This window comes from Triticum urartu, chromosome 5A (genome assembly GCF_056163025.1).
Source record: "Triticum urartu cultivar PI428250 chromosome 5A, HENAU_Tu73, whole genome shotgun sequence".
NCBI lineage: Eukaryota > Viridiplantae > Streptophyta > Magnoliopsida > Poales > Poaceae > Triticum > Triticum urartu.
Genome location: NC_141877.1, coordinates 545,451,045 through 545,523,133, shown reverse-complemented (window position 1 = coordinate 545,523,133; position 72,089 = coordinate 545,451,045). Strand labels below are relative to the sequence as shown.

The 72,089-nt window shown below is 42.1% G+C and overlaps 2 protein-coding genes and 1 pseudogene across 2 annotated transcripts; all 3 read left to right on the top strand.

Moving 5' to 3' along the window:
* Window positions 1–25,403: 25,403 nt before the first annotated feature.
* Window positions 25,404–26,063, top strand: LOC147972712 (uncharacterized). Its single transcript, XM_087523531.1, has one exon. It carries the CDS (start codon window positions 25,468–25,470, stop codon window positions 25,768–25,770), a length of 303 nt encoding a protein of 100 aa, XP_087379657.1. The 5' UTR covers window positions 25,404–25,467; the 3' UTR covers window positions 25,771–26,063.
* Window positions 26,064–46,326: 20,263 nt separating this feature from the next.
* On the top strand, window positions 46,327–47,235 carry LOC147972711 (uncharacterized; annotated as a pseudogene).
* A 998-nt stretch (window positions 47,236–48,233) lies between these two features.
* On the top strand, window positions 48,234–49,271 carry LOC147972710 (uncharacterized). Its single transcript, XM_087524438.1, has one exon. The coding sequence runs from the start codon at window positions 48,234–48,236 to the stop codon at window positions 49,269–49,271; it is 1,038 nt and encodes a 345-aa protein (XP_087380564.1).
* Window positions 49,272–72,089: the final 22,818 nt, after the last annotated feature.

Genomic DNA, 72,089 nt, shown 5'->3' with positions numbered 1-72,089 from the left:
TTTTTGCCTTTGCGACGACTTTTCGTGTCCTTCGCCTCATCATCATCATCATCATCAGGGCGTTTTGCATCAAGATCCTCCCTAATGCCCATTGATTTCAAGTCTGCCCTTGCTTTCGGCCCATCTTTGGTCCTCTCTGGCATGTTGAGCAGGGCAGCAAGCAGACTCTCGCACACGTTCTTCGTGATATGCATGACATCAAGGCTGTGAGGCACACAGAGGATCTTCCAGTATGGCAAGTCCCAGAAAACAGACCTTGTTTTCCATACCTTCAGCAGCGGCTCTGGCGCCTTTCGCTTCTTTCCCGGCGGTGGGCACTCTTTCCAATTTTTCAACAGCTCGTCTATTTCCTTGCTGCTCCTCGTACCTGGGGGTCTTCATGGTTCGGTTTCACCATCGAATAGATCCTTGCGTTTTCTCCATGAGTCATCATCGCGAAACCACCTTCGATGTCCCATGAACACAGTTTTCAAAGACCCGGGATCTCTATCTAGCTGGCGATACATTGTGTCATCCCTGCACCTGACGCATGCATAAAATCTGTGGACCACCTGCCCCGCGACATATATGTAACCGAGATAGTCGTGCACCGCCGTGAGCAGTGCGTCTCTCATAGGGAAATATTCTTTCATTGCGGCATCCCACGTATTGGCTGGCGTTTTCCACAGCGTGTCTAGCTCCTCTTTCAGTAGCCGCAGATACAGATTGATGACGTTCCCTAGTTGTTTCGGCCCTTCAATTAGCATACTCATGTGAATGTACTTCCTCTTCATACACATCTAGGGGGGAAGATTGTACATCCACACAAACACAGGCTAGGTGCTATGTGTGCTTCTCTGGCTGCCAAACGGATTGACTCCATCGGTGCTCGCACCCAGCACGATGTTCCTTGGATCGTCCCCAAATAATGGGTGTTCGAAGTTCAACACTTGCCAATGGCTCGCATCCTTAGGGTGACTCGACATCTTGTCTTTTTTATTTATCTCCGGATCATTTCCGTCATCTTCTCGCTTCTTATCCTCCCTATCCGCGTGCCAACGCATGAGCTTTGCTAGCTTAGGGTCTGCGGAATACCGCTATAGATGAGGAGTGATCAGAAAGTACCACACCACTTTTCGAGGAGCTTTCTTCCTCTTCTTGTATCGAGTGACGCCGCACACCGGACATATGGTAGACTCTGCGTGCTCGTCCCGATAAATGAAGCAATCGTTCATGCACACATGGTATTTCACGTGCGGTAAATCCAGAGGACACACGATTTTCTTTGCCTCCTCGAAACTGGTCAGGCACTTGTTCCCCTTGGGAAGACGTTCCTGCTAGAATGACATGTTCTCGTTGAAGCATGCGTCGGTCATTTTGTGTTTTACCTTCATCTCCAGAGCCATGAGCGTTACTTTTAGGCGGGTATCCTCGGGCATATGCATCCTTCATACAATCAAGTAACCGCGTCTATCTCCAGTTGATCTAGCTTGGCTTTCTCTTGAGCGGCAGCTCTTGCGTTGCCTGTCTGCTTGAGAAGCAGCTCTTGAATATGAGGGTCCTGCACCCAGCCCATCGATGGTCCATCGTCGTCTGCTCCGGCATCTTCATCTTCATGATCATGCCCTCCGTCTTGATCTTCCTCATCATCATGTCTGGCATCTTCTACATGATAACTGTGTCATGCATCTACTTCGTGATCATGTCCTGGAGATTCTTTGTCTTCTCGCCCGCCCTCGCTGCTATTGTCTTGCCGCCCTTCCTTATTTCTTGCCCGGCCCCCATAGCCATCCATGAAACCACGCAGGAGCAGGTGGTCCCGCACCTGTCTGGAATTCGGGTCCATAAGGCTCTTCAGCTTGCATCTTCGACACGGACATCTTATCTCTGTCTCCTTCTTTTGAAGCATCTCAGCCTTCGCGGAGCTCAAAAACCTATTCATGATGCCTTCGGTCATCGTGCGGACCATGGTCGCATGCGGGGTAGAGCAAAATGATATTTTAGAACCAAACAAATTTGGCATGACTTTGCCTAAAAATAGGACCAAAAAGAATGCATAGTGCCAAATTCTTGCTGAAACAGAAATGAATCAACATTCCGGCAAAATATTGGCAACTATCGCATTTCAAATACCGGTACCTTCAAACACAAACATATGCAACACCACAAACATACATAGATCTTGGCCATAAAAAGTGTGTACGTTGGAGGGAGAAAAAGTAGATCTAGAAGATAAAGAAAGCTTTCCCCTTACATACCTATCAAAAAAGGAAATTTAACCACTTAATTTGGGTGAATCTATGGTGCAAATGAGGTGAGGAGGAGGAGGCAGCCGAGACCAAGCTTGGTAGAGGTGGAGAGAATGAAGTGGGGAAAGTGAGTGTGGTAGGTGGCTGTCAAAAATATCTAGCTGCTCTCAAGTTACCAATGGCGCACCTCCTAGGAATGGGCCATTCGTAACCAGGGTTACTAATGGTGCACCTTGTGTGTGGTGGGCCATTACTAGTTTTGAAAAAAATGAAAAAAAATTGTTAGTAGTGGCGCACCGTTGGTGTGGTGCACCATTACTAGTTAAAACTAGTAATGGCGCACTTAACCCTGGTGCGCCACTGCTAAGTCTGGGAAGGGTGTGGGGCCAGGACAAAACTAGTAATGGCGCACCACACACAAGGTGTGCCATTATTAATATGGCCACTAATGTCCCACCTATATCTGGTGCGCCACTGCTATATAGCAGTGGCGCACCACATACATGGTGTGCCATTAATGTCCATATTAGCTATAGCCATTTTTCTAGCATACAGTTTACATTCATCTAGTGTTTTTTTACCGTGTTTTCATGTCGTATCCCTAGCTCTTACACCATACTCCCTTCGTCCGGATTACATGTTGCCAAAATGGATAAAAAAGGATGTATCTAGAACTGAAATACGCCTTGACCCATCCATTTTTTCCCGGATGGAGGGAATACATGTCAATATGTCATGCCTTTCTATTCTTCAGCCTATTCCATCTCTCTGATGTAGCATGTTCTATAATTGAAGCACCATTCTTCTGTACAAGGCATGCAAGGGGAAGACGACTATGTTAGAATCTGAAGGGTTACAAACCAGGTCTTTGCAAAATATCCAAACGCCAGGAGATAATAAACCAACTCCGGTTTTTATAGATACTGCTCCAACACAGAGAAACCCAACTCCTGCTGATAATAAGCAGATTCCAGTGGCCAAAGAACTAGTCCGCTCCAGTCCAGCAAAAATATGTCAACTCCATTCTAAGAAGCGTGTGTGTATCCTTGCATCATGAAATTTTATAGCATGCTGATCATATTTTCTACATGTTTCTTACCCATCTCCCTTTTAGAAAATCAGCTTAACAGATAGAAGAATTTCTGCACTGGTATCGTCTGTGAGGAAAGATTCTTGCAGGAATTCTCTGTGCTCCAATGCAGATGTAAGTACCTGTTGTATATCACTATATTTTTACATCAGCGTGTATTTTGTTAATCGGCGTGAATCCAACCTTTATCTGATCTAAATTTAGTTGTAGCAAAATATATGATTAAAGGCCACAATATTGATTTTTGTAAGGAAAACTGCCTGGTAGTTTTGCATCCTGAGTTGCATGAGTGTACTATCTCATATCAGTGGGTTTGATTACTTTGGTTCTTCAGTGGGTTTTCAGTATTTTTTACTGTGTTGTCTTGTCGTATCCCTAGCTCTTACATCATACTCCCTCTATCCGGATTACATGTCAAAGAAATGGATAAAACTGGATGTATCTAGAACTGAAATATGCCTAGACCCATCCATTTATTTCCGGATGGAGGGAATACATGTCGATATGTCATGCCTTTCTATTCTTCAGTACCCATTCCATCTCTGATGTAGCATGTTTTATAATTGAAGCACTATTCTTCTATATAAGGCATGCAAGGGGAAGACGGCTATGTTAGAATCTAAAGGGTTACAAACCAAGACTTTGCAAAAGATCCAAACGCCAGGAGATAATAAACCAACTCCATTTTTCATAGATACTGCTCTAGCACAGAGAAACCCAACTCCCACTGATAATAAGCAGATTCCAGTGGCCAAAGAACTAGTCTGCTCCAGTCCAGCAAAAGAATGTCAACTCCATTGTAAGAAGCGTGTCTGTATCCTCGCATCATGAAATTTTATAGCATTCTGATCATATTTTCTACATGTTTCTGACCCATCTCTCTTTTAGAAAATAAGGTTAAATGATAGAAGACTTCCTTCAGTGGGATTGTATTCAAGGAAAATATCTTGCGGGAATTCTCTGTGCTCCAATGCTGATGTAAGTACCTGTTGTATATCACTATATTTTTACATCAGCATGTATTTTGTTAATCGGCGTGAATCCGACCTTTATCTGATCTAAAATTAGTTGTAGAAAAATGTTAAAGGCGCCAATGTTGACTTTTGTAAAGAAAACTGCCTGGTAGTTTTGCATACTGAGCTGCATGAGTGTACTATCTCATATCATGCACATTACTGAATTCTAGTGCTGCTCTGGTTGCCCATTCATTCATTGTGTCAATGTTGCTTTCGTATTACCTTACCTGGCTGATGATAGATGTGACATATTGTGTTAATTTGGTGTTGGCTAGTTGCCCAAACGTTCATTGTGCCAATGTTGCTTTCCTACTATCTGACTTGGCCAATGATAGAAATGCTAGTGTCATAATTTGGTGCAGGCTGCTGAAGATAAGAAGACAAACTCTCAAAACAGCAAGGCAACCCCATCGTTTCTTTCCAATAAATCTAGGACAGGTAATATGTCAATAACTCATGATTAATCCGTTTGGTTCCCCTCCTAATTTATGTTATGATGCAGTGGTCGAGACACTCTCCACTATCAATAATACAAGCCTGCGAAAATCGCCATCTGAATCTGTTCAGTATCCTCTGTCTCGAATGCAATGGAAAAAATGTATGTTTGTGAACCAATTAATGGCTGAAGGAATGATGGAAACGATGGAGGAATCAGAGGTGCAGAGTCATGCGACACAACAACTGATCAATGTTTTCAGAGACAGTGTAGCAAAGCAGCAACAACTTGCCCACATGCTTAAGGGTGTCATCCATGCTGAGGCTGCAGATTGTGACGTTGTAGATCGTTAGGTTCTATTCATTTATTTGCACTGGTATCAATCTTTGATTCCCCAGTGGATGTAATTTCCTATAATATATGCTGGATGTGCAATGTTTTTCCCTATATGTCGTACCTTTGCTTGATCGTTTTTGGTCCTGTGCATAATTGCTCGTCGTAATGGGCTCAAATTATCTAATTTGGCCTAAAGACATGTACGAACTTTAGTGGGCCGATTAAGTTAATGGGCCGCTACCAGGCCAAAAGTTAATGGTCGGCCCTCTTAACTCCCGGGTCGTTAACAGGCCGACATCGAAGCGGGCAACAGGTGGGCCCAATTGATTTCACGGGTCGTTAATAGGCCGTTACTAAGTTCGGGCTACATATGGCCCAACTATACCGTGGGCCATTAGCAGGCCGAAAGAGACAGCAGGCTTGTACTGGACCATGAAGAGCATGGGCCACTAAGAGGCCGAAAGTTAGGTCGTATTGTAAATGGCTCAACTGTGTTGTGGGCCTTTAGCAGGCCGAAAGAGAAACCGGGCTGGTTTTGGACCATAAAGGGCATGGACCGTTAAAAGGCCAAAACTCAGGTCCGACTACAAATGGCCCAACTCATTTATGGTCCGTTAATAGGCTGAAAGGCACATAGGGCCGGGAATTGGCCCAACACTTAAATGGGTCACTAAAAGGCCAAAACTCAGGTCCGACTATAAATGGCCCAACAGATATATGGGCCGTCAACAGGCTGAAAGACACACTGGGCCGGAAATTGGCCCAACACTTAAATGGGTCGCTAAAAGGCCGAAACTCAGGTCTAACTACAAATGGCCCAACTGATTTATGGGCCGTCAACAGGCTGAAAGACACACCGGGCCGGAAATTAGCCCAACATTTAAATGGGTCGGTAAAAGGCCGAAAGATGTACATTGTGAAAATTGGCCCATCCACTGAATGGGCCGTTAACATGCCGAAATCTCATTGGGCCGATATTGAGCCAAAATATATAGTGGGCTGTTAAAGGCTCAAACTGACGGCTGCAATGGTGTCAAATCTTTAACGGGTCGTTGACGGGCTGAATTGGCACATCTCTTATGCGCCGTGGGCTTAAATGGACCTGACACAAGTAGGCCTTATATGGGCCAGCATGCTAATTTTTACTGGGCCGGCCTTTTTCACCGGAATGGGCCACTGTTGGGCCATGCCACGTGTCGACCTATCATAGGCACCTCCTGTCCAATGAGTGGACGACATCTGTCCCAACGGTGAGGCAACACACGTTTCCTCTGGCCAATGATGATTTTACACGTGGAAAATCCGCATTGGTCCGGGCTGTTAACGGGTTATCGGATCCAAAACCGGACCCGATAGCTTAACGGCGTTCTGTTACGGTGGATGCCACGTGTTGGTCACCCTTGACGAAAGCACTTCTGTGACGCACGATTTATCGTCATGGAAGTGGACACTTCCGTGATGATAATTTTGGTAATGTCATGGAACACTTCTACGACAGCATAGGATATGACTATCTTGATTCTGTCATAAAATCATCATGGATGTACATGCATGACAAAAAACGCGACCTACTATGACAAACACATATCATCACGGAAGTGTAATTTTTTGTAGTGAGGCAATGGAGCAACAAGTTTTCAAGTGCCAGGAGATGGTGGAACGTGGACTTGACGCCTATCATATAATGATTACGGAGTTCACCAACAATCACAAGCCATCTTCAATCTTCATGATAAAATTGAGCGCCTCCAAGCCCAGATCTATTACCTGCAAAACCAAAACTATGAGTATGAATATAGATTCAAGAGGATGAGTTTGGCTGCAGATTTGAGGATCCTAGAGACTCGATCATCATTCTATGATGGTGAGCCTATGCCTTGGAAGATGGACGACAAGCCTACGTCATCAACAACTCCATCATCACCACCTCCAATGAAGAAGACATAAACACATGGCTATGGGCACTCCCCTTGCCAACTGCCAAGCTTGGGGGAGTGCCCCGGTATCGTATCACCATCACATTTTATATTTACCATTTTTCTTAGTTCGATCCTTTTGGTAATATCTTGATCTAGTAGAATAAAGTTTTAGTATGATCTAGTATTGAGTTTTGCTTTATGATCCTTCTATGTAATCGAGTCTGTGAGCTTTATATAATAAAGATTAGTGTTGAGTCAAGGGCTTGGTTATCTTGCTATGATCTCGAGGGAATAAAATAAAAGAGAAAGAATAAAAAGAAATAAAGAGATCATATGGATCTTATGGAGAGTAATGACCTCACATATAAAGAGTATGATGAATAAAAGTTGTTGAGAGTTGACATAGTTTTGGTCATCGTTGCAATTAATAGGAAGTAATAAAGAAAGAGAGGTTTTCACCTATAAATATACTATCTTGGACATCTTTTATGATTGTGAGCACGCATTAAAATATGACATGCTAAAGAGTTGATGTTGGACAAGGAAGACAACGTAATGGGTTATGCTTTCTTACATCTGAAATAAATTATATTGTCATGGATCATCCAACATGTTGAGCTTGCCTTTCCTTCTCATGCTAGCCAAATTCTTTGCACCAAGTAGAAATACTACTTGTGCTTCCAAATATCCTTAAACCCAGTTTTGCCAAGAGAGTCCACCATATCTACCTATGGATTAAGTAAGATTCTTCAACTAAGTTGTCATTGTTGCAAGCAATAAAAATTGCTCTCTAAATGTGTATGATTTATTAGTGTGGATAAAATAAGCTTTATACGATCTTTTGATGTGGAAGAAATAAAAGTGACGGACTGCATAATAAAGGTCCATATCACAAGTGGCAATATAAAGTGACATTCTTTTGCATTAAGACTTCGTGCATCCAACCATAAAAGCATGTGACAACCTCTGCTTCCCTCTGCGAAGGGCCTATCTTTTATTCTTGTCTTACACTTCATACAAGAGTCAGGGTGATCTTCACCTTTCCATTTTACATTTTATCCATTGGCAAGCACAATGTGTTGCAACGATCCTGATATATATAGCTAATTGGATGTAAGTTTTCATGAACTATTATTATTGACATTACCCTTGAGGTAAAAGGTTGGGAGGCAAAACTATAAGCCCCTATCTTTCTCTGTGTCCGATTAAAACTTCATACCCATAAATATTGCGTGAGTGTTAGCAATTGTGAAAGACTAAGTGATAGTTGAGTATGTGGACTTGCTGAAAAGCTCTTATATTGACTCTTTCCGATGTTATGATAAATTGCAATTGCTTCAATGACTGACATTATAGTTTGTTAGTTTTCAATGAAGTTTATGATTCATACTTGAAACTGTGAATGAATTGTTACTTTAGCATAAGAGATCCTATGACAATATACATATATATGTTGCTGTTCTAAAAATGATCATGATGTCATCATATCCTTATTTTATTTTAAAGACACCTCTATCTCTAAACCCGTGGACATATTTTTCGATTTCGGCTTCCGCTTGAGGACAAGCGAGGTCTAAGCTTGGGGGAGTTGATAGTCCATTTTGCATCATGCTTTTATATTGATATTTATTGCATTATGGGCTGTTATTACACATTATGTCACAATATTTATGCCTATTCTCTCTTATTTTACAGGGTTTACATGAAGAGGGAGAATGCCGGCAGATGGAATTCTGGGCTAGAAAAGGAGCAAATATTAGAGACATATTCTGCACATCTCCAAAAGTCCTAAAACTGCACGGGAGCATGTTTCAGAATATATAAAAAAAATATTGGGTGAAACAAGTACCAGAGGGGGGCCACCCACCATCCACGAGGGTGGGGGCGCACCCTACCCCCTGGGCGCGCCCCCTGCGTCGTGGGCCCCCTGGAAGCCCTCTGATGCCCATCTTTGGCTATATGGAGTCTTTCATCCAGGAAAAAATCATAAGCAAGCTCACGAGACAAAACTCCGCCACCACGAGGCGGAACCTTGGAGGAACCAATCTAGGGCTCCGACGGAGCTGTTCTGCCGAGGAAACATCCCTTCGGGAGGGGGAAATCATCACGATCGTCATCACCATCGATCCTCTCATCGGGAGGGGGTCAATCTCCATCAACATCTTCACCAGAACCATCTCCTCTCAAAGCCTAGTTCATCTCTTGCATCCAATATTTGTCCCAAAACCTCAGATTGCTACCTGTGGGTTGCTAGTAGTGTTGATTACTCCCTGTAGTTGATGCTAGTTGGTTTATTCGGTGGAAGATCGTATGTTCAGATCCTTTATGCATATCAATAACCCTCTGATTATGAACATGAATATGAGTTGTGAGTAGTTACGTTTGTTCCTGAGGACATGGGAGAAGTCTTGCTATAAGTAGTCATGTGAATTTGGTATTCATTCGATATTTTGATGAGATGTATGTTGTCTCTCCTCTAGTGGTGTCATGTGAATGTCGACTACATGACACTTCACCATTGTTTTTGCCTAGGGGAAGGCATTGGGAAGTAATAAGTATATGATGGGTTGCTAGAGTGACAGAAGCTTAAACCCTAGTTTATGAGTTGCTTCATAAAGGGGCTGATTTGGATCCATATGTTTCATGCTATGGTTAGGTTTACCTTAATACTTCTTTTGTAGTTGCGGATGCTTGCAATAGGGGTTAATCATAAGTGGGATGCTTGTCCAAGGAAGGGCAGTACCCAAGCACCGGTCCACCCACATATCAAATTATCAAAGTACCGAACATGAATCATATGAACGTGATGAAAACTAGCTTGACGATAATTCCCATGTGTCCTCGGGAGCATTTTCCTTTATACAAGAGTTTGTCCATGCTTGTCCTTTGCTACAAAAAGGATTGGGCCATCTTGCTGCACCTTATTTACTTTTATTACTTGTTACCTGTTACAAATTACCTTATCAAAAAACTATCGGTTATTGATAATTTCAGTGCTTGTAGAGAATACCTTACTAAAAACTGCTTATCATTTCCTTCTGCTCCTCGTTGGGTTCGACACTCCTACTTATCGAAAGGACTACGATAGACCCCCTATACTTGTGGGTCATCAGGATGCTTGGCCTTAGTCATCTTTCCAACTTCGCAAGCTCCACACAGGTGATCCTTCAGAAATTTGACACCCTCGATGCCAATGACATGATTCTTCTTCGCGAGTGTGTTTAAGTTCCTCATGCCATCATGACCTAGTCATCGATGCCATAACTAGCCTTCTGAAGCTTTTGCCAATAGACACATGGCAGGTTTTGGTCCTGTAGAGAAATCAACAATATACAAGTCTCCTCTCCTAAAGCCTTTGAAGACATTGGAATTGTCAGCTTCCATGATCACAACACAACGATACTTGCCAAAGACAACAACCATATCAAGATCACAAAGCATTGAGACAGACATGAGGTGGAATCCTAAGGACTCGACAAGCATGACTTTGTCCATGTGTCGATCATTTGAGATCGCAACCCTACCTAGACCCAATACCTTTCTTTTGCCTTTGTCAGCGTAGGTAATATGCTTCAGATGTGATGGAGATAAGGTAGTGTCCATCAATAGGTTCTTGTCACCGGTCATGTGATTTGTACATCCACTATCGAGGACCCACTTAGTAGCTTTGGGTTGATCATCATGTAGATGAATTAGTGCATCTTACGAACTCATATACTTCATTAGTGAAGAATATGACATCAAATTCATCAGATCAATTTCATCAAACAATACAACAAATATAGCAGTATGAGGATGTGAGAAATGAAAATTCATTTATTCATGATTAGCTTGTGTCCTTTCAAGCATATTTAGGTGTCCAGCAAATTCTTCAGACATTCAAGTTCATCTGGAGACCTGACCTTACATAAGAGATTAGTTCTTTTTCTTCACCACCCACATCTGGAGGGGTAGCAAAGAGTTCATCATTCTACGAGCTCCATAAGAGAAAGGTGGCATAGAAGCCAATCCACTTCATTTCACATAAGAGGGGTTAGAGTAAGCATATGAATAAGCAGAGACATTCTTCAAGGACTTATGAACACAATTATTTGAAGAATAATGCACATATTCATAGCCCTTAGACTTTCCCTACGAAACAGAAGTGTTAGCACGATGATGTTCATATGAGGATTTTGATCCATATGAGGAATTTGGTCCATAAGAGGACTTGGATCCATATGAAGACTTTGGTCCATATGAAGAATTTGATCTAGGGTTTCTATTCTTCATAGGTGGTGTCATGATGACATTCACCTGAAGACTTTCAAGGCACCTTTTGGGAACCCATATTTTCTTCATAGGGGGACCGTTCCTGCAGTTAGTGCCAACATATCTAGCAAATACTTCACCATACTTTTGAAAGTTTATAGTTGGAGTCAAATGACTCATCAGAAGAATATGAAGATTCACATGTACATCCAGATAAGGTGGATGGATCTATGGGAGGTCCCTTTCAGCAACCCATGAGGTTTTGGGATACTTCTCAGGTTTCCAGTAGGTCCCATCAGCATTGAGTTTCCTCTCAAAGGCAATACCCTCTTTCCTAGGGTTCCTGTTGAGGATATGCTTTTTAAGCACATCACAAAGAGACTGATACCCTTTGAGGCTTTTGTACATGCCTATCACATACAATTCCTTCAGCCCTGCATTGTCAGTGATACTAGTGGCATCCTCAGATGAGGAATTTTTGATAGCAGAGACAGTTGAAGAATTTGCAGCAATACAAGCATTTGAACTTTCAGGTGAAGAATTAGCAGGTTCACATTCAATGCATTTCAAACATGGTGGAATGAATTCAACCTGAGCGGCACTGATCTGTTGAGCAAGTAATGAATCACGTTCCTTCTGAAGATCTTCATAACTCACCCTTAGCTGCTCAAGATCTTGCTTTCTTTGAAGAAATTCCTAAGAAAGTTTCTCATGATCAGCTAAGTGAGTGTTATGATGACTCTGAAGGTTGTCAAACTTAGTCTGAAGTCTCTAAAGATTTTTAGTCAAAGTTTGAGTTCGATCCATTTCTTCACCCAACATACCATCGCTTTTGTCTAGCATATTTTGAACCTTTTCAAAAGCCTTTTGTTGTTTCACAGGAATCTTAGGAAGTTTAGAATAGCTAGGCTTGAGGTTTTCATCAGATTCATCCTCACTTGATTCAGAGGGTGGGTATTTGAGTACCTTGGCACCTTTTGCCATGAAGCAATAGGTGGGAGCGTAGTCATCATCGCCATCGTCAGCAGTGTTGGGGAAGTCATTTTCCTCAGAATTGAAGATGGACTTGCTGACGAAAGCAGTAGTGAGGGCTAGGCTCACCACACCAGAGTCTAACTCCTCAAATGCCTCTGCATCCTCATTTTCCTCAGATTTAGCTTCAAAGTCCATTTCCTTGCCAATGAATACCTGAGCCTTTTCGGAGCTGCTCTTCTTGTGAGATGAAGACTTTGAAGGTTTTGACGATGAAGACTTTGAAGATTTCTTCTTCTTCTTTGCGTCATTAGAACTGTAATCCTTGTATTTCTTCTTCTTTGATTCCTTCTCCCACCGAGGACAATCAGTAATGTAGTGACCAGGTTTATTGCATTTGTGGAAGGTTCTCTTCTTGTAGTCACGGGATGAGGAATCCGATTTCAATTCATCACCTCTTGAGGATTTACCAAAGCGACCACGCCTTGAGAACTTCTGGAATTTCCTCATGAGCATTGCTAGCTCTTGACTCAGTTCTTCGGGATTACCAAGGCTACTATCAGAATCTTCACCTTCAGATTCAGAGACTGCCTTGGCCTTCAGTGCGCGAGACCGACCATAGTTAGGTCCATAGAGATCTCTCTTCTCAGCAAGCTGGAACTCATGAGTATTTAGCCTCTTGAGGATATCAGCGGGATCAAGTGACTTGTAGTCTCCACGTTATTATATCATCAGTGCAAGAGTGTCAAATGAGGAATCAAGTGATGTCAACAATTTCTTCACCTCCTCATGGTTGGTGATGTTAGTGGCACCAAGTGCTTGAAGCTCATTTGAGATGGCAGTGAGGCGATCGAAGGTTTGCTGTACATTTTCATTGTTGAGTCTTTTGAAGCGGTTGAAGAGATTGCGAAGAACGTCAACTCGAGAGTCACGCTGTGTTGAGACTCCTTCATTGACCTTGGACAGCCTATCCCAGATAAGCTTAGCTGTCTCCAAAGCACTCACTCTGCCATACTGCCCTTTGCTTAGATGGCCACATATTATACTCTTCTCTTGAAAGACGAGTTGCTTGAATCTCTTCACATCAGCAGCGTTAATGGTAGGAGTGACAGAGGGAACACCATTTTCCACAACGTACCAGAGATCGTTGTCAATTGCCTCAAGATGCATTCACATCATATTCTTCCAGTAGGGGTAATCCGTCCCATCAAAGGTAGGACACCCAGCCGAGACCTTGATCATGCCTGCAGTTGACATAACTAAAAATCTAGGTGGTTAAACCAAAATCACACAGAACAAGGGAGTACCTTGCTCTGATACCAATTGAAAGTGCGTTATATCGACTAGAGGGGGGTGAATAGGCGATTTTTACAAATTCATCACTGGGGAATTTCTAGGTGAGGAAATTCCTAAGCAACGAACTACTTAGCAACGGAATAAGTACTCAGATGCATGCATAACAGAGCAGAAGCACATACATCATGATGAAATGAAAACAAGCACAGAGTACAAGTAGCGTGTAAACAGGATAAGCAGGCTGAAGACAAGGTGACTGAAGAATATGGATTGAGGGAATTGAGAAAGTCTTTAGTCAAAGTCTTCAAACAGTAACGATCAAGTACTTCAATACAAGAACGAGGAAATGAAACGGTTGAGGAAATAGAACCAGTAGCTTAGTGAAGACGATGATTTGGTAGACCAGTTCCAACTTCTGTGACAGTCGTACGTCTGGTTGGAGAGGCTAGGTATTTAAACATGAGGACACACAGTCCCGGACACACAATCCTCACCGTATTCTCGTTGAGCTAAGGTCACACAGACCTCGCCCAGGCACTCATGGTAAGTCTTCAGGTGACTTCCAAACCTTCACAGACTCGGTCACTCGGTGATCCACAATTTCCTCTTGGATGCTCTAGACCATGAAGCCTAACCGTCTAGAGGATGCACGGTCCTCAAAGGTACCAAGTGTCGGTTCCACACAGGAACAATCTCTTCAGTGATGCTCAATCACTTTGGGTTTGTAGGTGTTTGGGTTTGGGTTTTTCCTCACTTGATAATTTTCGCTCAAAGTCCTCGAAGGATGGGATGCTCTCAATGACAAGTGTCAGTTTCCCACGGAGCAGCCAACCAACTAGTGGTTGTAGGGGGCGGCTTTTTATGGCCTAGGGAGCAGCCCAACATGATAAGACATAAATGCCCTTCAATGATATGACCATTAGGTGGGTAGATATTTTGGGACAGCTGGCGCATAGCACAGTAACGGTCGGATATTTGAGTATCAAATTCCTCAGGGCTATCATGTTCCTCACTTGTAGGAAATCCGCACTGGCGAATTCCTAACTCCTCAGTGAGAACAAATTCCTCATAGATCAAAATATCTTCGTCTCTGTCACTGAAGAAATTGACTGAACTGTATGAGATTTCCAATGGCTTCACTCGAAAGGATTGGGTAGGTGTAGGATTTCGAGATGAGCATTACTTGGAAACTTTTCCTTAGTTTTACCTCGACCCCCTTTAACAGTACGGTGTTTCCTATGACTCAAGAAAGAGAAAACGGAACTACGAAATCATAAGTCTTCGTGCTTCATAATCCTCACATGAATATCAAGTCTTCACGGTCACACCAATTTCTTCACTTTCAAAGTCTTCAAGAAAACCGAAGTCTTCAGCTGAAGACATTCATTTTTAGGGGTTGACTTTCATCGTAAATATCAAACTCCTCATAGACTTATAGAACTTTATACACCCACAAACTCATTATCCAGTTAACCTATAAGTCTTCAATACAGCAAAATCACTAAGGGGCACTAGATGCACTTACAGATTAGGTTTTTCTAATCTGCAAATATAAAAACAGCAAGGTAACTAGTAACAAAAGTAAGCGAAAACGGTATTGCAATGCTTGAAAACAAGGCCTAGGGTTCATACTTTCACTAGTGTAAGTTCTCTCAACAATGATAACATAATTAGATCATTTAACAATCCCTCAACATGCAACAGAGTCGCTCCAAAGGCACTAATAGCGGAGAACAAACGAAGAGATTATTGTAGGGTATGAAACCACCTCAAAGTTATACTTTCTGATCGATCTATTGGGCTATTACTATAAGTGTCACAAACAGCCCTAGAGTTCGTACTAAAATAACACCTTAAGACACACATCAACCAAAACCCTAATGTCACCTAGATACTCCAATATCACCACAAGTATCCGCGGGTTTGATTATACGATATGCATCACACACTCTCAGATTCATCTATTCGAACAAACACAAAGAACTTCAAAGAGTGCCCTAAAGTTTGTACTAGAGAGTCAAGACGAAAACGTGAGCCAACCCCTATGCATAAGTTCACAAGGTCACAGAACCCGCAAGTTGATCACCAAAACATACATCAAGTAGATCACGTGAATATCCCATTGTCACCACAGATAAGCACATGCAAGACATACATCAAGTGTTCTCAAATACTTAAAAACTCAATCCGATAAGATAACTTCAAAGGGAAAACTCGATCCATTACAAGAAGGTAGAGGGGGGAAGCATCATAAGATCCAACTATAATAGCAAAGCTCGCGGTACATCAAGATCGTGCCAAATCAAGAACACGAGAGAGAGAGAGAGAGAGAGAGAGAGAGAGATCAAACACATAGCTACTAGTACATACCCTCGGCCCCGAGGGTGAACTACTCCCTCCTCGTCATGGAGAGTGCCGGGATGATGAAGATGACCACCGGTGATGGTTTCCCCCCTCTGGCAGGGTGCCGGAACAGGGTCCCGATTGGTTTTTGGGGATATATAAGAGGTGTTGGCGTCGAGAACAAGACATGGGAGTCCACAAGGGGCCCACAAGGTCGGAGGACGCTCCTGGGGGTAGGGAGCGCCTTATGGAGGTGTCGTGGCTCTTCTGGCCCAACTCTTTTACTTAGGGGGCTTCTTTTGGTCCAAAAGTCATCATCGTAAAGTTTCAGGTCATTTGGACTCCGTTTGATATTCCTTTTCTGTAAAACTCAAAAAACAAGGAAAAAACAGAAAACTGGCACTAGGCTATAGGTTAATAGGTTAGTCCCAAAAATCATATAAAATAGCATATAAATGCATATAAAACATCCAAGATAGATAATATAATAGCATGGAACAATCAAAAATTATAGATACGTTGGAGACGTATCAGTGTAGTTTAATCCATTGGTCAGACTGCTCTGGGTTCTTGGAGCATTCAATATCCATGTGTTCCTCCATATACGGAGCTACCAAGGTGGAATTTTGTAGAACTGTGTAGTGTGCTTGAGTGAAAGAATGCTCGTACATACTTATTACTGAATTCTTTCCTAGCGTGCCTTTTCCACTCAGTCTCCCCTCATGTCGTGATTGAGGAACGCCAATCGGCTTAAGGTCAGGAATAAAGTCAACGGAAAAGTCAATAACCTCCTCTGTTTCATGGCCCTTGGAGATGCTTCCTTCTAGCCTAGCATGGTTATGAACATATTTCTTTAAGACTCCCATGAACATGTCAAAGGGGAAAATATTGTGTAGAAATACAAGACCCAGAATGGTAATCTCTTTGACTAGCTGAACAAGAATGTGCGTCATAAAATTGAAGAAGGATGGTGGGACACCGACTCGGAACTCACAAGAAATTGGTCAAAATCATTCAATAACCTTGGTAGGATTTCTGGATTGATTACCTTCTGAGAAATTGCATTGAGGAATGCACATAACTTCACAATGGCTAATCGAACATTTTTGGTAGAAGCCCCCTCAATGCAACCAGAAGTAATTGCATCATAATCACGTGGCAGTCATGAGACTCTAGGTTTTGGACATTTTTTCTGCCATATTTATTATTCCCTTTATATTTGACGAGAAACCAGACGGGACCTTCATACTGCTCAGGCATTCAAAAAATGTTTCCTTCTCTTCTTTGGTAAGAGCGTAGCTGGCAGGACCTTGATACTGCTTTGGATGCATGCCGTCTTTTTCGTTCATACGTTGCTGGTCCTCCCGTGCCTCCGGTGTATCTTTTGTCTTCGCATACACTCCCAAGAAGCCTAGCAGGTTCACGCATAGATTCTTCGTCACGTGCATCACGTCGATTGCAGAGTGGACCTCTAGGACTTTCCAATAGGGTAGCCCCCAAAATATAGATTTATTCTTCCACATGTGTGTGTGTCCGTTAGCATCATTCAGAATAGATTGTCCGTCAGGAACCTTTCCAAGGATTACTTTTAAATCCTTGACCATATCAAATATATCATTACTAGTACGGTGGCCAGGCTTCTTCCGGTGATCTGCCTCACCTTTGAAGTTCTTGCCTTTCTTTCTTAAGAGATACATGATCGGAAGAAATAGAAGATGTCCCAGGTACACATTCTTCCTTCATTTATCCAAATATATACTTTCAGTCTCATCTAAACAGTGTGTGCATGCATTGTAACCCTTGTTTGTCTGTCCTGGAAGGTTATTAAGAGCAAGCCAATCATTGATGGTTACAAACAGCAATGCTCGTAGGTCAAATTCCTGCTGTTTGTGCTCATCCCACACACGTACACCTTTTATATCCCACAACTTTAAAAGTTCTTCAACTAATGGCCTTAGGTACACATCAATGTCATTGCCAGGTTACTTAGGGCCTTGGTTGAGCACTAGCATCATAATGAACTTCCGCTTCATGCACAACCAAGGAGTAAGGTTATAGATACATAGAGTCACAGGCCAGGTGCTATGACTGCAACTCTGCTCCCCAAAAGGATTAATGCATTCAAATTCTCGTACTCCTCACCGCGGTAGAGGGTGCAGTCATTAGGTCATGCATGTATCTTCCGCACCTCTAATCCTAGAGGGCAGACAACCTTCTTTGCTTCATAAGTACAATCGGGAAATTCCTTATCCTTTGGAAGCATCTTCTTTAACATTTTCAATAACTTTTTAAATCCCTTGTCAGATACATCATTCTCTACCTTCCATTGCAGCAATTCCAGTGTGGTACCCAACCTTTTCTTGTCATCTTCGCAATTTGGGTGCAACAATTTTTTGTGATCCTCTAACATGCGCTCCAACTTCAACCTCTGCTTTTCACTTTCGTAGTTTCTCTTTGCATCAGCGATGGCCCGACCAAGATCATCAGCGGGCTCATTTGTTACCTTTTCCTCAGCTTCCCCCATTGTAGTACCATCATATTTAGGGAACCGAGGATAGTTGTGATCGTCCTCTTATTCTTTATTGTCTTCCATTATAACCCCTCTTTCTCCGTGCTTGGTCCAACAGTTATAGCCGGACATGAAACCGGACTATGGCAGGTGGCTATGAAGGATTTTTGAGGTAGAGTAATCCTTATCATTCTTTTAAACATCACATGGACAACACATAAAACCATTCCTCTTGTTTGCCTCAGCCACACGCAAAAAACTATGCACGCCATTAATGAACTAGGGAGAGCGTCGGTCATCGTACATCCATTGCCAGCTCATCTTCATTACACAACATCGAAGTGACCAAATTAATACAAGTTCATACATATTTCTCATAAAACAACACACAACTATCTAGGTAATGCATTTAAATGCAACAACAAATGCGATCAAAATCACAACTAAGGTAATAATTGATCCAACAGCATAATGATATCAAGCCTCTTTATTAATGGCATATTTTATAATCTTCCTAATCTTCAAGAGCATTGCATCCATATTGATCTTGTGATCATCGACAACATACAACTCCAATTTCATCTTCTCTTCTTCAGTTCTTTTCAATTTTTCTTTCAAATAATTGTTTTCCTTTTCATCTAAATTTAACTTCTCGACAAGAGGGTCGATTGCAATTTACGGTTCACATACCTCCTAGATAAAAATATCTATGTCAACTTGATGGGCATAATTGTCATAAACATGAAATGAAACAAATGGTTATAAAATATAATATACCACATCCGAATCATAAACCGGATGAGGGTCGGCGGGGACGGATATCAAAACCATGGCACCATATATAACAAACAATCATACAAGTGAGAAAATTATACAAGTAATTATCTAAATCATACATATAAGGTGGTGCCGGCGATGGGATGGCGCGGGCGATTGACGGTGGTGAGGACGGTGACAGGAAGGCACTAAACCACACCTACACATATGCAAACTAAGAAGTTAATTTGAGCTCAAATTGCATATAATTCAAATAAACTCCCACATAATTATTCCCAAACTAAAACCCACAAATCACTATACTTATAGAGCATGAAACGAGCTAAACGAGCAATGAGAGATGAAAGGATGAAGTTACTAACCTTTTAGAACCCTTGGATAGTTGGGGTGCCTCCAATCTTGACAAATCTTGGCAAAAATGGAGGATGAACTCGAGCTTGGGGAAGGAAACAGAGAGGAGAGAAATCTTGGACTCGGGTTGGATGAAGCAGCTTTATATAGGGATATCTTTAGTCCCAGTTGGTGATACCAACCGGGACAAAGGTGCTCACAGGGGCCTCAGCCTGCCGCCACCCCTTTAGTTCTGGTTATTATCACCTACCGGGACTAGTGGTCCCATTTGAACTAGGACTAATCCTGGTCGTGTGCCTGTCCGCTCCTAGCCGTTGGAACTGGGACTAATGCTCGCAATAGTCTTGGGCCCAGACCCAGCCGGGACTAATGCTCCGGACTAAAGGTCAGTTTTCTACTAGTCATGTGCGATGTTTTATCTCCTCCACCTCTAACAAAAATCAATTGTGTTTGTGATTCAACTATAGAGAAACCACAAGATTCATAAAATTTTGCAAGAGTTCTTACCCGCCTTGGCGCTGGCTTTGTTGTAGTCAATTGTTCTCTAGCACTTAAGAAAGAACATTTTTGTTGCTGTAGTTTTCACCCCGGGACCCGGGGGGATTCCCTCCTGGAATATATTTATATTTCATGTCGAGCAACACGAGGAAAGGTGATGACGTCGTAATCTAGCATGATGTTTTTGTTCCGGCTTTCAAAGTCGGTTTCTATAGTACTCAGCCTTCAACTTGAACTTGATATCGAACTTGAACTCGACCCGTCTTGTCCTGGAGCACCACCGTGATCATAGTGCTCCATCAATGCATTGTTTTGGTGCCTAAGGCTTCCACCACCACAACAGGTGGAAAGGAAGGGGACTCCATGAAAGAAGACCACTTTCCCTTGCTGCTAGCTTACATATTTCTGACTTTCTAGAGGCTTATCTTTGAAGTTAAATACAGGCTTGAAAGACGGAGTATACCAGATGTTGTTGACTGCCTTTGGTAGTCTCGCTATCGAGGAATCACTCACTCCTCTCCCTCTGGTTGGAGCTCACGGAAAAGCTAGTTCTAAACGATCTAAACCATTTCCCACCCGTTAGGAAAGCTTTCATTCCCACACATAATCATTCTAAAGTAGCACACATTTCCCGATATTGCATCTATTATTCAAAATCCCACTCAAGAAAAAATGGAATAACAAGGCAGAAGGTTATGTTGATACACTATTCCAAATTACTCATTTTTGGCACATTTCAATTTATTTAACAACTTTACCTAGAAGAATTAGTCGGAAGAGGATCAAATGCTGACCAATTGTTTCTTCTTGAGCTATTGGTATTAAATCCGCTTTTTAGCCAGCCCTGTCTTTAGTGTTCACAAGTTCTCTTTGTCAAATACATCCATCACTTTCGTCTTTTTGGATTATTTAGATGATCTAATTAATGTGCAAGCGCCACCCAAAGCAACTTAGTCCAGATCTCTTTCTTCCAAATGTCGATTCAATATCATTGGTGAAGAAAGGAAATGATACTCCAGAATTCCGTTAATTTTTCAAACTTAACTTGATGGACTCAAACAAACGGAAGGAATTCAAAAGTTACGCTTATAGGTCGTACACAACTGTAGGGCTAGACTAACAAGCTACTCGACTCGTTAAACTCGTTAACTTTAATGAGCTCAAACTCTTCATCGGCTCGGTTCATTAAGTACTTGTTAAGCTCGTGAGCGCTCGTTACAGTTGTAAACATTACAGTAGCATTCCATCATATATTCAATATTTAAACACGTAGCAAAGTAGTAATGCATCAACCTTTGCCAAATTTACTATTTCCAAATAGCAGCACATAATGCAACAACCAACAACAACACAGAGTGACACAATCATAAGTCAGACCACCATTATGGTTCATACTTACACAATCGCTAGGTGAACAACAACAATAAGTAGGGCCATTGACAAAGACAAGTCTAGGACTTCAAAAGAGAAAGCCTAACATGGCTTAGGCGCTCAACATTGGATCAAGTTCGATTACCAGACTAGCAGTACATATTATATTAACTACTTCACCACTTCAGCATGACACTTCAAACATAAGGTCTTACATAAATAACAATGACCGAAATAAAATGATGGCTGCTAGATGAGGAAATGCAAAGTAGCTCCTGCTCCTCACATAAGTTGCTCATCAATTTATCAATTTCATCTTCCTACATAGACATAGAGATTCACTTGTTCTGATGCAAGCAAATATACAATAGTACAATGCTACAGCAATACAACCACACTTAATAAAAATATGGGAAACCTACTAGTTGCTTTCCATCGTATCTTCAGGAAATGGAATGAACTCGACATCGTCATCATTGCCATCTTCCTACAAAGGTAAGTGCAAATATGCAATTTCAGTTAACATTTAGCAAGAGTCTAAAGTTACAATAAGATAATACACAGTAGAGAACAAGTAATATTACCACTACAATTGTAGGCTTAAGCTGGTTTTCTTTTGATCCTTTAATTTAGCTAGAAGCACACGAGTGTCTCAACCATGTTTAGGCTGAGAGAGCTACGATAGTCATCGAGAATTCTCCCACTCGTAGAGAATGTTGACTCCGATGAGACACTAATTGCTGGTATGGTCAAGAACTTCTTTGCCATCTTTGCGACAACTGCTTCTCTTTTGGGGATCTCATCTCAATCAAGCCATCAATTTGCCTTGAAAACTCTCCATTTAGGATCGAGTTCTTCTTCACCTTAATCCATTCATTTGTCAGTGGTTAACACATACAATTGAATATATTCATTTTTATTGGATCGAGAAAAAAAGTTCCATTTGGCTTGTAGTCGGAGACAGAGTGTGAAAACATTGGTTTTATTTTTTAGAGAAAATTATTTTATGCATGGCCACATTTTTCTTTTCATTTACCTCTCGTAGTCGCTCCAAAAAAATTAATTTGTTCATTTGCAAATAAAAGATAATATTTGGAAAAATGCATTTTCTCTTAACAATGTAGTTGTCACAGAACTCACTTTTTTTGTATGAACACGGAAGTCACTTTCAATGAGATTTCACCAAAATTCACCAGGTTTCGGTGGTTTAGTATACACAGAAATAACAATGTTTTGGTAAAAAAAATATCAGACATTAAAACACTACATGAATTCAAATAAAATTTAAACTATTTGGTTGAGTTTCAAGTGGAAAATTTTGGTCCTCTGGCCAAATAGCCAGCCAAAATCACTGAAATGTAGTGATTTTGGTTGTGGCCAAAATATTTCAAAAACCATTCAAACAAAAAAAATCGAAGAAATTGATAGGAAATTTTCAGTGCACGCTTCTATGAAGCATAAACTTAATGTTTCGCAAGTGCAACCGAGAACCCATATATATTGATCACTAATGATACCCTCGGTTGTGGGCAAAATATTTCGGAAACCATTCAAAACCATGAAAGATTGACGAAATTAATAGAATTTTTTTGACAGTTCATGGTTCTAAAAAAATTAACTTAATGTTTCAAAAATAAAACAAAAAACCCACGGACGTATGCGTGATCCTATTAGACCAACAATAAGTTAGCACCTAGCACAAGGCAAGCACAAGAATCTGATTTGGTGCATAGCTAGTGGTAGATAGCCCTGAATACGACAATTTTGATATTTTTTAGTTAGTACTCTGATTCGGCAAAGACAAAATAGAGGCATATTAAAGCTTTTTTGCCGGCTCAACTCTAATGTTGTTTGGTTATATATATGCATAGGGAGGCAGGTGAATCATGCACTCATGGTTGTTTGCAGATTCTTGGGCAAATAGGGAAAATGCTAATAAAAACCCCCTTAAATTGACTGTTGAATGAAGGCGAAAATTATTAAAATAGTGATTGTCTGAACTGTCCGGCGAAAGCTGTATAATACTCCTATGGTACCATATTTGTGCACCGATTGATTGATGCTACGTTATTTTTGTTGTTTTATCACATGTATGAGCAAGAAAATGAATATCATACATCATAAAGTGCTAGATTTACAATTAAAAGATGGTCATGTATTACTTAAGCAACACAAAAGATATGATCAACCCATTTGTTAAAAAAAGCACCACAGTCATATTTGTACACTAAATACATCATGCTTTTGAATTTCAATTTCAGAAATATTTAAGCCATAGCAAAATCACTGAATTCCAATTACTTAGGTTTTCATTTTGGACGAAGGACCAAAATTCCCACTAGATTAGACCCACATAATATTTTGGAAATTCAAACAATAATTTTTAAATGATTTGATTTTTTTTAAATAATTTGACCTAAAGACACTTAGTCCAATTCCTACTGAAGTGACTGTAATTTTCAAAAAAATAATGAAATCATGTTTAAAGTGGAACTAATGCCTACCAATGGACGCGAATCAACCTGTGGTTGAGTTGGTTAGGTGGACAGTGGTATCCCCAACCCACCAGGGTTCAAATCCTGGTGCTCGCACTATTCCTGGATTTATTTCAGGATTTCCGGCGATGCGCTTTCAGTGGGAGGAGACGTTCCCGTCGACGACGAGGCGCCTACGGTGACTTCGTAAATCTCAAGATGATATGCCGGCTCAGTCTCTCGGAGGTGCTCATAGGGATAGAGTGTGCGTGTGTGCGTTCATAGGGGTGAGTGTATGCGCGTGTATATGAGCGCTTGTGTCTGTACTGATGCTCAAAAAAAATGCCTATCAATGGACCATCCATCACCAGTCAGGGTAACCATGGCAACTACTGATAATGCAACCCACACCGACTGGCCACATAACACAAATCGCTGGTGTCGGCGGCGATTTTAGAATTGGTTGTTTGCAAGGACTCCAATAGACTTATTTGTCATATTCTTTTGTGTGGGGTTTTTTATGCAAAGTTTATTTGACATATGTCATGTCCCGATCTTTATGATAGTTTCCGCATGTATCTGTGCAATTGTACTTTGTTTTATTAATTAATAATTTAATATAATGTGTGGGGTTAAGAAAAACACAACCATCCAGCGAGTGAAGCACCCGTCGAGGGGCCTCTGGGCAACATTCAAATGACGAGTCGTTTGTATGCCCGTTATGAAAATTGCTACCGCCGCCCTCGACTCCAACCCCACTCATATGCCTGATTATCAAACGAGTGTTTTGGCAGAGTTCTACTAACTGTCCAACCACAACTTGTTTCTTACTTGCTGGAGTAAATAGCATAAAACGACCGGTATTATGGTTAGGTCTGTCCAAAACTACCAACTTCAAAAAAAAATTGCAAAACCCTACCACTTTTGGCGTGTCGTTTCATAAAACCAAATTGGTATTGACTTTTATGCCACGTCAGACCTGACAAGTGGACCCGGCCTGCTGTCACAATCACAGTTAAACTCTACCAACACAGTCATTTGGTTTTTCTGAAACAATACGTGAAAGAGTGGTAGGTTTTTGCGAAAAATTTAAAGTATGTAAGTTTTTATAACTCTAACGGCAATACCGGTAGTTTTATGTTATTCACACCGCTGGCTGAGATGACCTTTGCTGGAGACCTATAAATTACAGTAAGAAGCCTGAAAGTTGCATTTTCTTTCTTTTGTCATCTGTGGGAAGGCTTGGATGGTTTTTTGTGTGCGTATCTTTGATCAATTATTAAACCGTGGCTTTGTGCCTTTGATTGGAAGCACATAAGCAACTTGGTAGGCAGGACGACACAGTACGCGGAAACGAATTGTGGGTTTGGTATGGCGTGGACGGCGAGATCACCACCCCGCATTCCGGTGGCTTCGAGTAACAGCCGCCCCGACGCGCGCTGTCCGCGCTCCCGCTTCCGTCCCGCGCCGCGCCCGCCCGCCCTCTTTATAGGCCGGTCGACGGTCGTTTCGTTGCACCACGCCCTTTCCATGACCCCCTCTCGATCCCTCTAGCAAGCTCGACCGCCGCACTGCTTTAACGGGCACGCGTACGTCCATCATGCGCTGGCCGACGTCGCCCTCCTTGTCCGCGGTGGCGGCGAAGCGGGCGGCGGTGGTTCTGGCACTGGTGCTGGCGATGGCTGTCGGCCGTGCGCGCGGTGTGGGAGGCGCCCGCGTGCCGCGACCGCCGACCGTGACGACGAACATGAGCTTCGGCGGCGGGAACGACGAGGGCGTGGAGATGCGGCGGCTGGCCGGAGGCGGGGCCTCCGCGGAGGACGAGGACTACGGGTACGTGGACCCTCCGCCGGACACCAACCGCCGAGGGGCCGGCGCGCCCATCCCGCACAAGCACAACTGAGCGATCGATCGATCGACTCATCTGCTGTCACTAGCTACCACGCGTCGAGCGCCGGCCGCCGGCCCAAGCTTGATCGATCGTGATCCTTTTTTCCCCTTTTCTCATTGGTCCCAAAATATTGTTACTACCTGCTGCACTAATTAAGAGAGAGAACCGATCTTTGTACCACGTTTGTCCATCAAGATATGTAAGCTTAACTGATTAAGCTCGATCGGACTACAACATACATTATCGATGTAGGTCTGTACGTACGTACAGCTGCTCCACCTCCATGCATGCATGGTGGATTGGTAGCTGTGTTGTCCGCGCTTGTAGATTGGCATACGGAATCTATGCTATGCATGCATTGCATACATAACATTGCCACAAAAAAAAACGTTTGGAGAGGGCGAGGCGGGAGTCTGATGGCGGGATGACACGATGTAACCGTCCATGCGAGGACGGACGTTCAGAGGTGCGGGTGGGGGCATTTTAAGTTTCGACTGCTGAGAGCCTCTTTAGCAGACCCTGCATCCCGCCGGCCCGCAAAACGCGTTTGCAGTTCGCGAAAAAACGGCTTATGGACCGGTGCGGACGGTCGCAGATGCAGATCCCGCATAACGGACCCGTAAAAAAGATATTCACGTATATTCTTTCCCGTGTCTTCTTCTTCCTCTCGCCTATGTTCATAATCAGCTCCCGTCGCCTATGGTAGTCGCCGAATCGATTCAGGAGCCAGCTGCCCCGTTGCCGGATGAATCCGGGAGGTAGCTAGCTATTCCATGGCCGGCTGGATCGAGGAGCTTGCTAGCTATAGCTCGTTCGTGGCCCGATGGATCAGGAGCTTGCTAGCTAGCTCGTTCGTGCCCGGGTAGCTGCTCGAGTCTCCAGTCACTGCTCCTGCGATCTACTCCGCAAGCCGACGCCGCAGCAGCGGTAAACGGCGAGTTTCCGGCAAGATTTCGGCGAGTTCCATGGCGGAAGGTTATCGGAGCCCGTGTGCGCATGGGAAAATTTCCTTGTCGCGTAGCATTGACCGGTTGGTAGTTCCCCTTATATTTTGCCTCCAAATCTGCAAATTAAAGGGTCGCCGGGATGGATTCTCAGGGGTCTGCAAATTTTTTACGGGTTTGACCGTTTTTGCGGGGTTTATTGGGGACGTTTTCTGACACCACGAAACTGAAAACGTGGATTTTTACGGGTTTGACCGCTTTTGCGGGCTCTGCTACAGATGCTCTGACAGAGGTTCAGAGGTGCGGGTGAGGGCATTTTAAGTTTCGACTGGCGGTAGGATTGGATTGAGATCAAGCTCAAAATGGGGATGCCACAGTTTGCCATGGTGTCATCGGCGATGCGCCCCTCCCCCCACTCCCCCCGCGAGACGGGGACGACGTGGCGTCACCATGAAGTTTAAGAATGAGGGTTCAGAGGTGCAGGCAGGCGAGAGCCTTTTAGTTTTGAGTGTGGATTTTCTATGCTGCCATGTACATATTATATCTATAGGCTATCCATCTTTCCATCAAGATCCATGATGTTGTCTTTCTATAGAAAATTCTCTTTTTTCCACTTCCGAACAAGAAAAGATTTGACGTTGAAATTTTGCATATCAACGACACACAAGTGTCACTCTGTGCGTAAAATGTGTCTGTTTTTTTATGCAACATAACATTGTCAAATTATAAATTTTGAATGTTATTTATCATTTTAAATATGTCTGATGCACTAAATATTTTTAAAAGAAATCTGACATGATAGTACTTGTGTGTTGTTGGCATGCAAAGTTTCAAGTTTAAATGTTTCCTTATTAGGGAGAAATAAAAAGAAGAGGAGTTTGTACGCACAAGTTTTGGTGTAGAAGTCAGCATAAGGGCATACATGTATGGCCATACCACCACAACTTTACCTTTAGCTTTGACTGAAGGTAGGATTGGTCAGAGCCCAAGCTTGAGACGGGGATGCCACGATCGACCATGATGTCGCTGGCGACGGCTCCTCGTTGGAGATAAGGGTGGCGCGGTTTACTAAGGGGTCATCATTTGGTTGTTGGGCCGTGAAAATCCAGGGCAAAAAACGCCTAGCGGGAGAGACTTTCCTGTGCATAGAGAATCCCTCCTACTCGAGGGAGATGTTCCCGCTACCCTGGTGCCCAAATGAAAAAGGGTAGGTGACGGTGTCTTGAACTAGGGGTACTCACCACATCGTCTATCAACCAGGTAAGTCGGGCGAGGATCCAATGACGGTTCACTAAGGGCCTTCTTCGGGCAGCCCATGACATATACAAGGAAGATTCCACAAGAATTGGTGATCAAGACAATGACTCCTCTTCATTGACGTAGTCGACTAGGACTCTTGTTATCCTAGGCTTCCAGTACATTATACAAGCCGAGGCCAGGCTAGTCGATATATATATATATATATATATATATATATATATATATATATACACAACATACGATCTCGAGATAGATCAACTCTGTAGTCGATACATCATAATCAATATAAACAAGAGCAGGATATAGTGTTTTACCTTCATCAAGAGGGCCCGAACCTGAGTAAACACCGTCTCCTTCGTCTCCTATTACCCATCGATTTAGGATCCACAACTCGGGACCCCCTACCCCGAGGTCTGCAGGTTTTGACACCGACAATAGTATTTTCATTAAGAGTTTCGTTGTGCAATCGACAGAAGGATCAATGGCTCGCCTACAAATCAATTGCGACGTTGATATCTTCATCGCAGGCTCGAGTGGTCACCTTGGCTACACCGAGGACTATGCTCCACGTCAGATCGTCATGATTGGACCAAGGCCTTCGTCAACATCAACTCCAATCTCTATCAAGATTATGGAGGAATCATCCATGAAGCTCAAGGACTCAACGTCAACATTGTCCCCAGGCGACTGTGCTGTTTTTCGGTACAACGGATTTGTATTTTCCGTCGCCACCTCCTCGAGCGTCGCTTTGACGATTACTTTAGAGGAATTGTGTGGAATTCAGTCTAAAATAACCATGTAAAATTTCATCGCGTTCCGATGGAAGAATCTCAGGCGATCTCCGATATACTGGAGCCATATCGAATCTGGACGGGAATCTGGATGAGTTTAGGGCGAAGAGTCCAGCATACAGCTCAGACATCCTTTGGAAGATCCAACCATTCATCGGCTGCGGAATTCCTATATCTGCTACTCCTCAAATGTTCAGCTTGATCCGAATGTTCAATCTCCGGAAACTTCCGATGAGTGGACCAATTTTCGGATCTGTTTTGTGCGCGAATACGAATCCGAAAGTTCATATTTCTTCATGAACAGGATTTCGGACATCATTTTTGAAGGAAATTTTATCTAGGGTATTGTGTTTTGCTCTCAAACATGTGCCCACCAATTTAAAATCCTTTTCCGGGGTAATCTTCACTGTCACGTCGGCGTCAAACCAGACCGACAACGTTGCTCCACGGCTGCCGATTTGCGCTAGACAGGTCGTCGCTTCATCTAGCCGAGGTCAACCTCATCAGATCATCACCTCGGCGAGCTGACCAAGAGTTCGGCATCGTGAAGGCTAAATCATCACCAACATCGTCGCCCTATGGATTTCGCGGGGCGGGCGTGCCGGCATCGCCATGCAGTCACTTCATCAAGTCAATATTGACCGTGTCATAAGTAAGCAGGCACAATCTTTACAGAAAAGTATTGAACAGGCATTCAGACAATGTTCAACATGTTTACAGAAAATGTTGATCACTTATTAAAAAGTGATGATTGTTTTGATCATGTATATAAAAATTTTGATCAAGCATTTGAAGGAAATGTTGATCAAGTATTTTAAAAATATTAATGAAACATTTGGGAAATGTTAAATGTGCATAGAGAAAATGGTGACCATGTATTAAATAAATGATGAAAACAATTAATCATGTATATAAAATTGTCAATCAAGCATTTGAAAAATATTAAATGTGTAATGGAAAAATGTTGACCATGTATTTAAAAATGTTAATCTTTTTATTTGAAACTATTAATCAAGCATTTAAAAAGTGCACGGAAAATGTTGATAATGTCTTAAAAAATATTAATCTTGTATTTAAAGTTTTTTTAAACTGTGCATAGAAAAAATTTATAATTTGTATTGAAAAAATGTTAGACTATTATTAGGAAAATGTTGTTGACATATATATAAAATATAGAATGATAACCAAAAGAACAAACAAAGCCAAATATATAAACAAAAGAAACAAAAAGGAAAAATAAAATAAAAAACAAAGAAACAAAATGCAAAACACAATGAAAAAGAATGAAAGAAAAACGGAGAAAACAAAAAAGAAACAAGGAAACCGAAAAAAATGAAAACTGAAAAATAAACAATGTAAACCAGAGAAAAAAGAAAATGAAAAAGTAAAGTAAAGAAACAAATGCAAAATAATAAATAATTGGAGAAGAAGAAAGAAAAAAGAAGAAGAAAGAAACCTAAGAAAACTGGCTCTAGTTACCTCAATAAGGACGCCCTCCAGTTCTAGCCACAAATGACGGGTGGGCAGACTGGCTAGCAGCAACGGTCTTCTTAGTTTCTTGCGCGAGAAACGAATTCCTTCAGCCAGAGCAAGCTATCGTCTCGCTTAAAACGAGAAATAGCTCTCGCACTCATTGCAAAGGTCTGTGTTTTTTTAGGCAATGCAAAGGTCTGTGATGGTTGCCGAAGCACGAGTGGGCTGGGTTACTATTGCTGTTGTAAGTGGGCTAGCCCACCTAAAAAAAAGAAAAAAGAAAAATGAGAACGCGATTCGAGGTGGAGGCGGTGCACGGCGGAGATCGTCGGCCGGCCCTCAGTCCCGGCCTCACACTAGGCATGCTCCTCCACCCTCCGCAGCGGCTGCCTTCTTCCGCGCTTTTTTTTTTTTTGAAATGTTCTTCCGCGCTCTTGGTAAGGCTCCGCGTCCCCTAGCCCCTCACTTCTAGTTCCGCCTGTTTCTCATCCTCGTCTCGATTTGGTCTTCCATCACCACTTTTAATATGTGGCTTCTCACAAATGCCAATTTCAAGATTGGCTTCGTAAAAATGCCACCCAGCTCATGTGCATCTTGATTACCATGCCATTTCCTCATTGTATTGATTTCCTTTTTCTTTTCCCACTTATAAGCAATAGAAAGGGCCAAACTGCCCCTAGTGCTATCCACGCGTACTTGGGCATCTGCTCAGCAGTTGAGACGGTCAGGCGGACAAGAGTGTGTGATGCCTACCAAGAATACCTGGTCGCTTGGATTTCTTGCGTCAATCGCCAGACGCACCCCAGTCTCCTTGACGCCGCGTACCGCCGATCTCCTTGCCGCTCGCGTTGGCTATCTGCCGTTACCGTGGTGCATGCAGCGCCGCGATGACATGGAACAAAATCCTTCTGCGAGGGCAGCTGCGCTGGCGCGTGCAGGCGTGGGAGAGCACTAGCGGAGGCATCAACGAGGCGAGCTGCGCCGGCACTAGCGGAGGCATCAACAAGGCGAGCTGCGCCGACACGTGCAGACGTGGAAAAGTAGGTTAAAACCCCCGGCCTTTCCATCAATCGATGCATGTGGTCATCTTTATTTATTATTCTACCAAGGTCTAACAAGGACATAAATTAAGCCACCTCAAGCCACCACTCACACCTACAAAACTCAATAACGTGGAGTGCTCTCACTCCTTATATCTAAACCGGTGTCGTCGCCGATCCATCCACATAACGTATCGGAACGAACAGCTGGTGCAGCAGACCTAAAGCGTACACCACATGCACATGTTTTAGATGCCGCCATCATCATCGGACCGCTGACCCATCTTCAGGAGAGAGATCCGCATCATTCTTGCCAGTCCGTCCATCCGTCAACGCCACCACGGTACCCAACGGCGTCACCACCCGCGCTCGTCCATCTAGACGTAAAGATTCTGGAAGATCTGTCGTGCGTAGCACCTTCCGACCAGGCATAACACAGCGTAGCACCTGTCGGTCAGGCATGACTTGACATCTCCACCGAAGATCCGTGCGAGATGAAGCCACTCCACCTCATGCCACTGTCTTCCAGCGCTGCTCCACAAATAATACTCCCAAGAGAGAAATGACACCGCAATACTGCCATCGTCCGATCTGGAAGACCACATCCTAGGGTTTCCCCTAGAGCAGCACTAGTGGGTCGACGGTCGTTGCACGACGATGCCTTCATCAAGGTAACGGCGCAGAATGCCGCCATCGCCTGCCATCGGCTTGGTTTTCACCGGCAACTATGTCTTCCCGACTCGCAGTTGGAACTAGATGACGGATCTCGAGATCCGATCATCCAGTCTCAGACCGACCACCACCGACGGAGGAGATGGCCACCACCACTGGCTGTTGGGGAACGTAGTAATTTCAAAAAAAATCTTACGCACACGCAAGATCATGGTGATGCATAGCAACAAGAGGGGAGAATGTGTCCACGTACCCTCGTAGACCGAAAGCGGAAGCGTTAGCACAACGTGGTTGATGTAGTCGTACGTCTTCACGATCCGACCGATCAAGCACTGAACGCACGACACCTCCGAGTTTTGCACACGTTCAAGTCGATGACGTCCCTCGAACTCCGATCCAGCCAAGCTTTGAGGGAGAGTTCCGTTAGCACGATGGCGTGGTGACAATGATGGTGCTCTACTGACGCAGGGCTTCGCCTAAGCACCGCTACGATATGACCGAGGTGGATTATGGTGGAGGGGGGCACCGCACACGGCTAAAAGATCTAAGAGATCAATTGTTGTCTCTATGGGGTGCCCCCCTCCTCCGTATATAAAGGGGGGAGGAGGAGGGGGCCGGCCAAGAGGAGGAGGCGCGCCCAAGGGGGGGGGGGCAATCCTACTCCAAGTAGGTTTTGCCCCCTTTCCTATTCCAACTAGGAGAAGGGGGAAGGAGGAGGTGGAGAGAAGGAAGGAGAAGGGGAGCCGCCGCCCCCTTCCCTTTCCCAATTCGGATGGGGGCAAGGGGGGGCGCGCGCCACCTCCTGCTGCCTCTCCTCTTCCACCACTTTGGGCCCATGAGGCCCAATTACCCTCGGGGGGGTTCCGGTAACCCCCCGGTACTCCGGTATATATCCGATAACCCCCGGAACCATTCTGGTGTCGGAATATAGTCGTCCAATATATCAATCTTCATGTCTCGACCATTTCGAGACTCCTCGTCATGTCCGTGATCACATCCGGGACTCCTAACTACCTTCGGTACATCAAAACACATAAACTCATAATATAACCATCATCAAATTTTAAGCGTGCGGACCCTACGGGTTCGAGAACTATGTAGACATGACCGAGACACGTCTCCCGTTAATAACCAATAGCGGAACCTGGTTGCTCATATTGGCTCCTACATATTCTACGAAGATCTTTATCGGTCAAACCGCATAACAACATACGTTGTTCCCTTTGTCATCGGTATGTTACTTGCCCGAGATTCGATCGTCGGTATCTCAATACCTAGTTCAATCTCGTTAGTGGCAAGTCTCTTTACTCGTTCTGTAATACATCATCCCGCAACTAACTCATTAGTTGCAATGCTTGCAAGGCTTAAGTGATGTGTACTACCGAGTGGGCCCAGAGATACCTCTCCGACAATCGGAGTGACAAATCCTAATCTCGAAATACGCCAACCGAACAAGTACCTTTGGAGACACTTGTAGAGCACCTTTATAATCACCCAGTTACGTTGTGACGTTTGGTAGCACACAAAGTGTTCCTCCGGTAAACAGGAGTTGCATAATCTCATAGTCACAGGAACATGTATAATTCATGAAAAAAGCAATAGCAACAAATTAAACGATCAAGTGCTAAGCTAACGGAATGGGTCAGGTCAATCACATCATTCTCCTAATGATGTGATCTCGTTAATCAAATGACAACTCTTTGTCTATGGTTAGGAAACATAACAATCTTTGATTCAACGAGCTAGTCAAGTAGAGGCATACTAGTGACACTCTGTTTTTTCTATGTATTCACACATGTATCATGTTTCCAGTTAATACAATTCTAGCATGAATAATAAACATTTATCATGATATAAGGAAATAAATAATAACTTTATTATTGCCTCTAGGGCATATTTCCTTCAGTCTCCCACTTGCACTAGAGTCAATAATCTAGATTACACAGTAATGATTCTAACACCCATGGAGCCTTGGTGTTGATCATGTTTTGCTCGTGGAAGAGGCTTAGTCAACGGGTCTGCAACATTCAGATCTGTATGTATCTTGTAAATCTCTATGTCTCCCACCTGGACTTGATCCGGGATGGAGTTGAAGCGTCTCTGGATGTGCTTGGTTCTCTTGTGAAATCTGGATTCCTTTGCTAAAGCAATTGCACCGGTATTGTCACAAAAGATTTTCATTGGACCCGATGCACTAGGTATGACACCTAGATCGGATATGAACTCCTTCATCAAGACTCCTTCATTTGCTGCTTCCGAAGCAGCTATGTACTCCGCTTCACATGTAGATCCCGCTACGACGCTTTGTTTAGAACTGCACCAACTGATAGCTCCATCGTTTAATAAAAGTATGTATCCGGTTTGTGATTTAGAATCGTCTGGATCAGTATCACAGCTTGCATCGACGTAACCATTTACGACGAGCTCTTTGTCACCTCCATAAACGATAAACATATCCTTCATCCTTTTCAGGTATTTCAGGATGTTCTTGACCGCTGTCCAGTGATCCACTCCTGGATTACTTTGTTACCTCCCTGCTAAACTAATAGCAAGGCACACATCAGGTCTGGTACACAGCATTGCATACATGATAGAGCCTATGGCTGAAGCATAGGGAACATCTTTCATTTTCTCTCTATCTTCTGCAGTGGTCAGGCATTGAGTCTTACTCAACTTCACACCTTGTAACATAGGCAAGAACCCTTTCTTTACTTGATCCATTTTGAACTTCTTCAAAACTTTGTCAAGGTATGTGCTTTGTGAAAGTCCAATTAAGCGTCTCGATCTATCACTATAGATCTTGATGCCCAATATATAAGCAGCTTCACCGAGGTCTTTCATTGAAAAACTCTTATTCAAATATCCTTTTATGCTATCCAGAAATTCTATATCATTTCCAATCAACAATATGTCATCCACATATAATATCAAAAATGCTACAGAGCTCCCACTCACTTTCTTGTAAATACAGACTTCTCCAAAAGTCTGTATAAAACCATATGCTTTGATCACACTATCAAAACGTTTATTCCAACTCCGAGAGGCTTGCACCAGTCCATAAATGGATCGCTGGAGCTTGCACACTTTGTTAGCTCCCTTTGGATTGACAAAACCTTCCGGTTGCATCATATACAACTCTTTTTCCAGAAATCCATTCAGGAATGCAGTTTTGACATCCATTTGCCAAATTTCATAATCATAAAATGCAGCAATTGCTAACATGATTCGGACAGACTTAAGCATCGCTATGGGTGAGAAAGTCTCATCGTAGTCAATCCCTTGAACTTATCAAAAACCTTTTGCAACAAGTCGAGCTTTATAGACAGTAACATTACCGTCAGCGTCAGTCTTCTTCTTGAAGATCCATTTATTTTCAATGGCTTGCCAATCATCGGGCAAGTCAACCAAAGTCCACCGTTCTCATACATGGATCCCATCTCAGATATCATGGCCTCAAGCCATTTGGCGGAATCTGGGCTCACCATCGCTTCTTCATAGTTCGTAGGTTCGTCATGGTCTAGCAACATAACCTCCAGAATAGGATTGCCGTACCACTCTGGTGTGGATCTTACTCTGTTTGACCTACGAGGTTCAGTAACAACTTGATCTGAAGTTTCATGATCATCATCAATAACTTCCTCACTAATTGGTGTAGGTGTCTGATGACCCACAAATATAGGGGATCTATCATAGTCCTTTTGATAAGTAAGAGTGTCGAACCCAACGAGGAGTAGAAGGAAATGATAAGCGGTTTTCAGCAAGGTATTCTCTGCAAGCACTGAAATAATAGGTAATAGATAGTTTTGTGATAGGATAATTTTTAACGAGTAACAAGTAAAAAAAGTAAATAAAGTGCAGCAAGGTGGCCCAATCCTTTTTGTAGTAAAGGACAAGCCTACACAAAATCTTATATGATGTAAAGCGCTCCCGAGGACACATGGGAATATTGTCAAGCTAGGTTTCATCACGTTCATATGATTCGCATTTGGTACTTTGATAATTTGGTATGTGGGTGGACCGGTGCTTGGGTACTACCGTTACTTTGACAAGCATCCCACTTATGATTAACCTCTATTGCAAGCATCCACAACTACAACAAAATTATTAAGGTAAACCTAACCATAGGATGAACCATATGGATCCAAATCAGCCCCTTACGAAGCAACGCATAAACTAAGGTTTAAGCTTCTGTCACTCTAGCAACCCATCATCTACTTATTACTTCCCAATGCCTTCCTCTAGGCACAAATAATGGTGAAGTGTCATGTAGTCGACATTCACATAACACCACTAGAGGAGAGACAACATACATCTCATCAAAATATCGAACGAATACCAAATTCACATGACTACTAATAGCAAGACTTCTCCCATGTCCTCAGGAACAAACGTAACTACTCACAAAGCATATTCATGTTCATAATCAGAGGGGTATTAATATGCATATAGGATCTGAACATATGATCTTCCACCAATTAAACCAACTAGCATCAACTACAAGGAGTAATTAACACTAATAGGAACCCACAGGTACTAATCCCAAACTCGGAGACAAGAATTGGATACAAGAGATGAACTAGGGTTTGGAGAGGAGATGGTGCTGGTGAAGATGTTGATGGACATTGCCCTCTCCCGATGAGAGGAGCGTTGGTGATGATGATGGCGATGGTTTCCCCCTCTCGGAGGGAAGTTTCCCCGGCAGAACAGCCACGCCAGAGCCCTAGATTGGTTCCGCCAAGGTTCCGCCTCGTGGCGGCGGAGTCTCATCCGGAAAGATGGATTATGATTTTTTTTCCTCATCGAAAGACTCCATATAGCAGAAGATGGCCATCGGAGGGCCACCAGGGGACCCACGAGGTAGGGGGCGCGCCCAGGGGGTAGGGCGCGCCCCCTACCCTCATGGGTAGGGTGTGGCCCCCCTGGTGAACTTCTTGCGCTCAGTATTTTTTATATATTCTGAAAATTTCTTCCGTGAAGTTTCATGAATTTTGGAGCTATGCAGAATAGGTCTCTAATATTTGCTCCTTTTCCAGCCCAGAATCCCAGCTGTCGGCATTCTCCCTCTTTATGTAAACCTTGTAAAATAAGAGAGAATAGGCATAAGTACTGTGACTAATGTGTAATAACAGCCCATAATGCAATAAATATCGATATAAAAGCATGATGCAAAATGGACGTATCAACTCCCCCAAGCTTAGACCTCACTTGTCCTCAAGTGAAAGCCGAAATCGAAAAATATGTCCACATGTTTAGAGATAGAGGTGTCGATAAAAATAAAATACGGACATGAGGGCATCATGATCATTCTTAGAACAACAACTTATATAATTCTTGTCATATGATTTCTTATGCTAGAGTAACAATTTGATCACAATTTCAAGTATGAATCATAAACTTCATTGAAAACTAAAAAACTATAATCTCGGTCATTGGAGCAATTGCAATTTATCATAACATAGGAAAGAGTCAGTATAAGAGCTTTTCAGCAAGTCCACATACTCAACTATCATATAGTCTTTCACAATTGCTAACACTCACGCAATACTTATGGGTATGGAGTTTTAATCGGACACAGAGAAAAATAGGAGCTTATAGTTTTGCCTCCCAACATTTTACCTCAAGGGTAATGTCAACAATAATAGTTCATGAAAACTCACATCCAATTAGCCATATATACCAGGATCTTTCCAACATGTTGTGCTTGCCAAAAGATAAAATGTAAAAAGGAAGGGTCACTAGTAGAAAACAGGGCTATGGTCCAGGCCGGCTTAGCCCATTACTCCTGGTTCAGTCTAGAACCGGGACTAATGTGAGCATTGGTCCCGGTTCGTGCGACTAAGGCATTAGTCCCGGTTCATCTAGACCTTTTGGTCCCAGTTGGTGGGATGAACCGGGACCAATGGGCCTCGCTCCTGGCCCACAACCATTGGTCCCGGTTCGTGCCACAAACCGGGACTAAAGATTAGACCTTTAGTCCCGGTTTGAGGCATGAACCGGGACTAATGGGGATGAGAACTCTAGTCCCGGTTCGTGCCACGAACCGGTACTAAAGGTCCCATTTTCAAACTCTACCCCCCCCCCCCCCGGTGGACCGCCTTTTCAGTTTTAAAAAAATAAAATAAAATGATGGAAATTTCAAAAAAATAAAAGAAAATAAGTTTCACATGTGATATGTGGTCTAGTTGTTGGGAAAATTTACAAATATGAATTTCGACTTTATTTACAAAATCTCTCTGGAATTTGTAAAATGGGCATAACTTTTGCATACGAACTCGGATGAAAAAGTTTTTTATATGAAAAATCATCTACTCGAAAAGTTACATCCGATGGAGACCGCCTATGGCCTGTTTGCAAATTTCTAGAATCCTCAAATTCCAAAAGGAAAAAAAGTTATGCTCAAATTTCAGTTTTTTAAAATTTTTAGTAAATCTGGTCAAACTATGGTCAAACTACTTATTCAAGAAGTATTAGTGCTACTAAATAATTATTCAAGAATATTAGTGTTATTAAATAATTATTTCACCTTTTTTGAATTTTGGTCAAATCTGGTCAAAGTATGGTCAAACTGTGGTCAAACAATGGTCAAACTACTTATTCAAAAATATTAGTGTTACTAAAAAATTATTGTTTTTTAGAACAATAGTTTTAGACTCAAACAGTGAAATATGTGACTTCATGCTGAAGCTAAATTCCTAAGGGTTAATAGGATTGACATCTTACTATTGTCAGGAAAACAACAAGTGCGGACTTGGAAACGAGGGAGAATAGAACCCGGAAGTTAAGCGTGCTCAGGCTGGAGTAGTGAGAGGATGGGTGACCGTTCGGGAAGTGAGATGATTTGGAATGATGAGGGGTGATTAGAGATTAAATTGAGCAGTGATGAGGGGTAATTAGAGATTAGAGGTTAAAATAATTCAGAAATTTGAAAATAAAAAAATTCAAAAAAAATTTCAAAATTTTTTTTAGGAAATTTCCTTTAGTACCGGTTGGTGTTACCAACTGGGACTAAAGGTGGACCGGCCACGTGGAGGGCCTTTAGTCCCGGTTCTGGATTGAACCGGGACTAAAAGCCCTTTTTCTACCAGTGGGTGAAGATCACCGTGACTCTTATGTAAGGTAGGAGATAAAAGTAAAAGATGGGCCCTTCGTAGAGGGAAGCAGAGGTTGTCATGCGCTTTATGGTTGGATGCACAAAATCTTAATGCGAAAGAACGTCACTTTATATTGCTACTTGTGATATGGACCTTTATTATGCATTCTGTCGCTTTTATTTCTTCCATTACACACGATCGTATAAAGCTTATTTCCTCCACACCAATCAATCATACATATTTAGAGAGCAATTTTCTATTGCTTGCACCGATGACAACTTACTTAAAGGATCTTACTCAATCCATACGTAGATATGGCGGACTCTCATGGCAAGACTGGTTTAAGGGTGTTTGGAAGCACTAGTATATCTACTTGGTGCAAAGAATTTGGCTAGCATGAGGGGGAAAGGCAAGCTCAATCATGTTGGATGATCCATGACAATATAATTTATCTCAAATGTAAGAAAACATAACCCATTACGTTGTCTTCCTTGTCCAACGTCAACTCTTTAGCATGTCATATTTTAATGAGTGCTCACAATCATAAAACATGTCCAAGATAGTATATTTATATGTGAAGACCTCTCTTTCTTAATTACTTCCTATTAATTGCAACGATGACCAAAACTATGTTTGTCAACTCTCAACAAATTTTATTCATCATACTTTTTCTATGTGAGCTCATTACTCTCCATAAGATCCATATGATCTCTTTGTTTCTTTTTATTCTTTCTCTTTTCTTTTATTCACTCAAGATCATGGCAAAATAATCAATCCCTTGACTCAACACTAATCTTTATTATATATAGCTCACAGACTCGATTACACAGAAGGATCATAAAGCAAAACTCACAACTAGATCATACTAAAAGCCTTTTACTACTAGATCAAGATATTATCAAAAGGATCGAACTAAGAAAAGCGGTAAAAATAAAAGTGATGGTGATACGATACCGGGGCACTCCCCCAAGCTTGGCAGTTGCCAAGGGGAGTGCCCATACCCATGTGATTATGTCTCTCATTTTGGGGATGGTGATGTGATATTCTTGGCGATGATGCCCCTCAGGATACGATTTTCCTCCTCGAGCTTATTGACTTACTGCTTGAGGTCCATTATTTCCTTTCGAAGCTTTCCGGTAACAGCCAAAGCTCCCTACACCCAAGGGTGCTGTATAGCTGCAGGAGAACCAGTGACACTCTTTTTCATATTCTCATAAGAAAGAAATCTAACATTGGAAGGGATAACCGAGTTTAGAATAGCCGAGCTCTGCAGTTCCCCCATTGTGAATCTAGCTCGGAAGCGAGAAGTGACTTCTTGATCCTCCTCGATGGCATCTATTCTCTTCAAATCAGCCTCCATCTCTTCCTCTGTTGCTGGCCCAAGGCGGTCAACATTGTTGTTTGTCATTGATCTAGGTGCCGGATGAGACACTCGGCTCTCCCCGATTGACTCTTGCGAAGACATCTTGCTCTAATCTGCAGCAACAACAGCTCGAAACACAAACAGAGGATAATTGCGTGATACGGGAGTCAAAACCTCCGGGAGATTATATAATGAATTTTTACCGACCAAAATACGTAACGTGTAAGAAAACAGAGTCCGAAGAGCACACGAGGTGCCCACGAGGTAGGGGGGGCGCGCCCAGTAGGGTAGGGCGCGCCCTCCACCCTCGTGGAGGCCTCGTGTCCTTCCCGGACTGCTTCTTATTTTTCTATTTTTCTAAATATTCCAAAACGGAGAAATATTGTCATTAGAACTATTTTGGAGTCGGTTTACTTACCGTACCACATACCTATTCCTTTTCGGAGTTTGAAACATTCCGGAAAGTGTCCCTTATGTATTCCTCCGGGGTTACGGCTTCAATAACATTGGTTTCAACATTTATAGGATTACCTGAGATATAATGTTTAATTCTTTGACCGTTTACCACCTTCGGATTTGTGCCTTCGAAGTTGTTGATTTTTATGGCACCGGAACGATAGACCTCCTCGATAACGTAAGGACCTTCCCATTTAGAGAGAAGTTTTCCTGCAAAAAATCTTAAACGAGAGTTGTATAGCAATACATAGTCACCTACGTTAAACTCACGCTTTTGTATCCTTTTGTCATGCCATCTCTTAACTTTTTCTTTAAATAATTTGGCATTCTCATAGGCTTGGGTTCTCCATTCATCAAGTGAGCTAATGTCAAATAACCTCTTCTCACCGGCAAGTTTGAAATCATAATTGAGCTCTTTAATAGCCCAATATGCCTTATGTTCTAGTTCTAGAGGTAAGTGATATGCTTTTCCATAAACCATTTTATACGGAGACATACCCTAGGATTTTTATATGCAGTTCTATAGGCCCATAATGCATCATCAAGTTTCTTTGACCAATTCTTTCTAGATCTATTAACAGTCTTTTGCAAAATTAATTTAAGCTCTCTATTACTCAATTCTACTTGACCACTAGACTGTGGGTGATAAGGAGATGCAATTTTATGATTAACATCATATTTAGCAAGCATTTTACGGAAAGCACCATGAATAAAATGTGAACCACCATCTGTCATTAAATATCTGGGGAATCCAAACCTTGGAAAAATAACTTCTTTAAGCATTTTTATAGAGGTGTTATGATCAGCACTACTAGTTGGAATAGCTTCTACCCACTTAGTAACGTAATCTACAGCAACTAAAATATGTGTATATCCATTAGAGGCAGGAAAAGGTCCCATATAATCAAAGCCCTAAACATCAACTGGTTCAGTAACAAGTGAATAATTCATAGGCATTTCTTGACGTCTACTAATATTACCAATTCTTCGACATTCAACACAAGACAAGACAAACTTACGGGCATCCTTGAAGAGAGTAGGCCAATAAAAACCTGATTGCAATACCTTATGTGCAGTTCTATCTCCAGCATGGTGTCCTCCATAAGCCTCGGATTGACACTTGCGTAGGATCTGTTCCTGTTCATGCTCAGATACACATCGTCTAATAATACCATCTACTCCTTCTTTATAAAGATGTGGGTCATCCCAAAAGTAATGTCTCAAATCATAGAAGAACTTTTTCTTTTGTTGGTATGTGAAACTAGGTGGTATAAGTTTAGAAACAATGTAATTAGCATAATCAGCATACCATGGAGCAGTGTGAGAAGCATTTATGACATTTAATTGTTCATCAGCAAAGCTATCATCAATAGGTAGTGGGTCATTAAGAACATTTTCTAACCTAGACAAGTTGTCTGCAACGGGGTTCTCAGCTCCCTTTCTATCAATGATATGCAAATCAAATTCATGTAGCAAGAGAACCCATCTAATAAGTCTAGGTTTAGCATCTTTCTTTTCCATAAGATATTTAATAGCAGCATGATCGGTGTGAATATTTACTTTAGAATCAACAATATAAGGTCTGAACTTATCACAAGAAAATAGAACTGCTAAGAATTCTTTTTCAGTAGTAGCATAATTTCTCTGGGCATTATCTAGAGTTTTACTAGCATATTGAATTACATTTAATTTCTTATCAACTCTTTGCCCTAGAACAACACCTACAGCATAATCACTTGCATCACACATAATTTCAAAAGGTAAATTCCAATCAGGTGGCTAAACAATAGGTGCAGAGATCAATGCTTTCTTAAGTATTTCAAATGCTTCTACACAATCATCATCAAAAACAAATGGTATATCTTTTTTGTAATTAATTAGTCAGAGGCCGAGAAATTTTTGAGAAGTCCTTAATGAACCTCCAAAAAAATGGCGTGACCAAGGAAACTTCTTATACCTTTGATGTCCTTAGGACATGGCATCTTTTCAATAGCATCAACCTTGGCTTTATCAACCTCAATACCTCTTTCAGAAACTTTGTGCCCCAAGACAATACCTTCATTAACCATAAAGTGGCACTTTTCCCAATTCAAGACAAGATTAGTTTCTTCACATCTCTGCAAAACTCGGTCAAGGTTGCTTAAGCAATTATCAAAAGAGGATCCATAGACGGAGAAATCGTCCATGAAAACCTCACAAATCTTTTCACAAAAGTCAGAGAATATAGCCATCATGCATCTTTGAAAGGTAGCAGGTGCATTACATAAACCAAAAAGCATACGTCTATAAGCAAAAGTACCAAAAGGGCAAGTAAAAGTAGTCTTTGATTGATCATTGGCTGACACAGGTATTTGAGAGAAACCAGAATAACCATCTAGAAAGCAAAAATGTGTATGTTTGGATAATCTTTCTAGCATTTGATCGATAAAAGGTAAGGGGTAATGATCTTTTTAGCAGCTTTATTTAATTTGCGGAAATCAATTACCATCCTATAACCTGTAATAATTCTTTGTGGGGTCAACTCATCTTTATCATTAGGAACAACAGTAATACCTCCCTTCTTAGGGACACAATGGACAGGACTTACCCACTACCTATCAGCAACGGGATAAATAATACATGCCTCCAGAAGCTTTAGTATTTCCTTTCTTACCACTTCCTTCATCTTAGGATTCAGCCTTCGTTGATGATCACGAACTGGTTTGGCGTCTTCCTCCAAATTTATTTTGTGTTGACATAGAGTGGGACTAATGCCCTTATGATCATCAAGAGTATATCCAATAGCAGCACGGTGCTTCTTCAGAGTTTTCAGTAATCTCTCTTCTTCATGCTCTGAAAGGTTAGCACTAATAATAACAGGATATATCTTTTTCTCACCAAGATAAGCATATTTAAGAGTGTCAGGTAACGGTTTAAGCTTAAACACGGGATCACCCTTGGGTGGAGGAGGATCCCCTAGGATTTCAACAGGCAAATTGTGTTTCAGGATGGGTTCCTGTTTAAAGAATACTTCATCTATTTCCCCTATTTCATTCATAAATATATCATTTTCATGGTCTAGCAAATATTGTTCTAAAGGATCACTAGGAGGTACGACAATAGAAGCAAGACCAATAATTTCATCTTTACTAGGTAATTCCTCTTCACGGTGTTGTCTATGAAATTTAGAGAAATTAAATTCATGAGACATATCACCTAAACCAATAGTAACAACATCCTTTTTGCAATCTTTCTTAGCATTAACAATGTTCAAGAAGGGTATACTAAATATAATAGGACAAACGCTATCTTGTGGGGAACCAAGAACAAGAAAATCAGCAGGGTATTTAGTTTTCCCACACAAGACTTCAACATCTCTAACAATTCCAATTGGTGAAATAGTATCTCTATTGGCAAGTTTAATTGTGACATCAATATCTTCTATCTCAGCAGGTACAATATCATGCATAATTTATTATATAGTTAAGACAAGAGGCAAACAAGCCATCACGTTAGTCCGCATAGGTTAAAAATATTTGATGCGTTGATCTAAATTACAAGGGCTAAGATTAAAAGATTTTAAAGAGTTACGTACAACAATATGAAGATGCATATATGTTTAATTGACACGCTCAGCACATGGATATATAGGTTTCATCGGACTATGCAACCATATATTTGGAAGGAACGCGTATATTTGGAATTGGTGTCCAAAGAGAGTTATAATAATTAGTACAAGAAAAAAAGGAATTACAAGTGCGGCTGCATAGAACGACCGAGCTAAACACGTTAAACAAAAGGACAGTCCATGTCCGGGTTCCACACGTTAGAAAAAGCACGGCCCATGATTCATACGTTGAAGAAAAAGCACGGTTCCACACATGTCTTATCAGCAAATTACTTTTTGCATCACAGCTCCTTGGATGTGCTATTAGTCAGGCCATACAAATTAAGTTTTGATTATCCATGGCCACAGACTCAGACTGTCTTTCTTATTAATGTGTCACTGATCCATTGATTACAACAGTTGAAATTCGAAGATAGAAAAACTACGTACATACAAGTCTGTAGTCCATGTCACATGTCTTACGCCACTATATGCCATCATGTACTAATACAAATCATGATGTACTAGGACAACTTATTCGTATGCTATCACATAATAATGCAAAATCGTGATGTGCTCGGACACCTATGGTTTTTGGCCAAGGACTTACTATCCGTGTCCATGAAACTATCACAATGAGTTTATAAAAATAATCTGACAACCAGTTTGACCATCAAATTTAATATAAAACTTAAAAATATCAATATTAATACTCCAATTTTGGTTCAATAAAAAAGGTCAGTACAAAAAAATATATGAAAACGAGTAATAACAACAATCTATAGTTTTAATAAAATTATGGTTCGCCATTTCATTTTATAAAAATATACATGTCAACGCCAAACATTATGAATACAAACAAAATTACGAACCTGTGATCTATGATTATATATCTACCAATTATATTATTAATAATAAAAAGAATGGCTTAATAGATGGATGATGAAATCAATGGCATGAGGCCATGAATATATATTGGTCACGGATATAACTACCCAAAACCCGGACCTTTTTTTTGACGGGCATCCGAGACAGGTACATGCAAAGTTATTTGACCACACCATGGACACCGAAGTAGTATAACTGGAGTAGTTTTTTGGGGCGTGTACAAACCATTGTGGTTTCTGAGCTTTCAGTGAACGTGACCAAAATATAATTTGAGAAGATTTTTTTCACCACGTCTGACTTTACAACATAGGCACACACACATCAGCGAGGCTTCTGCCAAAGCCGGCTCAATGCTGCCTGGTCAGGGATGGCCCAGCGCCTTGACTCAGATGCAGAGGGCTGCTTCCACGCTGCATAGATAAGCCGGGCACGAGAAGCACTGACTTGATACGAAAATAATTCATAGGCAATTCGACATGTTGCAGCCGGCAAACCTAGGCTTTAGAGGGGTCTATGGAACTCCACCGAGGCTCGACCTCCATTGGTGCCACGCTGGCACTGTGGGGGAGCATGAAGCAAATTTTAGGAGGGGCCAGATGAGTGTATGACATAGAAAAAGATGTGTTGATCAGAGACGCCGAGCAATTAGCAGAGCGATTGACAAAAATAGAAGCCTATTTGGCAAAAGAAAATCTAGGAAGTGGGGTCAGGGCCCGGTTTTGTTGAGAACCGACATCAACGAAGCGGCTTTAGCGAATCGTCGTTAGAAAACGTAGTTAGCGGTTATTAGTGTCCAAGCGTCGTACGGACGCATCTGTCCGTACAGGCGCCTCTTTGTATAGACGCCTTCACAATGCGTCCCAAATCTTGTATAAATATGTGATTCTCAATCAATGAAAGATTAGATCATTCGTACAATCACTTTTACTTTTTACACGTTATCAGCACTGCTCTGCCAAAAGTAAGATAGAGCCATCACCGGGAAGGACAAGAAAAGGTAGGTCATGGCAGGGAGAAACCTGTCATCAGCGGCTTTCGCTTTCGCTCGCTTTATCCAAAGAGAGAGCCGTCGCCTTTCCCGCACTCCTCGCCACCGTGCCGCACGTCGCCGTCATGGCCTTGGTGTAAGGAGCGGCCCACGTCGCCGCTTCTTCGCCGGGAACCACCGCCAGAACCGCCACCGTGGATATGCACGCCATGGCAACCACCCTGTGCACCAGGCTGGGCCTTCCGCCACGGCCACTGCTGCAAATGGAGAGATACCTGCAATGCGCCAGGCCGGGCTTTCGGCTCCGGCAGTCGCCAACGAGTACGTCGGACACGCGACTACACCAACTGTCTTCTCCATCCCTCCGATGGAGTGGTTGCTTGCAGGGCCATCGGCGCTGTTTCTCGGAGAAGAGGAGATGTTCCCTTGTGAACTCGCGCCGCCACCACTGCCCCCGTACTGCCTGCAGCACGAGTTTGGACCGTGCCCAACGCGTACGGGTGCACAACCGCGGCTGCCGTCACCGACGCCGTCGGATGAACTGCCGGAGCACTTCTTCCCTCCTGGATACGGTCCTGTCCCGGATCTCCCGTCTCCGACGCCGGCAGCAGTGGAAGTCCACGCCTACTCCACCGTCCCCGATCTGAACATGGCCATCAAGGAAGAAGAAGAGGAGATGGAAGGACAGGGCTCGTCGTCGACGCCGCCGCCACCTTCTTCATCACCGGCGACACCACCCCTCCCTCCCACGCCCCCACCGGAGGCGCGTCGGATACTGCGGCAGTTCGCCGCGGCCATGGCGCAAAACCGCGCAGCCGTCCGGGGCGCGTGATCGCCGGCTGCCCTCGGCCTCACCGGCGCCCCCGGGGCGTGCAGCAGCGGCGGGGGCCGTGCGGAGATGCGGGGCACACCCCACCTCCCTTGAAGACGACGCCATGAGTAGGGAAGAGACGATGTGGTGAGGTGCTGTGCCAGATCGAGCAGAGAAGTGGGGAACGGGAGAAGCGGCGCTGTGTGGGAAACCCTCGTGCGTGCTATCCTTATCCTTCTCTCTGTCGGTGCATGGGCCAGCCCAAGTCACGTACGTTCTTACCAAACAGCCTATAGGCCAAGAAATCCAATAAATGGCTGCTGGCGCTGTGTCGTTTCCAACAGGAAATAGCCATAGTGTATATATTGTACAGCAGCTTGTTCTTTCTATTTGAGAGTAGTATTTTATTGTATTAAGAACCTCTGCTTATCATATTCAGTACTGTATTATAAGTGTGAATATTTAGACTATGTATCGTCTAACATAAAGTCTCAGACTATGTGTACATATTCTGTATGATTGCTTCAACATTTTATTTTAGAATATGTAGTTCTTAAGTACAGCAAATTTTATTTACAATTCATATTTCGAGATCACAAGGTAGATGAGGCATCTACTGCACTTTGCAGATTATCCTCGTTACTGAAAGATCTACATTTTGCCTATTTTGTTCTGGCAAAATGACTATCTTCGAGTGCTCTCCCAAATATGTGAATTGATGTGATTACCTCGACTATTATACAAGCAAAGCACAAGGTAACTGTGTGATCTACTGCACCAAATTGCAGACTATCCACTCTTGCTGTGAGGTCTACATCTAGTTATTTAACAGATGACTACCTTCAAAGTGTTTTTGAAAAATGTAGTATGGCACAAGGTAATGGATATATGAACATCTACTGGTCAAAACCAGATTATGTTCTCCATTGCTGCGAGATCTACACCACAACGGTGACTATCTTCAAAGTGCCATATAGATAAAATGAGGTCTACACATATAAGTATAAAGCATCAGCTATACTTGAAAATTTTGCTTCTTTGAAGCATTTGTTGTACTTATATTTTACTCTCATAGTAAAACTAAAATTATGCATGATAACACCATGCAGGAAATGGCTGGCGTCATGAACAGAGAATTTCATGAACTTGAACTAGATGGTAGTAACTATTTACCATGGGCTATGGATGCAAAGATAGCCCTTGAAAGTCGTAAACTCGGTTCCACCATCATCACACCCATTGAAGGCGCCGGAGAAATCCCCACGGCAGCCAAATATACCGCTTTAAGTTTCTTAAGGCACCATCTCCATCCGGACTTAAAGTCGGAATATTTGATGGAAGAAGATCCACTAGTTTTGTGGAACTCTCTCAAGGAGAGATATGACCAACAAAGAGCAGTTATGCTGCCAGAAGCACAGAGAGAATGGTCCCTCATAAGGTTCCAAGATTTCAAATCTATGGCAGCATATAACTCTGCAGTTCACAAGGTTAACTCAAAACTAAGGCTTTGCAATCAAGCAATTTCCGAAGAAGACCTTATTGAGAAAACCTTGTGCACTTTCCACCCCTCAATGAGGGTACTACAACAGCAGTACCATCAACAAAAATACAAAAAGTATTCTGAGCTCATATACACTTTACTTCAGGCTGAGAAACATGATGAACTTCTCATGAAGAATCATCAGACACGCCCAACGGGCTCCATGCCACTCCCTGAAGCACATGCTAACACTCAGTCTATTAAAAAGTATGGGGGAAATAAAAAGAATTTCAAGAAATTCAATGGAAAGTGGAAAAGGAACAACAAGCAGAAAACATTTGGTCAATCTAAAGGTAAAGGTCATTTCAAGAAAGATGACCGAAACACCAAATCCGAGATTTGTCAAAGGTGTGGATGTACTAACCATCGTACTAGCAAATGCCGAACTCCCAAGCATCTAGCGGGTTTATATCTCAAATCCACCGGGAAAGGCAAACAAGTTCATGGAAAAGCAGAAGCTCACTTCAACGCTTTACAACAAGAAGAGAACCTTGAAGCTAGCACTTCTCAAAGCGCTCCTCAGGAAACAAGGAAGAAGGATGAAGATCTTCTTGATGTCGACAACATGATGGTGGAATACACCCAAGACGCATACGGAGATCTCATATAATCTCCACATCACTCATTTGATGTTATCAGCTATTTTATTGTAATAATGGAAGTTATAATTTGTATAACTCTAAGTAAAATAAAGTCCTACGGACGAATCATATTATGTAATTCAGACATAATGTCATATTTATATTTATAATTTTAATATGAATACTTTGTATGTATTTATATGTGAGTAATGAATAAAATTTCATCCTAAATATTCTCTCACTCTATATAGATTTTATGGGAAGATAATCCAATGGAAGAAGAACTATGTTTGGTGGACAGTTGTACCACTAACACAATATTAAGGGAAATAAAATATTTCCAAACTCTAACTAAGAGAAAAGGGAATATTATGACCATTGCCGGCCGCGATGCCTCGATTATTGGTTCAGGACGAGCCACACTCGTTCTACCTATGGGTACTACAATTGTAATTGAGGATGCACTCTTGTATCCTGAATCTACACGCACCCTTCTAAGTTTCAAAGACCTCAGATCAAATAATTTCCATATGGAAACAATTTCTGAAAATAATTCTGAATATTTACTTTTAACAAAGAGTACTGGGTCTGAGAAACAAATTCTTGAGAAATTCCCCTCGCTTTCATCTGGATTATATTACAGTTATACAAAACCCGTTCCACATGTTGCGTACAAAATAATTTTTCAAGACCTTGATAAATTCAAGACTTGGCATGACCGCCTAGGTCATCCTGGCATAGGGATGATGAGAAAAATTATTGACAATTCTATTGGTCACAGCCTTCCAACTAAAAACTTCCCTAAATCATCAGATTTTGTGTGCACTGCATGTGCAACTGGGAAATTAATTATAAGACCATCTTATCTTAAAGTAAAAAATGAGTCACTTAATTTTCTTGAACGCATTCAAGGAGATATATGTGGTCCAATTCAACCACTATCGGGACCTTTTAGATATTTCATGGTACTCATAGATGCATCTACTAGATGGTCACATGTGTGTCTATTGTCCACACGAAATCATGCTTTTGCCAAGATAATTGCTCAAATTATCAAATTAAGAGCAAATCATCCTGAAAATAGGATAAAAACAATTCGAATGGATAATGCCGCTGAATTTTCTTCACGTGCATTCAATGACTATTGCATGGCTATGCGCATTCATTTAGAACATTCTGTGCCATATGTTCATACTCAAAATGGTTTGGCTGAATCTCTCATCAAAAGAGTAAAATTAGTTGCTCGACCACTATTACAGAATTATAATTTACCAGCATCTTGTTGGGCACATGCGGTATTACATGCCGCCGATCTGATACAAATCAAACCAACTGCATATCATTCAACCTCCCCGATATAGATAGTACGTGGCACTCAGCCAAGTATTTCCCATCTGCGAAAATTCGGTTGCGCAGTATACGTACCGATATCACCACCGCAGCGTACAACCATGGGCGCCCACAGAAAACTAGGGATCTATGTGGGTTATAATTCTCCGTCAATTATAAAATATCTTGAACCTCTTACAGGGGACCTATTTACTGCCCGCTACGCTGATTCTATTTTTGATGAGGACCATTTCCCAGCATTAGGGGGAGAATCAAACCACAAAGAATGCCAGGAAATCGATTGGAATGTAACAGGCATCCAGTCCTTAGATCCACGTACTAAAGAATCTGAAACTGAAGTTCAGAGGATTATAGATTTGCAAGACATTGCAAATAACCTGCCAGATGCATTTACTGATCATAAAGGTGTCACTAAATCACATATTCCCGCTGTTAATGCACCAAAACGAGTGGAGGTACCAAGTAAAACCACTCAAACCCCAAATGAGAGTAAGAGGGGGAGAAAGCTGGTTAGCCGGAATATAGCTTCTCAAAAGCCTCCGCGGAAACAAAGGAAATCAAATCCTCTACCAGTAAATGCAATTCAACCTCAAGTTGAAGGACACCAATCAGATGCTCAACATCTAGAACCCAGCATAAATGCGCATACAAATATAATAGCTGGGACATCGGAACACCATGACTCTATTGTTGTGGGAAATCACATAGAGTCTGAAGGTATAAAAGAAATTTCCATAAACTATATAGAATCAGGAGAATCATACAACAGAGAGACTACAATTGTCGACATATATTTTGCCTCCGAAATTGCCGAAACCCTTCAACTGGATCCAGAACCAAAGACCGTCAGGGAGTGCCTCAAGCGTCCTGATTGGCCTAAATGGAAGGAAGCAATTGAGACAGAACTGCGCTCGCTCAATAAAAGAGAGGTATTTTCCTCAGTAATACCTACTCCTCATAATGTCTTCCCTGTGGGAGCGAAATGGGTTTTTGTTCGGAAAAGGAATGAAAACAATGAGGTGGTGAGATACAAAGCGAGGCTTGTAGCACAAGGGTTCACGCAGAGATCCGGCATCGATTACGATGATACATACTCTCCTGTTATGAGTGGAATAACGTTTCGATACTTAATATCTATGGCAGTACAAATGAGTTTATCTATGCAGTTGATGGATGTAGTGACAGCATACTTATATGGGTCACTCAAATCGGACATATATATGAAAGTCCCTGAAGGACTTAAAATGCCGAATCCAAAAGCAAATCGCAACGCATATTGTGTAAAATTACAAAAGTCACTCTATGGCTTAAAACAGTCGGGTAAAATGTGGTATAACCGACTGAGTGAGTTTCTTATTCAGAAAGGATACTCAAATAATGATGATTGCCCTTGTGTATTTATAAAGAAATCCTCAAATGGATTTTGCATCATCTCAGTGTACGTTGATGATCTCAATATCATTGGGAGTACACATGATATAGAAGAAGCACGCAATCATTTAATGACGGAATTTGAGATGAAAGATTTGGGAAACACCAAATTTTGCTTAGGCATACAGCTTGAGCATCTTCCCTCAGGAATTTTAGTATACCAACCTACTTATATTCAAAAGGTTTTGGAGAAATTTAATATGGATAAATCATATCCAACCAAAACACCCATGGTTGTCAGATCCCTTGATATGAAAAAAGATCCTTTTAGACCTCGGGATGATGACGAAGAGATATTAGGACCTGAGTTCCCGTATCTCAGTGCTATTGGTGCGCTAATGTACCTTGCAAATTGCACCAGGCCTGATATTGCATTTGCGGTAAATGTACTAGCTAGACATAGCGCTGCTCCAACAAAACGTCATTGGACAGGAGTAAAGAATATCTTTAGATATTTACATGGCACAAAAGATCTTGGCTTATTCTATCAGAGAAACCAAGATATGACTATGGTAGGATATACTGACGCTGGCTATTTATCTGATCCTCACAATGCTAGGTCACAGACAGGTTTCGTATTCTTATATGGTGGAACTACTTTTTCATGGAAGTCACAAAAACAGACTCTTGTAGCAACTTCCACTAATCATTCTGAAATAATTGCATTATTTGAAGCATCAAAGGAATGTGTATGGCTTCGCAGGATGATTAACCACATTCAAACTTCGTGTGGTGTTGGTTCATTAGGATCACCAACTATTATCTATGAAGATAATGCATCTTGCATTGCTCAAATGAAAATGGGTTATATAAAAAGTAATATCACAAAACATATTTCTCCTAAATTATTCTTTCCTCATTCATTACAGAAATATGGAGAAATTGATATTTTGCAAACCAAATCATGTGATAATCTAGCAGATTTATTCACAAAGTCTTTACCAAATTCAACATTCCAGAAATGCATTCATGGAATTGGTATGAGACGACTTCGAGTTTTGCAAAGTTCAGGGGGAGAAATCTCCTGAAAATATAATCCTTTTAGTTATCAGCAGATAATGAATATTGTACTCTTTTCCTTTATGAGTTTTTCCAATAGGTTTCTCATAAGAGGTTTTTAACGAGACAATTAAATACAAGAGTTAATGTATGCCATATCATATTTCTCCTTATATTTTTCCTACTAGGTTTTAAAGGAGTTTTTCATGGCACATCTGATTGCACTCTTTTCATTATGAGTTTCTTTGAAAATTTTCTCATGATGTTTTAATGAGGCAAATATCTTCATAAAGATTATATGCTATACTTTCTATTTTTCCTATAAAGGTTTTTAAAGGAAAGTATCTAAAGCATGTTTATTGTTCTCTAACTCACTAATAATTTTCTCCTTCTTTGAAGGTTTTTCTCATATGAGTTATCGAGAGACAATAATCTCTATATGTTGCATCATTTTCTCCTTATTATTTTTCCCACTGGGTTTAAAGGAGTTTTAGCAACATATCTATACCATTCTCCTCATATTTTTTCCCACAGGGTTTTTGGAGGAGACTCTCAAGAGATGAATGATAAATATACAAGAAGCTTTCAAAGATGAATCAAAAGAAGAGACGTTGTACAAGGGGGAGTGTTGAGAACCGACATCAACGAAGCGGCTTTAGCGAATTGTTGTTAGGAAACGTAGTTAGCGGTTATTAGTGTCCAAGCGTCGTACGGGCGCATCTGTCCGTACAGGCGCCTCTTTGTATAGACGCCTTCACAATGCGTCCCAAATCTTGTATAAATATGTGATTCTCAATCAATGAAAGATTAGATCATTCGTACAATCACTTTTACTTTTTACAGTTTTGTCCCGCCGATGCTCCGCCACTGGCTGGCAGCACACACACGCGATATGCATGCCAATGATTTAAGGCTAATTTTTGGGCTAGAAGGAAACCCGATAAGCTCTGGACAATGTTATTTTTACGTTTGTAAAGAAAATATAATAAAATTTTCTTTTTAAGGACAGGATTAGTTAGAGCAACAAAGTATCATTGTTATGGTTTACCGGAGACACTCACCATGCTTGGGCCGACTTTGATTATACAAAGCATACCAGTCCGCGAGCTATGAACAGAGGAACATGTAGATAAGCTAGCATGTGCTCAAATTTATTGAAGTTTGATCTGAATGGCACCAATGACGTACAAGTTTATAGAAGCACACCACGATATGCACTACAAAAATAGAAGATGAAAACAGAGATGAAGTAGTATATGGACAAACAAAAAAGATTATATCAATAGACCAAGGATTGGACTTCAAAAAGGACCGCTTGCTGTAAAAACTCTATAAGAAGTGTTAAAAAGATGCATATATTTGATGAGTATATACAACCACTAATCAGATGAATGAAGAAAGAGAACACGTTCACGATAAGAGTCATTATTGTTATACTCAATTCTTGGTGAAACACCAAGAAAATCATTAAGGAAATCATCCAACCGTGGTGCTCCTGTTTGGGGTATGAAATTTCTGTTATATGATGCATAGAAATGAGGGACATCTAGGTGAAAGGTCATCCAAAGATGCATGAACATTAGGAATTCAATCAATACGATAAGTGACTTCATATGACAACATTGCTTCCAACCAGAGGTGTTTTTGATAATGTTTAGATTTAATTCTTGGTAGATCAATTCCAATGAAAAGCTTGTTGGAGGGATAGAGACATCAACAGATGGTGAGTAAAAGATGAAAAATTGGAATTGTTGTAAATATTAATGGTGTTCCAAATCAGGCTCTAACATCAATACCATTGCACTTCAACTATCAAACACTTCCGCGTAGTATCACTACAAGAATCTTGTTAATCCATGACGGATAATGTCTGTCATGGAACAGTGCAAAACCGTCAAGGAGGGTGGTCCATGACGGATTTAAAATTCGTCATGTATATCGCGTCATAATTTGAAAACTGTACCACCATGACGGATCCTGGCCGTCACCGATCAGTCCCTAGGCCTGCCCAGGCCCGGTCCTCTGTGACAGACTAGTCCGTCATGGATTGAGGCTTGACATGGCATCTACATGGCACCAGCATGGATGTGACGTGGCATCCGCATTTTTTTATTGTGGTGGTTTAGACCATTTATTTTAGTCCAACCATGATTTCCATCCAACCAGCGCCACCCATTACACGTAATCAAACAAGCTTTCACAACACAATTAATTTCTATTGAACATACCCATAATTTGAAGCATTTGACAAATTTGTATTCAATACTTCACTGAGTAAAGCCCTTCTAAAAGGTGGCCAAAATACATCCAGATAATACATCCAACATCAGATCACATGCCCTTAATAATAATTACACCAGATTACATCTACAAATATACAAGATTGTACAGACCCTCTTAATCATCAAGTTCATGTCTACACCTCCAACTTCCTTTGTGGCTCCGACCACCAAGTAAATCTGTAACAAACAATATGCTTCTGTTACAAAATGGCAAGTTGATTACAACAACATAAATAGTAGTTATTATCATCTGAATCATCATTTTTATTTCACATGATTTGAACCTCACTCGTGAGGCCTATATACTTAAGAGTTATGCCAGGATTGCTTGTCTTTCATTAATCAACAATATTGTTTCATTGCAGCAACACAACATCGATGACTAATCACGAGGAACCTAGTGCCAAATAGTTCAAATCATCTTGAAGGGCATAGGAGCTTACCCATGCCAAAGCGCTGAGGAGCTCCACCTTGTTGTGCAACTGTAGGTACCTTTGAAAAATTATCATCTCAAAGATCAGAGGGGTGTTGACAAATAATAGAGGGATAGGAACAAGATAAATTATTGTTTCTGGAAAACTACTTGCAACAAAATTGTTCCTCTTTTTACCATAGTGCACACCTTTTTTTCCCTAAGCCATGATCATGAACTAACTTTGTGTCATTTTTCTTATGTAAACAAATACACCTATCTACCTGTGCAGACATAATAGGTATACTATAGTATCAAGAATAGACAAGTGAGCTCTTTTTTTACAAAAAATGTATTTTACAATGAATCTAATGAAACTAATTGTGTGGTGTAGATGTTGATATAGCTTCTAATAAACTTGGTCAAATTCAATTATTCTGGAATTGAGGAAGCAGATTATAAATAATACCTATTAATGTTAAAGAAAGCAAGAATAAATGAATTGTTCAAGGTGGAGACACTTTCAAAGTTACACTACACTTAACATGATTTAATAAACTTGAACCACTAACTCTCGATTTTGATAACAGATCATGCATTAAACAAATGCAAATTTTGATTATTATATTTAGATTTGGTAGAGGAAATCAATCAAACATAGAACCTATATGATGGGCTATGGCAATCTGATCTCTACCAGTACTGCAAAAAATAACAACCAAGCTGGAAGTAATGATAAACAGAAGAGCTATACAGTGAAGTAATGATGAACATAAGAGCTATACAATGGTTCACATGACATTTTAGGGAAGTATATCTAAACTATTATAAAGTAGTTATGACTGACTATGTACTATATTAATGGGGTATTAATACATACACTTTACAACAGTAGAGAAATATGTCAGACAAGGAACACTGATTCCACAATACAGAAAGACAAAAAGGCTACAGTAGAATGTAAAGCAACATCCAGTAATTCTTAAAAGTGGATAACTCCCTTTTCCTGGTATATCAAGAAGCATTCTGGAAGTGATTGAACCAGTACTACACTCCCTTTTATTAGGCAGTAAGAAGTGGTTCAATTCTCCATCTCTTTCGGTTCTAGAAAGATACAAAAATGTACAGCACATACAGTTCTGCACATGTCCTTTTATTAGGCGGTAAGAAAAGGTTCAATTCATCTCTTTTGGTTCTAGAAAGATACAAAAATGCACAACAAATACAATTTTGCACTCTGAAGTTCACTTTCACATAATACAGATAAAAAAGTACAGTCAACTAAAACTATAGCTACCTGATTGCAACAGTCATCTTAATCAAATCAGGAAAGCATCAAACAATTTAGTGACTATGAGCCTAATTTGCTACTAGACTATAAATTATATAACAGAGGGATTAATGTTTGTAAATATTAAATCATCAATTCTTGAGAGGAAAGATACAAAATCAAGCTGAATCAAGCAGAAGAGGGAGGCAGAGGTCGCAGTGCTCATCGGAGACATATGTAAGCAATGCAATGGTCGCAGTGCAGGCCACACACCGTCGTCGCGTAATTGAGGAGGTAGCCACAGGTGTACAGGACACACCGCTGCGCCAGAGACGCGGAAGAGGGCGTCGCGGTCGCTGCCGTCCAGCCCAACGCAGTCGAACGCACTGAGCTTGGGGGAGGCGGAGAGGCGCGAGGGGGCGCGATGCACGACGGAGTGGTGCTGCTAGAGACGCGCCAGCGACGGACGCGCCGCCGCAGCCGAAACCCTAGGCATGGGCTAGGGTTTGAGTGCGAGCGCGGGGGGCTGGGAGCGGCGGATCCAGCCGAGCAGGAGGGCGGATGGGTCGGAGATGAACTCGTGACCGTGCTGCACGGTGGCGGACGTCGCCGGAATCGGCGGATGTTGGTGGCGGCGCGACGATTCGCAGGAGAGAGAGAGATGGGTCGCGCGAGGGATGGATTGGTGGGGGTTGCGGCGGATCTAGCAGCTGCCGGAGCATCAAGGTGAGAGGAGGGAAAGGGCCGGCGACGAGCAGTGGGAGGAGGCGATGTGGTGGTGGGCGGCGGCGATGTGTGTGAGAAGATGGGGAATGGGGAGGAGGGCTGCGACGAAGGGAGAGACAGAGAGAGGAGGGGGGCCGAGGAGGAGGCACTTAGGGTTTGGTTTCTATACGTGAATGGTTAGGCGGGCTTTGGCGGGCTTGCGGGGCTGTACCGGGCCATTCATGACAGATTTCGAAAACGTCATGCGAAATCCGTCATGGATCTACAGATTTCTTGTAGTGTATATCTATTATATACTTAAGACATGAGTCAAATAAGTCATTATGTTCATCCACATAGATTAAATTATCTTGTCAATATTAGAAATTAATGGGTGAGATTAATAGATGTAGCATTACATACAAATATGATCACGTAGAAATAATTTGACATGTGACATGTCACGTACCAATATTTTCTTTAAATACGCAGATAGTTTAGGTATTGCAAAGTACGGCAGCTTATACCAGCTAAAAAAAGGTACGGCAGCCAACTACTCCCTCTGTAAACTAATATAAGAGTGTTTTGATACGATCCTCAACTTCCTCTGTTTGATCTACTATTAATTCATCACATATTTGGGTACAATTGGGGGGGATTGGTAGCAGCAAGAAAGGGGATCGGGAAGTGAGAGCCAGGAGATGGGAAGGGGATAACGCCTCAGGCGGCTGGTTCAGGGTTCTGTTCTTTCTTGCCCTACCACTCCACACACGCACGCTTATATAGCTAGGTCACTTGCTCCAACTTGGGCCATTGTAATGACTGTTGGGCCTCCTCTCCCGCCTGGGCCGTCCCTGTGCTGTTTCCTGATGAGCAGGCTGGTCCGGGGCAGTAGTAAGGCCCGTGATATTTCCTCCCCCTTTAGCCTGAGCTTGCCCCCAAGCCAGGGCTCGCGGAAAATGTGCTTGCAGGGGAATGACATCCTCCCACGATGACAGAGAGTCGGGGAAACCAGACCACTTCACCAGCGCCTGCTCCACTTGACGCGTCCCGCGCTGCACTGTCCGCCGATTCAGAAGCTTCTCAGGGACTTGAAACGGAAGCAAGTCTTCGTCCAGCGTGGGCAGCTCCGGCAGAATTGTTGTTGTAGGAGGAACCGTCGCGCGTAGCTGGGAGACGTGGACGACAGGGTGGATCTTAGCCTGCTCAGGCAAGGCCAACTTATAAGCCACTTCGCCGACACGTTGCAGAACCTGAAACGGACCAAAGTAGCGAAAGGCAAGTATATGGTTAGCGCGAGCAGCCACCGAGGACTGGGCATAGGGCTGCAACTTCAAGTAGACCCAGTCCTGCACTGTAAAGGTCCTGTCCGAACGGTGGCGATCCGCCTTGTCCTTCATCCATTGCCGGGCCCGATTCAAGTGTTGGCGTAAACAAGCCAACATGGTGGCGCGCTCCTGGGTCCATTCAGCCAAATCTGGTATGGCTGCATCTGCTATGTTGGAGATCCCAAAGAACCGCAGCTTGTGTCCATACAGCACCTCAAACGGAGTGGATTTGAGAGTAGAATGGTACGAGGTATTATACCAAAACTCAGCCAGAGAGATCCAGTCAACCCACTTACTTGGGAAATTGTGCATGAAGCAACGAAGGTACAGCTCCATGCATTGGTTTACTCGCTCCGTGGTTCCGTCCGTTTGAGGGTGCCTTGCTGAGGAGATGTTCAAGGTGATGTGTGCCAGCTTGCACAGCTCTTGCCAAATCTTGCTGGTGAAGATTCAATCACGGTCCAACACCATTGCATCCGGAGGACCATGCAATTTGAACACATTATCCATGTAGGCTTTGGCCACTTGAAGGGCGGAGAAGGGGTGCCGCAGGGGTATCAAATGAGCATAATGAGTGAGCTTGTCCACCACCACCAGAATAGAGTTAAACCCCATAGATGTTGGTAACCCTTCCACAAAATCAAGTGTGACCATCTCCCATGCTTGCTTTGGAACAGGCAGCGGCTGAAGCAACCCTGAATACTTGACATGCTCTGGTTTGACTTGCTTGCAAACGGCACACGCTGCTACATATGCCTTCACTGTCTGCTTCATTCGGGGCCAAGCAAAGTGCTGTTTAAGGCGACTGTAAGTAGCCTGGACACCCGAGTGTCCTCCAATCGCTCCGGAATGGAGTTTTCCCAACACCTGTTGCTGCACCACCGGATTGTTCCCAATCCACACTCGCCCTTTGTAATGGATGAGTCCTCCATGCACTTGAAACGAGCCATTGGTTGCTGTCGGGACTGACGCTGCTGCTAATATCTTGGTGCATTGGGGGTCTTGGGTGTAGCTGCGCTTCACATCCTCCAACCAGCGAGGAACACAAACCGAGATCGCACAAACAGCAGCTTCTGGGCGACGGGATAGGGCATCAGCCGCTTGATTTAGAGCTCCTTTCCGGTATTCAATGCGGTAGTTCAGCCCAAGAAGCTTGGTCAAGGCCTTTTGTTGCCATGGAGTAGTCAACCGTTGCTCATCTAGACAGGACAGACTGCGATGATCAGTGCGAATCACAAACTCTGAGGTTTGCAAATAGGAACGCCAACGCTCGACAGCCATGAGTACAACCAAGCTTTCTTTTTCATAGGTAGAGAGTGTACGAAGCCGTGGACCAAGAGTTTGGCTTAGAAACGCAACTGGGTGCTGGTCCTGCATCAACACAGCCCCAATGCCCTTGTCCGAGGCATCCGTCTCCAGCACGAAGGGCTTGGAGAAATTTGGCAATGCCAAAACAGGAGCTGAGGTCAAGGCTCTTTTCAAGGCTTCGAATGACTCCTCATGATCAGATGTCCAACGAAAAACCGCTCCCTTCTTGAGCAACTCAGTCAACGGTCGACTGATCAGACCAAAGTGACGCACAAACTTTCTGTAGCACCCTGCCAATCCGAGGAACTGGCGCACTTCTTTCGCTGATTGTGGGCTCGGCCACTTTTGCACTTTGTCAATATTAGTGGGGTCAGTTTGCACCCCTTCGGCGCTAATGACATGTCCCAAGTACCTCAACTGATCGCTCGCAAATGTGCACTTGCTCATTTTGACTTTCATTTGGTTCTCCTTCAGAGTTTTAAATACCGATCGTAAGAGGGCCACGTGCTCTTCCAAAGTTTTGTTGTGAACCAAGATGTCGTCTATGAAGACAAGCACCCCTTTTCACAGGTAAGGAGAAAACATGGTGTTCATCCCGGTCTGAAACGTTGCCGGACCACCGGTCACTCCGTACGGCATGACCTTGAACTCAAAGTGACCATGGTGGGTTTGGAAGGCAGTTTTTGCTTCGTCCGAAGGCCTCATCCGAATTTGATGGTACCCCGACCGTAGGTCCAGACTAGTGAACCATTTTGATCCATGCAGCTCATCTAACAACTCATCGATCACTGGCAGGGGATAGCGATTCTTCACTGTGATTGCATTCAAGTGCCGGAAATCAATACAAAGACGCCATTCTCCATCCTTCTTCTGCACCAACAACACCGGCGACGAGAACGGACTGCGGCTGATCTGAATGATCCCTTGAGCCAACATGTCAGCCACTTGGGCCTCAATCTCATATTTTTGCGCCGGGCTGTACCGGTAAGGTCTGATGTTGACAGGGACCGCCCCTGGCAGCAGGTCAATAACATGGTCGAAGGAACGGTGAGGAGGTAATCCGCGTGGTTCCTCAAACAGTTCTGAGAACTCCGCAAGCAACTCTTGGACTATAGCCGGTATACTTGATGAATCACCCTCTGGCTTCACCGAATAGAGCTGCACTAAGGCAAACACTGCTTCGTGAGCCTGCAGAAGTTGCAACTGAACCGTAGAGATGCTCGGGCATTTGTGTGCGTCCACAGACACTCCTCGCAGCTGAATAAACTGTCCCTGATGCTGAAAAATCATGCTCTTGGCACCCCAGTCGATGTTCATCAATCCACGAGATTCCAACCAATCCATCCCAAGTATCATATCATAGCTGCCCAATGGAAACAATTTGAGAGTTGACTGGAAGACATGTCCTTGGATGTGGTACTCACACCCCGGTACCTCAGTATTGCAAACTATCACAGCCCCATCGGCAACCCTCACCCGCAGTGGCTTGGACATGGCCTGCACCTCTGGCCAATCCTTGGCAATTTCCAAATTAATGAAGCTATGCGATGAACCAGAATCCACCAGCATCAATAGAGACTTCCCTTGTAAGGTTCCCAACATACGGAAGGCCCTGGGCGACTCCATTCCTGAAGTAGCAGCAGTCGAGAGCAAACAAAGGTCCTCTTCCTCTGAGTTGTCTTGTGACGCTGCTGATTCCGGCGACGCGGGCACGGTGAGCATGCCCACGAGCTCCTCCACAACATGTAGCGGCACTATGGTAGCACAGGTGTGCCCTTGCCCCCATCGCTCACCGCAAGTAAAGCATAGACCACGCGCTCTCCGGTACGCGCAGGGTCTTGAGCTTGTCATCCACCGATGATGCACCAATAGCGATGCGAGCACTATCAGGACTACGCTGACCATCAGGCGGAGGCCTGCCTGGTGAAGTGGGCGCCCCTTTTTGCCCATTGGAGGAGGACGCCACCGTGACGGGCAGCGGGGGCCGCGCCGAGAAGCGCCCTGCGCGGGCCGTCGATGTCAACCCACGAGCAGTCACCTGAGACTCCTGCTCCTGTCTCACCATCTCCACTGCTTCTTCCTGCAATTCAGCCAAAGCAACTGCAGTATCCAAATCCTTGGGGCGATGGAGCATAACAGCAACTTTAATTTCAGAATGCAATCCATCTATGAAGTGAGTGGTAAAGAACAAAGGATCCCAACTACTATGATGTGCTAGTAAGCAATGCATGGCAACATTAAACTGCTCCGCATATTCCAACACTGACCCCGATTGCTTCAGCTTAGAAAACTTCCTAAGTAGCTGCTGAAACTCCGTGCGACCAAAATTCTCTAACACCACAGCAACAAATTGATCCCAATTGTGGCTCCGGACATGTGCTTGCGACCACTCTAACCAGAGTGCTGCCGCACCGGTGAAATTGACTACTGCAGTATCGATCCACACAGACGGATCCACGCCCCCAATGCGGAAACACGCTTCACAGCGAATTTTCCACCCCGTGGGATTTTCCCCGTCAAATTCAGGGCAGTCCACTCTAGAATTTCCACTGCGCACCCCCAGAGATCCGCTCGCGCTGCACAACTCCAGAGGATTCGGAATGGGAATGTTTGGGAAAGGCGTGCGAAACGTACCATTGGCCGGGATCGGCGCTAGGAGGAGTCCCCCCCCCCAAACGTCGAGGCCCGAGTAGGAGAAGGCTCGTGACGGCCCATTGGCCTGTGGTCGTCACCACTGGTAACTTGGTCGACGAGCGGCGCGACCACCGTTGGCGAGGGCACCGGCGTCGTCGCCGTGCTTGCCGCGCCCGCACCGAACGCGATCTTGGAAAGCTGCGTCCGGATGTCGCTGAGGTCGTCCTGAAGTCACCCAACCGCCGCATCGACGCCCGGGCGCCAGGCTGCGAGATCCTGGACGACTGGCTCAAGGGCAACAAGCGCCGGCTCCATCTTGGCGACCACCGGCTCCATCTTCTCGACTGACGGCGCCATCCGGTCCAGCGTCTGCTGGATCAAGAGGAGAGCCTTGGCGATGCCGCTCCGCTCTGCAGCTGCGTCCTCCAACTGCTTTTGGACATCGAGCCCCGTCATGATCTCCTTGAGGCTGCGAGTATGCGGCGCCAGATCGATCGCGCACGAGGAAGGAAAGAATTTTTGTGGTGGATTTTGGAGGCTCTGAATACCAGACGATACGATCCTCAACTTCCTCCGTTCGATCTACTATTAATTCATCACATATCTGGGTACAATTTGGGGGAATTGGTAGCAACAAGAAAGGGGATCGGGAAGTGAGAGCCAGGACATGGGAAGGGGATAACGCCTCAGGCGGCCGGTTTAGGGTTCTGTTCTTTCTTGCCCTACCACTCCACACACGCACGCTTATATAGCTAGGTCACTTGCTCCAACTTGGGCCATTGTAATGACTGTTGGGCCTCCTCTCCCGCCTAGGCCGTCCCTGTGCTGTTTCCTGATGAGCGGGCCGGTCCGGGGCAGTAGTAAGGCCCGTGACATGTTTAGATAACTAAAATAGTAAGCCTGAAAAAAAATAACTAAAATAGTAATCTAAACGCTTTTATATTAGTTTACGGAGGGAGTAATTAAGAGTCCTATTAGGGTGAAATCATGGAGGAGCGCTCATTAGAAAGATGTAGCGCCCGAGGAGAATTCACATGCTGATGTCATCTTACTATTTTAGTAGAAAAATCAATCCGAACTCCTCTTCTTCTGCATTCAAACAATAGAAAAAAATCAGACTTTTAGTACTTCACGTTGGGATAGCAGACTCTGTAGCCAGATGTTGATAAAAAGGAAATCACAAAAATACATAAGATGTTGATAAAGAAGAAAAAACTGGACTAATGCGCATGCATGGCCCAAACGAGCCGCCTGCTGTGGGATCGGCCGTTGTACGAACATATATATCGTGCAAACATAAGGCAAACTGACCTTCTCAGAGGACATAGCTGGCTCAGCGTGCATCGTCAAGCACATGCCAAAAAAAGCCTCTCGATTCTGATTTTAAAAAGATGCGTACGTAAATGTATTAGCAAAATACTTTTGCCTAATATGAATATTTTCTGTAAAAATCGTGAATGGAGAACATGTAAGTGCTAACATTTATATTTCTATTCTCGGAAATCATTGCAGTGGTTGCTATTAAAAAAACAATACGAAGAAATACGACATGCAAATGCTTCATTCTACATTAAGTATTCTTCACGGAAAAAAGTTGCTAGAAGGACCATGAGATCAAAGCATCGAGAATGTGCATGTATAATAATAAACAATCACCCGTTTAAAAATTTGAGATGCATAAGTAAACATGCAACTAAATGTGTTAAAACTTTTTACTCCTAGAAGATTTTTTAAAACATTTTTGCCAGGAGATGCTTTAAAACTTTGACCAGTAATGTACACACGAGTACATGGACTGGTCATGTGAGAATAACAACGTTATATTGCCTGCAAAATACTTTTTTAATATGTCATTATACAATCTTTTTGATGTATTAAGAGGAACTTACAGATAAAATTGTGAATTATAAACTACAAACATATACTTTGGAACATACGAACACTATTATCTTATTAGATGGCACGTACAACCATCAATAGATTGGAAGTTATCCTTGTAAAAAAAAGTAGCATCTCTCAAAGAACCTATGAATATCCCAATCGTGATATGCTTGATGGGCTTAATTTATTGTACTCCCACCGATTCAAAATAAGTGTCACGGTTTTGAACTAAGGTTAGTTCAAGCTTAGTTAAAAATTGCGACACTAAGAGGGAGTAGTAATTTTGTTGGAGACTATAGGATGGACAAGTCAACAGTCGAGTTATTTCTGGAAAGAAGCGAGGGAGGTGAAAGAGCGACACAAACAACCATCATGGAAAAGTTGCACAGCTCTAAAGTACCTATGAAAATTACACTGATTGGACAAGCAAATAAATCGATCCGGCTTCTATTTCCTGGAATAAATGAGGGAGATAGAGAATGCAATAAAAGATGGATGAGTAAAAGAAGTCAATATAGTTGCGTGAATATTTTAGAATGATACATATGTGCATATCTGGCTGTACATGCTAACATGCAGGGGGGAGAAAATACGAAGTCTATTGTCGTTAAGACCATGCACATCTATAGTATCCAATCAACTAGATATATCATTATGATTCGGAGTTGTGACCTCAGTGAGATATGAAGTACCTAATGGTGACAATGACTGAGGGATGAGAGAACTGGGAAAAAACATTCCAACACATTTGATCACACGGGCTAAATAATATGATATGTTAATTATATGACGGGGTCATCTTTATAATGGTTTAGATTAAAATATAAACGTACTAGACATACATTTATTAGCAGCCGAATAAATTATGATGAAAATCAATCTGAAACAGTATGTGTTGTATGCAGTGCAGTGCCATATAGTTGCTTATGCTGCCAACTAACCAGTATATATGATAGAAAACCCTACAATAACTACACCAAATTCAAGATGGATTTCTCAAAGAGTAAAAATGCAAAGTTGTTACTTATATATGAAGATCCATTTAAAAAAATATCTGTGAAAAGATAGATTTCATGTTAAATAGCAGGAGTAACAATAACTACACCAAATTCAAGATGGATTTCTAAAAGAGTAAAAATGCAAAGAAGTTACTTATATATGAAGATCCAATTTCAAAACAATATCTGTGAAAATATAGATTTCATGGTAAAGAGGAGGTTTAGATACTTCAACAGAAATATTGGTACAACTTTGATAAGAATACTAAATAGTAGCTTTGCACTTTCGACAAAAAAAATGCTCCATGAAGCTAATTAGCGTGTTTCCTTGGGATATAACTTTCATATAGATTTATCTATTTGGGCCATATGAAAAAGAAAATGTAGATCTAAATATAATCAAATAATAATTAGCATTGAAGGCACAACTTGGCAAGCCATCACACTAATAATGATGAGCCAATGGAGAAAAAAGTTGTACATAAATGAAAGATATCAATACTTAGATTTAGTTCTTGGTTGAATTTTATTTATAATTTTTAAAATTAAAGTATCATGACTCCTTTGGTTTGATTGCCAACCCATGATGTATAGTGGAAATAGACCGTTAAGAATGTGTCTTACCAAATAATAAAATTAGTTGCTTATATACTGATAATATTCAGTGTCAAATTCATATGGAAATAATGTTTTTCTCTAGAGACCAATCCAAATACAGAAACTTGTATGGTGATATACGTAGAGAATCTAGCCGCGCAAATGCGCGGGTCACACTGCTAGTTTCTTTGTATAAGTCATGAGGTATAGCACTAGCACTGGCACCCATATCACATAAGCCATGATAACAATGATCTCCTATTTTAATAGAAATAACAAGTATGCCTACCAAAGATCTAGGTTTATCTTTAGCACAAGGTTTAGCAATTCTAGCAGTCTCATCACGGAAATGAATAACATGCCCATCAATATTATCAGATAAGAGATCTTTAACAATAGCAATATTAGGTTCAACTTTAATTTGCTCAGTAGGTGTATAAGTTCTAATATTGCTTTTACGAACTGCTACCTCTTGAGCACTGCATTGGATTTCCCCAAAGAGGAGAGGATGATGCAGCAAAGTAGCGTAAGTATTTTCCTCAGTTTTTGAGAACCAAGGTATCAATCCAGTAGGAGGCTACGCGCGAGTCGCTCGTACCTACACAAAAACAATAGCTCAACGCAACCAACGCGCTTAGGGGTTGTCAATCCCTTCACGGTCACTTACGAAAGTGAGATCTGATAGAGATGATAAATAATATTTTTGGTATTTTTGGTATAGAGATGCAAAGTGAAAAGTAAAAGCAAAGCAATAATAAAGTGATGGAGATTGATGTGATGAGAAAGAGACCCGGGGGCCATAGGTTTCACTAGTGGCTTCTCTCAAGAGCATAAGTATTCTATGATGGGTGAACAAATTACTGTTGAGCAATTGATAGAATTGAGCATAGTTATGAGAATATCTAGGTATGATCATGTATATAGGCATCACGTCCGAGACAAGTAGACCGACTCCTACCTGCATCTACTACTATTACTCCACTCATCGATCGCTATCCAGCATGCATCTAGAGTATTAAGTTAAAAACAGAGTAACGCCTTAAGCAAAATGACATGATGTAGAGGGATAGTTTCATGAAATATGATAAAACCCCATCTTGTTATCCTCGATGGCAACAATACAATACGTGCCTTGCTGCCCCTTCTGTCACTGGGAAAGGACACCGCAAGATCGAACCCAAAGCTAAGCACTTCTCCCATGGCAAGAACAACCAATCTAGTAGGCCAAACCAAACTGATAATTCGAAGAGACTTGCAAAGATAACCAATCATACATAAAAGAATTCAGAGAAGATTCAAATATTATTCATAGATAGACTTGATCATAAACCCACAATTCATCGGTCTCAATAAACACACCGCAAAAAGAAGATTACATCGAATAGATCTCCACAAGAGAGGGGGAGAACATTGTATTGAGATCCAAAAAGAGAGAAGAAGACATCTAGCTACTAACTATGGACCCATAGGTCTGAAGTAAACTACTCACACTTCATCGGAGGGGCTTGGATGATGATGTAGAAGCCCTCCGTGATCGATGCCCCCTCCGGCGGAGCTCCGGGACAGGCCCCAAGATGGGATCTCGTGGATACAGAAAGTTGCGGCGGTGGAATTAGGTTTTTGGCCCCGTTCCCGATCGTTTGGGGGTACGTGGATATATATAGGAGGAAGAAGTATGTCGGTGGAGCTTCGAGGGGCCCACGAGGCAGGGGCGCGCCCTCCACCCTCGTGACCGCCTCGTGGCTTTCTTGACGGAGGGTCCAAGTCTCCTGGATCTTATCTGATGAGAAAATCACGTTTCCGAAGGTTTCATTCCGTTTGGACTCCGTTTGATATCCCTTTTCTTCGAAACCCTAAAACAGGCAAAAAACAACAATTCTGGGATGGGCCTCCGGTTAATAGGTTAGTCCCAAAAATAATATAAAAGTGGATAATAAAGCCCAATAATGTCCAAAACAGTAGATAATATAGCATGGAGCAATCAAAAATTATAGATACATTGGAGACGTATCAAGCATCCCCAAGCTTAATTCATGCTCGTCCTCGAGTAGGTAAATGATAAAAACAGAATTTTTGATGCGGAGTGCTACTTGGCATAATTTCAATGTAAATCTTCTTAATTGTCATATGAATATTCATATTCAAAAAGATTCAAGACAAAAGTTCATGTTGACATAAAAATAATAATACTTCAAGCATACTAACAAAGCAATTATGTCTTCTCAAAATAACATGGCCAAAGAAAGCTATCCCTACAAAATCATATAGTCTGGCTATGCTCTATCTTCACCACACAAAGTATTTAAATCATGCACAACCCCGATGACAAGCCAAGCAATTGTTTCATACTTTTGACATTTTCAAAACTTTTTCGATCTTCACGCAATACATGAGCATGAGCCATGGATATAACACTATATGTGGAATAGAATGGTGGTTGTGGAGAAGACAAAAAGAGGGGAAGATAGTCTCACATCAACTAGGCGTATCAATGGGCTATGGAGATGCCCATTAATAGATATCAATGTGAGTGAGTAGGGATTGCCATGCAACGGATGCACTAGAGCTATAAGTATATGAAAGCTCAACAAAAGAAACTAAGTGGGTGTGCATCCAACTCGCTTGCTCACGAAGACCTAGGGCATTTTGAGCAAGCCCATCATTGGAATATACAAGCCAATTTCTATAATGAAAAATTCCCACTAGTATATGAAAGTGACAGAATGAGAGACTCTCTATCATGAAGATCATGGTGCTACTTTGAAGCACAAGTGTGGTAAAAGGATAGTAACATTGTCCCTTCTCTCTTTTTCTCTCATTTTTTGGGCCTTCTCTTTTTTATGGCCTCTTTTTCTTTTTTTTCTTTTTTCGTCCGGAGTCTCATCCCGACTTGTGGGGGAATCATAGTCTCCATCATCCTTTCCTCACTTGGGACAATGCTCTAAAAATTATGATCATCACACTTCATATTTTTCTTACAACTCAACAATTACAACTCAATACTTAGAACAAAATATGACTATATGAATGCCTCCGGCGGTGTATCGGGATATGCAATGAATCAAGAGTGACATGTATGAAAGAATTATGAACAATGGCTTTGCCACATATACGTTGTCAACTACATGATCATGCTAGCAATATGACAATGATGGAGCGTGTCATAATGAACGGAACGGTGGAAAGTTGCATGGCAATATATCTCAGAATGGCTATAGAAATGCCATGATAGGTAGGTATGGTGGCTGTTTTGAGGAAGGTATTTGGTGGGTGTATGATACCGACGAAAAGTGCGCGGTATTAGAGAGGCTAGCAATGGTGGAATGAAGAAAAGTGCGTATAATCCATGGACTCAACATTAGTCATAAAAAACTCATATACTTATTGCAAAAATCTAGAAGTTATCAAAGCAAAGTATTACGCGCATGCTCCTAGGGGGATAGATTGGTAGGAAAAGACCATCGCTCGTCCCCGACCGCCACTCATAAGGAAGACAATCAATAAATAAATCATGCTCCGACTTCATCACATAACGGTTCACCATACGTGCATGCTACGGGAATCACAAACTTTAACACAAGCATTTCTCAAATTCACAACTACTCAACTAGCATGACTCTAATATCACCATCCTCATATCTCAAAACAATTATCAAGCATCAATTTTTTTCTTAGTATTCAACGCACTCAAAAGAAAGTTTTACAAATCTTGAATACCAAGCATATTTATTATTAAGCAAATTACCATGCTATTAAGACTATCAAAATAATCTAAGTGAAGCATGAGAGATCTATAGTTTCTATAAAACAAATCCACCACCATCCTCTAAAAGATATAAGTGAAGCACTAAAGCAAAATTATATAACTCAAAAGATATAAGTGAAGCACATAGAGTATTCTATCAAATTCCAAATTATGTATGGCTCTCTCAAAAGGTGTGTACAGCAAGGATGATTGTGGTAAACTAATAAGCGAAGACTCAAATCATAAAAGACACTCCAAGCAAAACACATATCATGTGGTGAATAAAAATATAGCTCCAAGTAAAGTTACCGATAGAAGTAGACGAAAGAGGGGATGCCTTCCGGGGCATCCCCAAGCTTTGGCTTTTAGGTGTCCTTAGATTATCTTGGCGGTGCCATGGGCATCCCCAATCTTACTCTCTTGCCACTACTTGTTCCGTAATCCATCAAATCTTTACCCAAAACTTGAAAACTTCACAACACAAAACTTAAAGTAGAAAATCTCATGAGCTCCGTTAGCGAAAGAAAACAAAAGACCACTTCAAGGTACTGTAATGAACTCATTCTTTATTTATATGGGTGTTATACCTACTGTATTCCAATTTTTCTATGGTTCATAAACTATTTTACTTGCCATAGATTCATCAAAATAAGCAAACAACACACGAAAAACAGAATCTGTCAAAAACAGAACAGTCTGTAGTAATCTGTACCTAGTGCAAGATCTGCAACCCCAAAAATTCTAAAATAAATTGCTGGACGTGAGGAATTTATCTATTAATCATCTGAAAAAAGAATTAACTAAATAGCACTCTCCAAATAAAAATTACAGCAGTTCTCGTGAGCGCTAAAGTTTCTGTTTTTTACAGCAAGTTCAACAAGACTTTCCTCAAGTCTTCCCAATGGTTCTACTTGGCACAAACACTAATTAAACACAAAAAACACAACCAAAACAGAGGCTAAATAATTTATTTATTACTAAAAAGGAGCAAAAATCAAGGAATAAAAATAAAATTGGGTTGCCTCCCAATAAGCGATATCGTTTAACGCCCCTAGCTAGGCATAACAAGCAAGAATAGATCTAGGTATTGCCATCTTTGGTAGGAAATTCTTCAATGAGGCATCTATCTCCCTTAGGAATTTATTTCTTTCTAGTTGTTATCAAACTCTTAGGCACAAGATCGAAAAATTCATTTGTAGCAATTGGTTCCTTAACGATAGCAAAAAGATTGGGATGAATACTTATAGATTTAAGATCCGCAGTTTCCTTACTAGATGATTCACCCTTATTTTTAGGAACATACATAAGCTTGGAAATTTTAGTAGGAGGACTTGGAGTATTCTTTACGGAAGAAAAAGCGGTTCCCAAGTTCGTAATGATACCCTCAAGTTTATCGATTCTAGTAGAATCTAAGTTTATTTTCTCATTAACTATGGGTTCCTTTTCCTTAATATTTTTCAAAGTCATTCCTACCTTAGATCCATATTGGGTAATTTGATTGTGGATCTTTTTATCTAGATTTTCAATTAATTCAATAGTAGCAACTTTATTTTCTATAATTTCAAGTATTTGCATAACATGCTCCAAAGTTAACATAGTTCCATTAGCCAAAAGAGGTGGTGAGCCAAATAAATCTAACATAGCATTATAAGAATCAAAAGTATGGTTACCCAAGAAATTCCCTCCGGTAATGGTATCAAGGATATATCTATACCAAGGACTAGCACCTACATAAAAATTGCGGAGAAGAACTGAACTAGATTGCTTCCTGGTAGATCTATTTTGAGCATTGCAAATTCTATACCAAGCATCTTTTAGATTTTCTCCCTCCCTTTGTTTAAAATTTAGAACTTCATTCTCGGGAGACAACGGAGAAGATATGAGACTAGCCATGACAACAAGCGAGC

Coding starts and splice junctions, on each gene's coding strand:
- LOC147972712 (XM_087523531.1), top strand. CDS start 25,468: ATGCGCTGGCCGACGTCGCCCTCCTTGTCCGCGGTGGCGGCGAAGCGG.
- LOC147972710 (XM_087524438.1), top strand. CDS start 48,234: ATGGCTGGCGTCATGAACAGAGAATTTCATGAACTTGAACTAGATGGT.